The sequence below is a fragment of the Triticum aestivum genome, chromosome 5D, assembly GCF_018294505.1.
Source record: "Triticum aestivum cultivar Chinese Spring chromosome 5D, IWGSC CS RefSeq v2.1, whole genome shotgun sequence".
NCBI classification, from domain to species: domain Eukaryota; kingdom Viridiplantae; phylum Streptophyta; class Magnoliopsida; order Poales; family Poaceae; genus Triticum; species Triticum aestivum.
In genome coordinates this window covers 252,717,049-252,789,137 of record NC_057808.1, presented here as the reverse complement: position 1 = coordinate 252,789,137, position 72,089 = coordinate 252,717,049, and the positions used below count along the sequence as shown (strand labels likewise).

Here is a 72,089-nt window from a genome sequence, read left to right as displayed (position 1 = left end):
ATTAAAACCAGACACGTCGAATCCTTAATAGACGACTTGAGGCTCACGTTCGACAATCTCCGAGCATACGACATCAAGCTCAATCCGGAAAAATGTGTTTTCGGCGTGCCCGCCGGAAAGCTCTTGGGCTTCATCATCTCCAGTAGAGGAATTGAAGCAAATCCGGCTAAAATCCGAGCTCTGTCACAGTTGGCTATCCCAACAGACCTCAAGCAAATCCAGAATTAACTGGATGTGTGGCGGCCTTAAGCCGCTTTATCTCCCGATTAGGAGAAAAGGCCCTACCCCTTTATCGCCTTCTTCGGCGCACCGAACACTTCAAGTGGACGGATGCGGCCACGGTCGGATTGGAAGAAATAAAAGCCATCCTGGCCACCAACCCAATCTTGGCCGCGTCAAATGTCGGCGAACCAATGCTGTTATATATAGCGGCAACTCACCAAGTTGTAAGCCCAGTGCTCGTCGTCGAACGAGAGACGAACGGACATAAATTCCCACTTCAAAAGCCGGTATACTATGTATCCACTGTCCTCACACCATGCAAATCACGGTACCCACATTATCAAAAGATCGCATACGCGGTATTCATGGCATCCCGGAAATTACGACACTACTTTCAAGAGTGTTCAATTACGGTGGCCTCGGAAGTACCACTCAACGACATAATAAATAACCGCGATTCCACGGGCCGGATTGCTAAATGGGCTATCGAGCTGCTCCCGTTTGACATAACATATAAACCACGGCGAGCCATTAAGTCGCAAGTACTGGCCGATTTCGTCGCCGAATGGACAAAAGCCGAACTCCCTAAAGAGTACGGCGCGTACTCCAATTGGATCATGCACTTTGACGGTTCAAAGATGTTGGCTGGTCTGGGGGCAGGCGTCATCCTGACATCCCCCACCGGAGATACAGTCCAATACGTACTCCAAATATTATACACAAACTCCAACAATGCAGCAGAATATGAGGCCCTGTTGCATGGTCTCCGGATAGCAGTCTCCATGGGCATTCAAGGCCTAGAGGTGCGTGGAGATTCGAACCTCGCAATGTCTCAAATAAATGGAGACTTTGACGCCAAGGACCAAAAAATGGCGGCTTACCGCAACGCCGTCCTCAAAATGTCAGCTCGGTTCGAGAGGCTCGAATTCCACCATGTGGTCCGAGAAAACAATCAAGCGGCGGACATCCTCGCCCGCATCGGCGCTAAGCGCGACCCTGTCCCACCCAATATCTTCTTGGAAAGGCTGTTTAAGCCATCCGTGGTATGGGAAGGAGAGACCGGCAACAACAGTCCGGACTTGGCCACAACACCAGATACCGAACACTCTGACTTAATCGGAGGCTCTGCCACCGAAACAACACCTTCCGCCCACGTGATTATGGCTGTCATCGCCCCGTGGACAGAACCCTTCTTGGCCTACCTAACTAGGCAGGAACTACCTGAGGACCCAAATGAGGCACGTTGCATTATGCGGCGGTCTAAAGCCTACAAGGTCCACGAGGGAGAGCTTTATAAGAAAAGCGCTACCGGAGTCCTTCAAAGGTGCATCTCCGAAGAGGAAGGACGGCAACTTTTGGCAGAAATTCATGCTGGACTTGGCGGCCACCACGCCGTAGCTCGGGCCCTTGTAAGCAAGGCCTTCCGCACTGGTTTCTACTGGCCGACGGCCCGAGCAGACGCACAGGACCTCGTTCAACGTTGCGTCGGTTGCCAGCTTTTTGCAAACCAAAGCCATATGCCGCCTACCGCTCTCCAAACAATCCCCATTACTTGGCCCTTTGCGGTCTGGGGGCTTGATATGGTCGGACCCCTCAAAGGGGGAAGCCATAAGAAAAAAAAACTTATTGGTCATGGTGGATAAATTCACCAAATGGATAGAAGCCAAACCAGTTGAAACGACCGAATCCGGACCGGTGATAGACTTCGTATCTGGGGTTGTACACCGTTATGGCGTACCCCACAGCATCATCACCGATAACGGCTCGAACTTTACAGCCGACGAGGTAAAACCTTGGTGCAGCAACATGGGCATTAAGCTCGATTATGCTTCTGTCTATCACCCACAAACTAACGGTCAAGTCGAGCGAGCAAATGGTCTTATCATGAGCGGCATTAAACCCAGATTAGTGCGATCCTTGAAGGAATGCGATACGCACTGGGTAGAGGAGCTCGACTCCGTACTATGGGGGCTGCGGACCACGCCGAATCGCACTACCGGATACACACCATTCTTTATGGTGTACGGCGCAGAGGCGGTACTGCCCTACGACATAATTCATGACTCACCTCGAGTGCGCATGTACGAAGAGAAAGAAGCCGAGCTTGATCGGCAGGATAGTTTGGACGCCCTGGAAGAGGAGCGTGACGTGGCAAAAGCCCGTTCCGCATTCTATCAGCAACAGGCTCGAAGGTATCAAAGCAGAGAAGTACGGGCCAAAACTTACAACGTTGGCGAACTCGTTCTACGCCTACCGGAGAAGAAAAAGAACAAGCTCAAGCCCAAATGGGAAGGTCCCTTCGTTATTGACCAAGTTCTGACCGGTGGAGCGTATCGTCTGCAGGATGCATCAGACAATCGACTCGAGCCAAACCCATGGAACGCAGCCAGACTCCGAAGGTTCTACGCCTAGTGCCGGACTCTATGTTCGTCTCCTTACCTCCGTCAATTTTTCATATATCCGTTATCTGTCTTTTATTTCTTTCTTTCTTCCCTTTTTCTTCAAGGCCTTAAAAGGCTAAAATGTGTCTTGACTACATAATCTTGACGCGCTAGCCACGCTCATTATACCTAGGGGCTTCTTATACAGAAGCTTAATCTAACTATTTTCCGGGCTCTATGCCCCACACATGTGTTATCCTTCCCCATGTACCTTTTTCGCCAGTATATGCATCAATATGACTTAAGTTTTGGCCAAGCTGGGTTCCCTGGCTCTTGTGTTTATGCCCTACGTTCCCGTTAATTCGGCTAGGGCATAAGGGGAGCACCTCTGCGATTGTTACTGCCGGGTCAGCCGGATGTGTACCTCAGACTGGGTGAAGCCGAAAGCTAGCGTTCTTAAGGGAATACTCGGTCGGTGAACAAAAGATGACCCTTATTTATTGTAATACATGCCCCCAGATGTTTATATCCTGCGTCTCTTTTCGCAGCTAGGACATGCACATTAGGGCATGTGTACCTAGGGAAAGGAACCCTTAACGGAACTATTCTCCCTGGAAGATGTTTCTTACTATCCATGTAATATAACATAGCTAGTTGGGTACTTGTCTGTTCTAGCACTTATGACCCCTACGCCTTGTTTCCACGCGTACCCCGGTTTTTTCATAACTGAGCGGGTATTCGGATACACTCCGGACTATCGGGTCTAGAAGTTGAAGCGAAACGGTCCGCCATGACAAATGATTTACAATCCGGCTAGGGACAATACATGTCACTGGAAGTACACAGTCACTTAGACTGACTAAATTCTTCTTCTATACCATCCAACAGGCTGTCTAGATCCTGTTGGGAATACTTTGCGGCTAATTCTACTTGGTCATACACCAAACTGACGGGGATCTCTTTCCCATCAGGCCCCACAGGTCCGACCTCGGCCATGTGGTTCGGGCCAGCCTTGGTATATCGCGTCTTCACCATGGCCCAGGCTTCCCTCGCACCTTGTCGGCAGGCTGATATCTTCCATAATTGGAAGCGCTGCCGCGCTCCCTTGAGCTTCTCTATAAGCTCCCCCAGGCCTCCTGGCGGGGAGGCGGATGGCCACAAGGCTTGGGCAATGCCCTGCATCACCTGCCGAACTTGTTCGTGCAGTTGTGAGAGCTCTGGCAGAAGATCACCTGTAGACCCGGGCATTTCCTCTGCGGGACGACCCGTCAGCATACCTACAGATATAACTCTGTTAGTCAGTTTCTTCGCCGAACTCAATAAAAATTTCATTCAAGCACTTACTAAAAATGCCGCGTCGAAGCCTCTTATTCTCCTTTACGGAGTCAGCAAGTTGGGCCCGAACATCTTTCAGTTCAACACTCAGCCGGATATTGGCATCTTGGAGATCGTTTTTCTCCTGCCTAACCTGCTTAAGCATGCGCTCGCCAGCCTTTAATTATCGTTGAGCATGTTGCTCATCCCCTTGCACTACCTCCGGATTAACCCCGGGATCATCTGCAGAATCTATTGTTAGATTTGCATGCATGCCGCATACTAACCGGTACATGTCATTCTTTTTGATAGAGACAAGTGTTACCAGAGGGGGCCTTCTCGGACTCCTTCATTGCGGCAACTGCGGCCCGTAGCTGGGCTCTGCACTCTTCCAGCTCTTGAGACAATTGGGTATTCTTCTCCGTAAGAACCTGCATGAATAATGATCCTTAAATCAGTTGTGTCAACTGTTTCAAGTCTCAGGGGCTACTGATATACATAATTATTAGATTTCCTTACCCGTATATCCTTTACATACTGGTCTGTGGCTCTGGCAAGACCATTTTGAGCAGCTCGGATGTACGCGTCTCCTGAGTTGAAGGCATCGAACGCCTCTTGGGAGAAACAAGCGTCACGGAGTACGGCCTGGCGACGCCTGTGATTCATGGCGCTCTCCAATTCAGAATTTGTAGCGGATAGCCTATCCGTATCCTCTGTAGGAGGAACATCCGGCGTTCGCCTCATGTTAGCGTCCGCCTCTATGTCCGGCTCTGGAGCCCGACTGGTGGAGGCGTGACCGGCAACCTCTCCGGATATAGTCCGGCGAGCGTTTTTCCTACTAGGAAACATGGGCGTTATTATGTTTTAAAAGACGACCACCACGGAGCGGGGTTCTCTTTCATACCTCTCCGACGGCGTCTCAGTCCTGACCGCCTTCCTTTTAAGCCTACCCGGCTTCGGTGTCCCTTGTTGGTGAGTCACTGCGGGTTCGGCATGGCGTTCCGAGGGCCTTCCCTGTAAGACACCATATGTGTGCGGTAGGTGAAGTGCAGAAAAGAGGATCCTTCTCGGAAGTTGGGACTCCGGTTTTACTTACATGCGATGCAGGGAGTAGTCCAGGATAATCAGCTATGATGGCCACCATGGCATCATCGCAGCTCAATTGATAGAACGTCCTGTCAATCAGCTCCACAAATGTGTCTGTATCCTCTTCAAGTACGGGGTCGAGGGCCCGGTCAGGGTCCTCCGGTTGTGGAGGCGGGCTGTGGACCTCCCATACAGCTTTTCGCAGTTCCTGCTATGAAACAACAAGGTAAATACTTATGACGAAGAATGCGAGAAGGTTGGGAGTAAAAAGTGACAGCTCACCCAGCTTGGAGGGTTGTACATGGAGAATCCATCCCGTGGCTTAATGCGGATGAACTTCTCTTCCTCTCCTTTGTACAAATCGGACAGAATTTTTGCTAGAGCAGCAACTGAGTCTGGTCCCTTACGACCGCAACGGGTGGCATCGTCTTCTCCGTTGAAGTGACACATGGGTTGCCCCCGATATTGAAGTGGCTGTAACCCCCGCATTATACATATTAACATAACCTCAATTACTGTCAATCCTGACTGGGCCAGCGTCTGTATCCGACTCATCAGGTAAAGGACTTCCCCGTTATCTTCCTCCTGAGGGCTCCGAGGGCGCCAGCTGCAGCGTTTCTTCAAGGGAGCGTTGTCGAACTCAGGAAGGCCCATCCGAATAGGGTCCGGAAGGGGGACGTCCTCCATATAAAACCACTCCGAAGGCCAGTCCTCGGATGTCTTCTTCCGAGTACCGGACAGGTATCCTGTCCCGGCGATGCGCCATATTTCGGCTCCGCCCACTTGGTATATTGACTCCTCCTGTGTACGGGGTACGAGGCAGAATAGCCTCTTCCATAGCTCAAAATGAGCTTCGCAGCCTAGAAACAGCTCGCAAAGGGCGACATAGCCAGCGATGTGTAATATGGAGGCGGGAGTGAAATTATGCAGCTGGAGGCCGTAGAACTCCAGGAGCCCGAGGAACGGATGAATTGGGAATCCAAGCCCGCTTAACAAGTAAGGGACAAGGCATACCCGCTCCCCCATGGATGGGTTGGGAAAGCTCTCCGCTTGCTCCCCGCCATTGTAGGTGGCGAGCCGGGCTCGAACGGGGACCATATACGCTGGAGGGAGAAATCCCTGGGTCTATAACTCTACTAATTGGCTGTGGGGGATGGAACACTTCTTCCAATTACCGGGCTTAGGGCTACGGGAGCGAGAGGAGGAGCTGCGATGACTGGCCATGTTGGAATGGGTTTTTTCCGGGCGCGCTCCGATGGATACTCGCTGTGGGAGGATGGTGTGATCTGGATCTGAGAATCCCCGTCTCTTTAATAGACGATTTACTCGCATGGCTAGGGTGGCAAATGTATAAATGCCCTGGCATCTCGCATTCACTCGACACGTGGAAGATAGCCATTATTAGGCGCGGAAGCCAAGGAGTGCAACATTTATGGGAAGTCGGACACTACTCAACAGGTACTCAGAATTTGGAGAAGAACCCGCATTGCAATGCCGAAGACAATCTGCGCGCCGGACTCATCGCCATTGAAGCCTGGTTCGAGGGCTACTGAGGGAGTCCTGGATTAGGGGGTCCTCGGACAGCCGGACTATATACTTTAGCCGGACTGTTGGACTATGAAGATACAAGATTGAAGACTTCGTCCCGTGTCCGGATGGGACTCTCCCTGGCGTGGAAGGCAAGCTTGGCAATACGGATATGTAGATCTCCTCCCTTGTAACCGACTCTGTATAACCCTAGCCCCCTCCGATGTCTATATAAACCGGAGGGTTTAGTCCGTAGGATGACAACAATCATACCATAGGCTAGCTTCTAGGGTTTAGCCTCTACGATCTCGTGGTAGATCAACTCTTGTAATACTCATATCATCAAGATCAATCAAGTAGGAAGTAGGGTATTACCTCCATCGAGAGGGCCCGAACCTGGGTAAACATCGTGTCCCCCGCCTCCTGTTACCATCTGCCTTAGACGCACAGTTTGGGACCCCCTACCCGAGATCCACCGGTTTTGACACCGACACCTGGCTTTGTAGAGGCAGTTGTGCCAAATTCCTTCTTGACCACCTTCTTCTTTGAGCTGACCTCTTCCTCAGGAGCCACATAGTCTTCATCTTCAGAATAAGAATATCTCTTTCTCCTTGCCCTTGTTGCTGCCTTGGGCAAGTTGCTTGGGGTGCTCCTACTACCCTCATCATAGCTGCCAGAGGGACTAGTGCCCTCACTCAGATTTACCTACTCCTCAGAGTTGTTCGGGCTATCACTCTGATCAGACATTCTGACACTGCAAACTGAGAGCTAACCCTGTGAATAGTTATAGGTGAGATAGAGTGGATGAGCATCACAAAGTGCAGAGGTTTTGCAAAACAAATGATTCAAAACTTAGTTTTAGTTTTCCACAGAAAGCATTTCGGAGCTACCGATTTGTTAAACTCGGTGACACCGAAGCAACTTTGGAGTCTAAACTAGTGGAATCGGTCAGACCAAGACACAGTTCGGTGACTCCGAGATTGCTAGGGTTTCACTGAGAGTTGAACTCGGTCACACCGATTTGCAAGTTTCGGTCAGACTGAAAATTACAAGTGCAATGGCCTAAGCCAAATCGGTGAGACCGATTTCCGCAACTCAGTCGGTCCGAGATGAGTTCGGCGGAAACCTAACCCTAAATTTTTGAATCGAAAATAATCTAAAGGAAGTTTTTGCTGGATAGGATGATCTCATACGTGGTAAGAAACATGGCATTGACTTTGTGCTAAGAATCAGAGGTAAGAATTGCACAAAGATTCGAACTCATACCCTAACTTGGCGATGAGCTCGCTACAGCGGCAACGGCGGTGTAGATTTCCGTTGACGGCGACGGAGACCAGCGGCGGGAGGTTGCTGGCAATGAGAGGATGATCCAGAGACCTGATTCGGCAGAGTAGGATACGCGCGGGTGAAGAGGTTTTGGAGAAATTTCCAAAATTTGACCCATCGGTATATATATCCTGACTCTGTCAGTGTGACCGAGTGGAACAACTCGGTGGCACCAAGATGCAGAATCGCAAGCGGTTACTGCAACTCGGTGTGACCGAATGGTTCTAATTGGTTGCACCGAGAGTGAAAACCTAGATCAACTTAGTGAACTCGGTATGACCGAAAAGGATGAATCGGTCAGACCAAAATGCACAGAGAGGTTTTAGACGTTTAAGTCTATGACGAATCGGTGACTCCGAGTGCTCCTCACCCAGAGGGTTCGAATCTGACTTGATCAAACTTTGTGATGTAGCATGAATAGAGTTTGAGACGAGAAAAGCATAGATAGCTAGAGGAAGTTCTTAGGCATTCTTGTCCATCCATTTGGCAAAAGAAGAAAAGTCAAACAATCAAAGGAACAAATGGATGTCCCCGAATGAGAAAAATATGCAATCAACATGCTCACACAATAAAATGGCAAATGAAATATGTGACAAAGCATGCACAAACACTCTAGCATCTATCAAGCAATTGGCGATGACTAGGTCATCTATATATGAGTATATTGACTTAGGAGTCTAATGAGAACATTTGATCATAGGTCATACTCATCATTTAAGAGCAAGTGGGGTTACCACTTTTACATAAAGCATTGTTGTGTTCACACCATTAGAGTTGCTTTAGCTCAATTCTTAGAGTAAAGCTCCCCCTAGATGTGATATCCCCCCCTAAGAGGGATGAACTAACCTTGGGTTTTGTCGATGATGACTTCATGTAGATGTTGAAGATGTGGATGCTCAATGTTGATGTAGATCATTCGGAGCAATCCATTGGAGTGAGTTGCACTTTCAATACCTACACGGGTTAGTCCCACAAGGAACAAACAAGGATATCCATAGACATAGAGTGAAGTACACACAAGATGATGTCCATGAAAGCATTAGGTTACCTTGTCCCTTGTCTTACCAACAAGAGGGTTTGTGACCCCTTGAACTAGTGCAAGATGTGGAAGTTGATTGCACTTGTCATTGCCAAAATGATATGAGTGAAGTATGATGGCGGAGTCACCCTCAAGAACTCTCTAGTTCTTCTTCTTTGGGATCCACATCAACTTGATGGGAATCCTTGGAGTTGTAGTCGTACTTGACGAAGTAGAACTTGATGTAGTCTTGGGAACCCACTTGACCAAGGCCTTAGGAGCTTCTTCAAATGCATCAATCTCCTCTTGAAGCTTGTCCTTGCCTTTTTTCTTGTGGTCTTGTGGTGGAATATCATCTTGAGCTTGTGTCCCCTTGAAAGAAGTAGGATCATACTTCTCTTGATGAGGAACAAACTTCGTCTTGGGGTATTGATCTTCTTCCCACTCAACTCCATTGGCATTGAACTTTCGTTCAAAACAACACCTTGATTCTTCCGGTGCCTTCCTTGCTTGCGTACAATTTCCTCAAATTGCTTACTTCCGGCAAGGCTCTTGTAAACACCTTTCTTTATATTCCCTTCAATAAGCTATTTTCTTGCTCAAGTGTAACTTGGGTAAGAGAATCATTAGTGGAATCAAGAGAACTACTAGAAGCAACAACATTGGATTTAACATGATTATTGTTACTACTAGAAGAAGAATCTTTCTTACTCTTGTTGCTAGATTTTACTTGTGGCATATAAGTAGACAAGAGTAAACGCTTGGCAATGTAAGAAGAACTTTCCTTACGAAGATCATCATTGATTGCCTTTAAGAACCCATGCTCTTGCTCTTGAGCTTTTCAAAGCATAGCTTCTCATGAGTCTTTAAAAGCTCTCGATGATCTTCCAAGGTAGTTTCATGAGCTAACTTAAGAGTGTATAGTTCTTTAGTTAGACGCTCAATCTCCTTCTTATCATCGTCATTCGTTTTATCTTGATTAGCATGATTAATACCAAGTTCATCATAGTTTCCATCACTAGAGTTGTCAACAAGTAAATCATCATCACCTAGCAAATCATCTTCATCACTATTGAAATCAACATACTTGGAGTGTGATACCTTTGGGCCTTTAGCCATGAAGCATCTTCCAATTCCTTCATTGATGAGTCAAATATGTCATAGGAGTTGGTTGACACAAGTGCTAGACCGGCAACACCTTCATCTTGAGTATATTCGGAGTCGGAGTGATAACTTCTCTTGGAGTGATGGTCGGAGTCAGAGCCGGATACCCATTCACCAACATGAGCTTGATGTCTTCGTTTTGTGTAGCTCCTTGATGACTTGTCCTTCCTTTCCGAATCCTTGCTTCTGCGAGAGGTTCTTCGTTCATAACGATCATCTCTACTCCTTCTCTCCCTTGGAGGTGATTCTTCTCTTTTACTTCTCCTTTTAGGCGAGTCTTCTCTTCTTTTGTAGGGAGCCGTACACTCATTGGAGTAGTGTTCGGTATTCCACAATTGTAGCAATTACGCTCACGATTAGAAGATCTAATGTCATTGTAGGACCTTGACTTGGAACTTCTTTATTTGCTTCTACTCTTGTAGAACTTGTTGAAGTTCTTCACCATTAGGCTCAATTCCTCATTTAAGGCTTGTTTCTCACTTGATAATGTAGGAGCATCACACGAGGCTTTGTAAGCACCACTAGACTTGTTGGGAAGCTCTTCTTTATCCTTGAGTGACATCTCATGAGCAACAATTCTTCCAATGACTTCCGTTGGCTTGAGATCTTTGTAGTTGGGCATCATTTGGATCAATGTGCACACGGTATCAAATTTTCCATGCAAGGCTCTTAGGATCTTCTTGATGATGTATCTATCGGTCATCTCTTCACTTCCTAAGCCGAAAATCTCATTTGTGATGAGAGCAAGCCTAGAGTACATTTCAGCGACACCTTCACCATCCTTCATTTTGAACTTGTCAAGCTGACTTTGAAGCACATCGAATTTGGATTCCTTGATGGAGTCGGTACCTTCATGCATATCAATCAAAGCATCCCAAATTTCCTTTGCATTCTCAAGACGGCTGATTTTGTTGAATTCTTCGGGGAAATCCATTGAAGAGGATATCACAAGCTTGATCATTGTATTGCAACATCTTCAATTCTTCTGCGGTACCTTCACGATTCGGTTCTCTCCCATCGAAGAATTCACCTTGCAAGCCAATACACACAATAGCCCAAACGGCGGGGTTATGTCCAAGAATATGCATTTTCATCTTATGCTTCCAACTAGCAAAATTAGTACCATCAAAGTAAGGACCTCTACGGTGGTAATTTCCCTCGCTAGACGCCATACTCTCCTAGGTTGTGAAACCAAGGTAGTGATCACCAAAGCTATGGAAATCAAGGCAAATGGACACCAAAGCTCTGATACCACTCGTACGATTGAAAGTATGTCTAGAGGGGGGTGATTAGACTACTTGACCAAATAAAAATCTAGCCTTTTCCCAATTTTAAGTTTTGGCAGATTTTAACAACTTAGCACAAGTAAAGCAATCAACCTACACATGCAATTCTAAGAGTATATAGCAGCGAAAAGTAAATCATTGCATATGAAGGTAAAGGGGAGGAGTTTGAAGGGAGCAAACACAATGTAGACACGAAGATTTTTCCCGTGGTTCCGATAGGTAGTGCTATCGTACATCCAAATTTATGGAGACTTCAGCGCGAGTCCACGGAGGGCTCCACCCACGAAGGGTCCATGAAGAAGCAACCTTGTCTATCCCACCATGGCCATCGCCCACCAAGGACTTGCCTCACTAGGGTAGATCTTCACGAAGTAGGCGATCTCCTTGCCCGTACAAACTCCTTGGTTCAACTCCACAATCTTGACGGAGGCTCCCAAGTGACACCTAACCAATCTAGGAGACACCACTCTCCAAAGGTAATAGATGGTGTGTTGATGATGAACTCCTTGCTCTTGTGCTTCAAATGATAGTCTCCCCAACACTCAACTCTCTCACACAGATTTGGATTTGGTGGAAAGATGATTTGAGTGGAAAGCAACTTGGGGAAGACTAGAGATCAAGATTCTTGTGGTTGGATTGGAATATCTTGGTCTCAACACATGAGTAGGTGGTTCTCTCTCAGAAAAACAATGTTGGAAGTGTAGGCACGTTCTGATGGCTCTCTCCATGAATGGAGGAAGGGTCGAGGGGTGCTACCTCTTGAGCATGCGTTGGTTTTCCCTTGAAGAGGAAAGGGTGATGCAGCAAAGTAGCGTAAGTATTTCCCTCAGTTTTTGAGAACCAAGGTATCAATCTAGTAGGAGACTTGTAAGTGCATCCAGTGCCACCCCTAGTTGGTTTTGGAGTATTGACGACAAACCTGGTTGAGGGACTAATGTGTTTGTGAGAATTGCAGGATAACACAGGTAGTAGTCCCTCATTGATTCGGTTTACCTACCGGAGATGACCCCTAAAAATGTGTGAAGATATTGAAGACAATGGTGGTCTGTGAAGACATTCACGTGAAGACTATGGAGTGCGAAGACATAGATGTTTTGTAGTTTCCTTCTCTTCTTTGTTGAGTCATAGGAACCACCGTACTGTTAAGTGGGGTCCAAGTGCACAAAGTCAGAGTGACTGAAGTGATGCTCAACCAAATCCTAAGTCTTCGAGCGAAGACAATGAGAGCAAAACTTATCCAGAGCTGGATGAGTCAGCTTTACTTGTAGCCCAAGTTAAGCTACCGCGTGTGTTCGAAATCTGACCGTTGGAACACGTGTCAGTTCCTTAGTGACCCAGGGTCATTTTGGACAAATCAGGTCGGGTTGCCTCCTGGCTATAAATAGCCCACCCCCTACACCATAAATTGGTGGCTGCTCAGAGTTAGTGGACGGCTTTTGTCGTTTGAGAGTAACCCACCTCGAAGCCTTTGAGAGAGAGAAATCCTTGCGAGGACAAAGCCCAAAACACCCAGAGCCCAAAGAGTGTTTGGCATCACTGAAGTCTTTCCATCCGCGTGACCTGAAGAATTGTTACACTTGAGGACTGTGAACCCTCCAGCCGGTTAGGCGTCACGTTCTGAGCATCCAAGAGTCATTGTGGATTGCCGGTGAACAAAGTCTGTGAAGGTTCGAAAGTCTACCTTGAAGACTTACCAGAGTGATTGGGCGAGGACTAGGTGTCCTTAGCTCAAGGGGAATAAGGTGAGGACGCGGTCTTCTGAGTTGAATCTCAGCCTCCCTAACCAGACGTACAGTTGTCACAGCAACTGGAACTGGTCCAACAAATCCTTGTCCTCACCAAGCAACTGGTTCTATCTCTTCCCTCACTTACTTACCGTTTGTCTTCGTGAAGTTATTTGCATGCTTGCCTGATCTGTTTGACTTCACTGTGTGATGACTATTGTGTTTGGCTTCTTACTATCTTCCATCTTTATCCATACTACCTAGCTGCTAATAGTCTTCGTGCTTTAGCTTCATTACTTGCTTGACTATGGCTTGTCTAGTGTAGTCTACCTTTCGCTGCATATCAATAGGTTCGTTTCTATTGTTTGTCTTCGAAACTCTCATGTTTTGAAGACTTTCATAAAAATCGCCTATTCACCCCCCCTCTAGTCGATAACTAGCACTTTCAATTGGTATCGGAGCAAGGTACTCCCTTGTTCTGTGTGATTTGGTTTAACCACCTAGAGTTTTAGCTATGTCGACTGCAGGGATAATCAAAGTCTCCGCTCCGTGCCCTGTCTCCGATGGCACTGATTACCCCTACTGGAAGAATAAGATGCGCATGCATCTTGAAGCCATTGATGTCGACCTTTGGTATGTCATCAAGAACGGCGCTCCCAAGGGCGGTGAAGGTGTCACCTCTGCTGATGTCAAGAAGTTCATTCAACTGGATTCTACTGCGAAGAACATCATCTGCGGTCATCTGACCAAAGGACAGTATGGCCGTGTGAGTGCTCTGGAAACTTCGAAGCTAGTCTAGGACTGGCTCTCCAAGGTCAACGAAGGCGTCTCAACCCAGAGAGATCAAAGGATCAGTGTCCTTCGCAACCTCTTCAACCGCTTCAAGAGAAATGACAATGAGAATGTCCAGCTCACGTTTGATCGCCTCACTGATATCACCAATGAGCTTCATGCACTCGGCGCTACTGAGATCACCAAGCATGAAATCGTCAAGACAATCCTGAGATCCCTTGATAGCTCATTTGATACACTAGCCCTGATGATACAAGAACACCCTGACTTCAAGACTCTCGATCCGTCTGACATACTTGAGAGGCTCAATACACATGAGTTCCAACTATCTGAGAAAAGAGACATCTATGGTCCCAACTATGGACGTACTCGCGCTTTGAAGGCAAAAGCTGCTTCCTCATCTGAAGAATATTCTGACTGCAGTTCTGGGGATCCTGAAGACATTGGAAAGGAGCTTGCTATGCTTGTAAAGAAGTTCCAAAAATTCACCAAGAAGAAAGGCTTCAGAAAGTCTTCAAGATCCAGCTCGAGAAATGATGAAGCTTCCACTCATGACCACAAGAAGAGAACATGCCACAAGTGCAAGAAACCTGGTCACTACATCTCTGAGTGTCCTCAGTGGGACAATGAGAACAAGAACAAGAAGAAGAAGAAGAGCAAGGAATATGATTATGATGACAAGAAGAAGAAGAAATCCTCAAAGTCTTCTTCCAAGTCTTCCTCCAAGTCTTCATCACATAAGAAGAGCTCATCTGGCAAGGCTCGTGCTTTTGTTGGCAAGGAGATGGATTCAGAGGAGGAGTCTGCTTCTGAGGAGGTAGAGGTGGAGTCTGAGGAGGAGTCCGACTCGGGTGTTGCAAGTCTGGCTTTAGCCACAGCCTACGTTGCCAAGTCCATCTTCAGCACTGAAGACAATGGCTCCGTCACCAATGCTGATGCTAATGACAAGGACGACTCTGCCCCACCTACTGCTTCATGGCACGTGGTGCCAAGGTAAACTCACGCGATGCTTACTTTCAAACATCAAGTCAAGATGACTCTGATTGTGAATCCAAACCCAGCTACAAAACACTTGCTAAAATTGCAACTGAATAACAGAAAGCTATGGAACATATTCAAAAACTGTTAGACAAAAGCGATGACCTATTGGACGCGGAAATGACCCGATCTCAGTCCTTAATTGAAGACATAAAAAATCTTCATGTTAAGTACAAGGAACTTGAAAGTCGTCATGAAACGCTCTCAACCACTCATGAAAAGCTTTCCTATGATTATCTTCAAAGGAAGCAGGAACTTGAGAAATTAAGAGCAGTTCATGAAGATCTTCAAACAGAGAACGAGTCACTTCACGCTCAACAGACTAGTCCCGCTCAGGAAGGATTTGAACCACCATGTCTAAAATGCCTTGAGCGTGATAACGCTACTCCTGTTGCTGAATGTTCTACTGCTGCTACTGTCACAATATCTTCAACTGCTGATGTGGTAATTAACCCCTCTACTGAGGATACCACTACTATTGCTGTTGAAAATGCTAGGTTGAATACATTGCTTGAGACTGGGATGTACAAAAGTCTCAAAGGGCATCAGACACTATGTGATGTCCTCAAAAAGCAGATTCTGAACCGAAACCCTAGGAAAGAGGGTGTTGGGTTCGAGAGGAAAATGAATGTTGATGGTTCTTACTGGAAGCCTGAGCAGTACCCCAAAACCACATGGGTTGCTGCAAAGGGACCTTCAGTGGATCCATCCACCTTATCTGGCTTCACTTGTGCTAACCCTATTATCATTGATGAATCCTTTGATGCAAACTATAAACTGTTTAAGAATCAGAAGGGTGAAGTGTTTGCGAGGTATATTGGTACTAACTGCAGGAATGGGCCACCTATGAAGAAGATCTGGGTGCCCAAAAGGTGTCTTGAGAATCTTCCTGTGAATGTCATCATGACACCACAAGGGAAGAAGACAAACCCCGTACCAAAGGCTTCATATGGTCCAAAGGCTTCACATAGATAGAGGACTCACCAGAGTCACCCTAACGACAATGTTTTGTAGGGAATTTATACTCAGACTTATGAATATGAGTGTGTTTCTTCAAACTGTTATGTTCATAAGACTAAGAACTATTCTGCTTATTCATATGAGTATTATTCACCACCTGCAAGGCTATTTGCTAGGGCTCCAAAGCCGAAATTCTCAGATGCTGCACTTAGACTCATTGCTTCTAAGCCACCCCTGAAGATGTGGATGGTTAAGAAAAAATAACTTCCTTTTGCGAAAGGTCTCCAGCCGGAAATCAAAGGCGTCCGATGCTTATGCTGGGGACCTAAAACATCTTGTGGGGCACAAGATAAAATGCCCAAATGGTCTTACTATGTATTTTGTTCCTGAATCTCGTGCATATCATCCTATCAGTCCTAACCTGGATCTGAGCTTTGATAATGCGCTTGTTCATCAAATGTTTATGCTTCGCAATGCCCTTGGTGAAGCCTATCCCCCCAACTGTACTGTAGGGTATGACACCACATGCTTCAGAATGGATTATGGACAGTGGATGCACTAATCATATGACTGGTGATCGAAGTCTTCTCATGGACTCAACCTTACGTCCATCTGACAAGAGTCACATCACATTTGCTGACACTGGTAAAAGCAAGTTATTGGGTCTAGGTAGAGTTGCAATCTCAAAGGATTAGCACATGGACAAAGTGATGCTTGTCGAATCCCTTGGTTTCAACTTAATGTCTGTTTCGATGCTTTGTGACTTGAACATGATTGTGATATTTGGGAAATATCGTTGCCTTGTTCTGATGGAATTTGACAAGTCTCTAGTCTTTGAAGGGTATCGGAAAGACGATCTGTATATGGTAGATTTCTCAGCAGGACCACAGTTGGCCGTATGTCTTCTAGCAAAAGCTTCAGAGTGCTGGCTCTGCCATCGGAGGCTAGGGCATGCTGGCATGAGGAACCTGTACACTCTCGCGAAGAAGAAACACGTCATAGACATCGAGGGCGTCAAGTTCAAGAAAGATCATCTGTGTGGTGCCTGCGAAGCTGGAAAGATGACTAGGGCCAAGCATCCCTCGAAGACAATCATGACGACATCTCAACCCTTCGAGCTGCTACACATGGACTTATTTGGCCCTACTCACTACTCTACCCTTACTACCACTGCTTGCCTCTATGGCTTCGTCATTGTTGATGATTATTCAAGATATACATGGGTGCATATAATTCTCTACAAGAATGAAGTGCAGGATGTCTTCAGACGCTTCGCAAATCATGCCATGACAAACTATGGCGTCAAGATCAAGCACATCAGAAGTGACAACGGCATAGAGTTCAAGAACACCGGCCTCGATCTTTACCTTGACACATTAGGCATCACTCATGAGTTCTCTGCTCCATACATACCTCAGCAGAATGGCATCATGGAGCGCAAGAACAGGACACTCAGTGAGATGGCTCGAACGATGCTTGATGAATACAAGACACCAAGGAAGTTCTGGCCCGAAGCCATTGATACTGCATGCCATGTCATCAACCGTGTTTATCTTCACAAGCTTCTGAAGAAGACATCCTATGAGCTCCTGACTGGTAAGAAGCCAAATGTAAGCTACTCCAGAGTATTTGGTGCTAGGTGCTGGATCAAGGATCCACATCACACTTCAAAATTTGCACCAAAAGCACATGAAGGTTTTATGCTTGGTTACGGAAAGGATTCACATTCCTACAGAGTCTTCAACCACTTTCACTATAAAGTGGTTGAAACTGTGGATGTGCGGTTCGATGAAACTAACGGCTCACAAAGAGAGCACCTACCAAATGTGCTAGATGAAGTCCCTCCTAGTGAATCAATCAAGCTTATGGGTACTAGAGAAAACATACCGACTAAGGCACAGGCAGAAGAAGAACTTGTCATTTCTGCACCTAATCAACCAGAAGATAGTGCTCAGTCTGAAGCCAATGCTCAAAATGAAGACAATGATCAGCAAGAGCAAAATCTTCGTCCAACTCATCCTCAAGTTGCAAATGAAGTACAAATTGAGAAGATAATTGATAGCATCAATGCACCAGGTCCACTCACTCATTCAAGAGCAACGCAACTAGCAAATTTCTGTGGGCACTTTGCATTTGTCTCTATATCTGAACCCAAGAAAGTTGCTGAGGCCTTCATGGAACCTGAATGGATTCAAGCTATGCAAGAAGAGCTTCAACAGTTCGAGCTGAACAATGTATGGGAATTGGTCAAGCGTCCTGATCCTCGTAAGCACAATATCATTGGCACCAAATGGATATATCGCAACAAACAAGATGAGCATGGTCAAGTTGTCAGAAACAAGGCTCGTCTTGTTGCTCAAGGATACACTCAAGTTGAAGGGATTGACTTTGATGAAACATTTGCTCCCGTGGCTAGGCTTGAAGCCATTCGCATACTGCTAGCCTATGGCAACCATCACAACATCCTGCTATATCAAATGGATGTGAAGAGTGCCTTTCTCAATGGCAAGATTGAAGAAGAAGAAGTGTATGTTGCACAACCACCTGGCTTTGAAGATCCAAAACGTCCTAATATGGTATAAAAGCTCAACAAGGCACTGTATGGTCTCAAACAAGCCCCTCATGCTTGGTATGAGACACTCAAAGACTTCCTGAAGAGCAAAGGCTTCAAACCTGGTTCTCTAGATCCCACACTCTTCACGAAGACATATGATGGAGAACTGTTTGTGTGCCAAATCTATGTGGATGACATTATCTTCGGCTGCACTAATCAGAAATACAGTGATGAGTTTGGGCACATGATGCAAGAGCAATATCAGATGTCCATGGTGGGTGAGCTAAAGTTTTTCCTAGGTCTTCAAATTCGTCAGCAAAGCAACGCCATCTTCATATATCAAGAGAAATACCTCAAAGACTGCCTGAAGAAGTTTGGAATGCAAGATTGCAAAGGTTACACGACGCCAATGCCAACCAAAAGTCATCTGGGTCCTGACGCCAATGGTAAAGAGTTCGATCAAAAGGTATACCGCTCCATGATTGGTTCTTTACTTTATTTATGTGCATCTAGGCCAGATATCATGCTTAGTGTTTGCATGTGTGCCCGATTCCAAGCGGCACCAAAGGAATCGCATCACTTAGCTGTGAAGCGAATTCTTCGATATTTGGCTTACACCCCAACACTAGGATTATGGTATCCAAAGGGCTCATAGTTTGATCTAGTTGGATTCTCGGATGCTGATTATGCTAGTGACAAGGTGGATCGCAAGTCTACATCAGGCACATGTCACTTTCTGGGTCGATCACTTGTCTGTTGGTCTTCAAAGAAGCAGACCTGTGTATCTCTCTTCACTGCTGAATCTGAATACATTGCTGCTGGATCTTGTTGCGCTCAGCTTCTATGGATGAAGCAAACACTCAAGGACTATGGCATCCATCTGAAGCAAGTACCACTCTACTGCGACAATGAAAGCGCCATCAAGATTGCCAACAACCCAGTTCAGCACTCGAAGACAAAGCACATTGAAATTCGTCATCACTTTCTCAGAGATCATGTTATGAAGGAAGATATTGATATCATTCATGTCAACACTGAAGAGCGATTAGCAGATATCTTCACAAAGCCCTTGGATGAGAAAAGGTTTTGCAAGTTGCGGTGTGAGCTAAATATCTTGGAATCCTCAAATGTCCTGTGATTAGGCACACATCCTAACACTTATGCATATTGATGACTTAGATGTGCAACACATGAAGTAATGTATATCTTTAATCAATGAAGACATACACTCTAAGTGTGAATACATTAATGCGGAATTTGACTTCGGAGCGCCACGATAATTGTGCGTCGTGTCTGGCTCTAATACTTCCTATACGGTGGGTAACGCCACCACCAAACTTTTGTTTGGAGTGTTTCATTTCGCGTTCAATTTGCTAAGTCTTCGCATTTGATTTAGCTTCAACATTGATTTGTATTCATGTGATCTTCACCTTGTTGATTTGGTCTTACTTAGCTATATATACATATATTTGTGTTTTGTCCTCTACAGCATTCACTTATAGCTATGTCTTCATGCTTGAATCTTTTGGTCTAAGTGAATGTGATCGGACCCTAACCTCTTCTTATGCTTCTACCTCGAATTCTATCTATCCAAATCATATGCATTCTATTGAAACCATCAGATGTCTTCTCTGCATTCTTGTCAGCAGAAGATACAAAGACAAAAGTTACATCTGTGTTTAAATGCTAAATCCTTATTGCCTGAAACCCGAAGAAGCCGGAATGACCACCCGACAATCCAGGTGTGCGTGGGAACATGGAACATCTACCAATGTGTTGCATGTTTGCCATGTGTCCCTCAGATGTGAACCACCAGGGGCACCTGCGTAATTGCGCTATGTTGTCCCTTTCCTTATAAATACACATCTCGTCGCGGTCAAAATACTTCTTCCACCTCTCCACCTCGCACAAACCCTACCGCCACCGCTAGCTCCCGACGAAGCGCTTAGCTGCCGCGACCTCACCGACGCCGTCCTCACGCCGGCCGCGGACCTCGTCTCCTCCGCCGTCGCCGTAGGTGTCTTCCGTCGCCAAGTTAGGGCACGGAAGATCGGACTGCTCGGCCTCCTCTCCACTCCATCTAGTAGTTCTTTGTGTGGTAATTAAAGCTTACTTTTACTGCCTTTTTGATCCGATAGATTCATCCTTCTCCACCAAAAGTGGTTTCTTAGTATATTCACTTATGCTTCACACATAGTTAGATTTCTCACTTGTACCTATTCTTGAATTCGTACAATTCTGGAACCAACTCTCAACATATAAGTGAATGTCTTCGCGCTATGAGGTCAATGTCTTCAAACTGATTTATCTTCAAAATCTTCTGAGAATGCATATGACCTCTTCCCCTTCCCTCGCATCTCTAATGTTGTCATAGGTACATGTCCGTGGGAGAATCCCTTGGTTCTCATAGTCTGTGTTCATTTGCAGAATTCCTACAGCATCACATCAATTCTCCCGAAGCTAGTTCTTGTCTGACCAGCAGACGGAAGCCTTTGCAAGTTCTGAAGCCATCCAAGTTGAACTTCATGGCCACTGAAAAGTCAGCAAGAAAGGGTGGCAGACAGTGTTGTGGGAATACTTCCAAAGATTTGCCACCTGATCTGTATGAAATGTACAAGACTGACCCAGAAGAAACCTATGGTGAATGCAAGACTCGAATCCAGTGTATTCGAAGATATTGGGCAGAAGAATGGTACAAATACAGATTCGTCACTGCTGAGTATGTTGAGAAGAATGCCATCAAGCAACCTTGGGGAGATATCTTATACAAAAATCTTCAACCCAAGTCCAAGTCCAAAGCCATTGCTCAAGGCTTCTACCCTTGCATGGTCCGTGGACCTCAGCCTGCTAATGCCGACCCATCCTCTCTGTTATGGTGTTGTGACGACAATCTATTCAAGCGCAACTACAAGTTTGCCAAGGATTCTGCTGTAAAGAACAAGAAATCGCTTGGATTAGACTTCAACCCCGGTCCATCTGCTCCTCGGGCTGATGGCACCCGTGATGCTGAACCAAATATCGTCGGGCCCTTCTACAACCTTGAAGGTCTCATCACACACATTGCTATTCAGGGGGCAGCCGTGGAGCACTCTGTAGACGACGCTGATTCTGATGAAGCTCCTGCTCCACCGAAGCCACAGAAGCAGAATAAACCAAAGGCTTCAAAGCCCTCCACTACACCGAAAGCTTCGCGTGCGAAGCCTCTGGCCACTGCACCTCCTAAAGCCAGTGTGCAGTCTGAAGATATTTCTCGCATCTCCAAGACCGAGAAGAAGAAGAAGCCCATCCAGATTTCTGGCCAAGCACTGACCCCAGCTGTCGCTCTGATCTTGGCGGTGATGCTCTTGAGCTGCTGACAAAGAGCAAGCAATAGGCGGAGATCTTCAACGATCTACCCCTCTTTGATGTGGACATCTTAAATAACTTCATCGATGAGTGGTTTGACAACCCAGACCTTAGTATTGATGACCTTCAGCTTCCAATTGCCATCAGTGTCTCTTTCTACAGTGCCATTGCAAATGAGCTAGCTCTGGCTCAAAAGATTGTCGAACTGAAGCACAAGATTGATCATGAAAAAGCCCAATTCAAGAAGAACGTGGCCAATCTTAGTGTGGAGGATGTCAAACGCTTCAAGCAGATGCTGCATGAGCTCAAAGAGCAGTTTCAACAGAAATGTGAAGCAGCAAAAGGATCAAGAGAACAGATGAAGCTCTCCACCAGCAAGTGTGTGCAAGTCCACAACGAAGCTGAAAAGCGCAAAGCTCTTGGGCGTGCAGGCATTGATCCCAAGATGGCTGCCAAGAAGAAGAAGCTTGCTATGGCCCAAGCTGAAGCATCCAGGTGGGAAGAACCTCGCATTGTCTTCCCTGCCAGCATGACAGGCATGAAGCCTAAGGTCCCCACAGTAGCTTCGGAACTTAAGAAAACAAGGGCAGCCAAAGCCCGAAAGCGCAAGAACAAGCACACCATTGATGATGCTCCACCGACCAAGAAGAGGAAGACAAAGAAGAAAGATCGGGCTGCTCCCACAGAGCCCCTTGTCGTCGAGCCAATCTCTTTTGCTCGTCCTACGTCCGAACACCGAGAGCGTCAGTTAATAGTTCACGAGCCTGCTACCACAGAGGCTCCTGAAGCTAAAGACATTCCAGCTGTTGACCCCACCACAGCTGAAGACATTGGTCCCCAAGACAATGTAAATGATGATGAAGTCCTTCCTCAGATTGAGCACCAAATAGTATCATCGCCTGTTCTCACGAACAGCAAACTCATTAGCATTGGTCGTCCTTTGATGCCAATTGCTCAGGATGATTCATGGGCTGATCACCCTCAAGACTCCCCCCGTCAAGAAGAATCACCAAGTACTCCCCCAACTCAAGTCACCACTCCGGTGCTTGATGATGATGACAATGTGGTCCAGCCAACTCCCTCTCCAAAAGCGTCGCCCGCATTTCGTAGGCTTCTCAAAGGACCAAGGCCACAAGTCGCTCTGTCGAGCGTTCCAGAAGGAGATGAGCACCACAACTCAGTGGCACGACAAGTGTTCCCTGACGCCACTCCGACTGTGAACGTCTCTGAGTCTGAAGCCAAAGCTGCTGAAGACATTCCGGCTGCATCAGCCGATGATCAAGAAGAAACCCGACAAGAAGAAGAGCGTGTTGCCACACCCCCTACCAACCAAGAAGCTGTTCTCGAGGAGAACGTGTCCGACCCTCTAGCTACTCTAGTGGAGGTTGATAATGCTGAGGCGGCCACCAACACCAATATTGAAGCCAATGACGTTGTCATGGCTGAAGGAAATGTGGCGCCTGAAGTTAATGCGGTGCCAGAAGTGAATGTGATCCCTGAAGCCAATGTTGCACCTGAAGCCGTTGTGCAGCTCGAAGCCCATGTCAATGCCAATGCTCCTGTGCCTCCTCCAAGGCCTCATACCATTGAGCTGGCATTTGACCGTGGCCAACCTGTCATGGTTCGTTGGCCTATTCTGGTTCCTCCTCCTACTCCCGGACCTCAATTTGACTATCATGTGGAGCACAGGCCTCAGGTCCAGAAGCCAAAGCCTAGGCTGCCAAGGTTTCCAGGTACTGCAACTTCACCAGGATCATTTAATGTGAATGGCTTCATAGCACACAACACCTTCTTTGACATCGCCAAGAACCCATACTCGAAGCCAAGAATTTCATCTAATCGGTTCTGGAGCTATCAGCAGCGCAGTTACTATTCTTGTGTTCTTTACGATCAAGGGCGCATTTTTCCCCATATGCGTCTAGACTGCGAAGCCATTGCTGGCCTGCCCTGCTTGGAAGAAGCCCTCGACTGCTTCAGAGATGCTGGCCTTCTACAGTTTCTGACCGACAAAGAGAATTGGAATGAAGAGCTTCTGTTACAATTCTATGCAACTCTTCACATTCGCGGCTACAACAGGGATCCGAAGACTTGGGTCCTTGAGTGGATGACAGGCAATGTACACCACGAAGCCAATGCTCTTGATATGATTGAGCTTACTGCCCTGCCCACTCCAGGTGAACTCTATGAACCTGGTTGTCAGCTTCACCGCAATGCTTTGGAGAGCATATTCCAGAAGCACATGAAGCGCCTGCTCCTCCTAAGCCACAGAAGTAGAAGAGACCAAAGGGTTCAAAGCCCTCCACTGCACCTAAAGCTTCGCGTGTGAAGCCTCTGGCCACTGCACCTCCTGAAGCAAGTGTGCAGTCTAAAGATCTTTCTCGCATCTCCAAGACCGAGAAGTCTTTAAAGAAGAAGAAGCGCATCCAGAGTTCTGGACAAGCACTGACCCCAGCTGCCGTTCTGAGGAACGAGAATGAAGCCATTGATCTGTCTAGTGACGACGATCTTGCCGATGATGCTCTTGAGCTGTTGATAAAGAGCAAGCAAGAGGCGGAGATCTTTAATGATTTGCCCCTCTTTGATGTGGATATCTTGAATAACTTCATTGATGAATGGTTTGACAACCCAAGCCTCAGTATCGATGATCTTCAGCTCCCAATTGGCATCAGTGTATCCTTCCATGGAGCCATTGCTCATGAGCTGGCTTTGGCTCAGAAGATTGTCGAACTGAAGAACAAAATTGACTATGGGAAGGCTCAATTCAAGAAGCACATGGCCAAGCTCAGCGTGGTTGATGTTCAAAACCTCAAGAAGATGCTGCATGACCTCAAGGAGACGTTTCAAAAGAAACGTGAGGAAGCAAAAGGTTCAAGAGAGCGAATGAAACACCTCGCTGCAAAATGTGTTCAAGCTCACAATGAAGCAGAAAAGCGCAAGGCTCTTGGGCGTTTAGGCATCGACCCCAAGATGGCTGCCAAAAAGAAGAAGCCTGCTGTGGCCCAAGCTGAAGCATCAGGGCGGGAAGCACCTCGCATTGTCTTCCCTGCCAGTATGACAGGCTCGAAGCCTAAGGTCCCCACAGTAGCTTCAGAACTGAAGAAGACAAGGGCAGCCGAGGCCGAAGCCAAAAAGCGCAAGAACAAGAACGCCACTAATGATGCACCACAGACCAAGAAGCGAAAGACAAAGTCTTCGAAGAAAGATCGGGATGCTCCCTCAGAGCCCCTCTTTGTCGAGCCGATCTCAGTTGCTCGTCCTGCATCCGAACACCAAGAGCGTGAGTTAGTAGTTCACGAGCCTGCTTCCACAGAGGCTCTTGAAGCTGAAGAAGTTCCAGCTGTTGACCCCACCGCAGCTGAAGACATTGGTCCCCAAGACAATGTTGTTGATGATGAAGTCATTCCTCAGATTGAGCACCAAACGGTATCATCGCCTGTTCTCACGAACAGCGAACTCATCAGCATTGGTCGTCCTTTGATGCCAATTGCTCAGGATGCGTCATGGGCTGATCACCCCCAAGACACACCAAGTCAAGAATCACCGAGTACTCCCCCACCTCAAGTCACCACTCCGGTGCTTGACGATGACAACTATGTGGTCCAACCAACTCCCTCTCCAAAAGCGCTGCCCGCATTCCGCAGGCTTCGCAAAGGACCAAGGCCACAAGTTGCTCTGCCGAGCGTTCCAGAAGGAGAAGTGCAACACACCTCAATGGCATGACAAGTGTTTCCTGATGCCACTCCAACTGTGAACGTCTCTGAGTCTGAAGCCAAAGCTCCTGAAGACACTCCGGCTGCATCAGCTGGTGACCACCAAGAACCCCATCATGAAGAAGAGCGAGTTACCACACCCCCAACAAACCAAGAAGTTATTCTCGAGGAGAGCGAGTCTGTGCCCGACCCTCCAGCCACTCAAGTGGAGTTGAAAATACTGAGGTGGTCACCAACAACAATACTGAAGCCAATGACGTTGTCATGGCTGAAGCTAATGTGGCCCCTGAAGTGAATGTGGTGCCTGAAGCCAATGTTGCACCTGAAACCATTGTGCAACTTCAAGCCCATGTCAATGCCGATGCTCCTGTACCACCTCCAAGGCCTCACACTATTGAGCTGGCATTTGATCGCGGTCAACCTGTCATGGTTCGCTGGCCTATTCTGGTTCCTCCTCCTGCTCCCGGACCACAGTTTGATTATCATGTGGAGCACAGGCCTCAGGTCCAGAAGCCAAAGCCCAGGCTGCCAAGGTTTCCAGGCATTGCAACTTCACCAGGATCGTTCAATGTGAATGGCTTCATTGCACACAACACCTTCTTTGATAGCGCCAAGAACCCATATTCGAAGCCAAGGATTTCATCAGATCAGTTCTGGAGCTATCAGCAGCGCAGTTACTATTCTTGTGTCCTATACAATCAAGGGCGCATCTTTCCCCACATGCGACTAGACTGCGAAGCCATTGCTGGCCTACCCTGCTTGGAATAAGCCCTCGACTACTTCAGAGATGCTGGCCTTCTATAGTTTGTGACCGAAAAAGAGAATTGGAATGAAGAGCTTCTGTTACAATTCTATGCAACTCTTCACATTTGCGGCTACAACAGGGATCCGAAGACTTGGGTCCTTGAGTGGATGACAGGCAATGTACACCACGAAGCCAAAGCTCTTGATATGATTGAGCTTACTGCCCTGCCCGCTCCAGGTGAACTCTATGAACCTGGTTGTCAGCTTCACCGCAATGCTTTGGAGAGCATATTCCAGAAGCCTGAGCCAAACATGAGCCAAATGTTGAGCATGATGAAGCCCCTGCCACAAGACGCTGAATATCCGAAGGAATTCTTTGTTGAAGACCTAGAGTATCTGCCCCACACTATCTATCATATCATAAGGCGAACTCTCTGGACTGTCAAAGGACACTCTCCTGCAGCAAAGCTTGAAGGCACTATGAAGACATTGGTTTTCTATATCCTCAATGGCATCAGCTTCGATGCTCAGGATTTCTTCATCAGGCAACTGGCTGCATCTGGCTCTGATCTCTTTGGTCTGAAGTTTTATGCTCCATGGGTAATGCGCCTCATCAAGCTTCACTCTTCTATCAACTATCAGCCCTCTGCACACAACCATCTCATATTCTTGCCAGAGGTTGATATGTCTGTCGAAGCCATATACCCAGAGCCTGCCAAGGAGCCAATTTACCTTCACAACGTCGATCGACAAAGTTTCACTCAACCTATTAAAGGCGTTCTTGCTGCAACTCGTGTTTATCCTTTGCCTGGAAATACACGTGCACCTCATCGTGCCCATACTGAAGCCACTGAGAGTACCATTGCTCAACGGCCTTGAAAGCGATCTCGCGTTCTCAATGACCGAGAGCTTCTCGTGGCACTACATCAGAAATAGGATAAGCATCATTACTGGCTGAAGCATCAGATGCAGAGCCTCTTTGGTGGATGTTAATCGCATTCGCAACCTTGCCACCAAGAATGCATTTGTCACTCATGAAACCTGTCAGCGGTCGTGGAAGAGTCTAACATTGCTCAGTTCTGAAGATGATCTTCAACAAGATGGCTTCACAGAGAGATTCAAATTTGATTCCACTCCTCCCAGGAACGCCGTCTTGTGTCGGGCTCCCTCACTCGAAGACTCTGAGTACTCCTCCTCAGCGGCCACTGTCAATGCCAGAGTCATAGATGATGAAGATGATGCTACTTCCCCGACTACAACTTCACCATGTATCGACACTGCGCCAAGTTCTTCTGCACCACCGAACTCCAACGTCGACCCTGCACCTCATGGGAACGAGTAGAAGCTCTATGTCTTCAAACCTTTTTGGTCCTTACTGACAAAAGGGGGAGAAGCATATGAGTTGATAGTATTCAAGCGGGTCCTTATGGTTGGTTGCTATACTTTTTGCCAAGTGCTTACAACTCTCGCTTTTGATACATTTGGTTCTTTGAGTTGTAACACTTAAACTTGATGGTCGTCTGCTACCTTTTCTGTCAACTATGTGATGCGATGATAAATTCCGCATGTGCGACGATAAATTCCGCATGAAGTCATTTCGCAGACGTCCATTTTTCATTATGCATGTCATTATCTTCGTTATATCTTTTCATGCATGATGAATTGTATTCTTAAGTTGAAGAGGATCTCCACAAGTACAACCTGCCATGTGCATTTGCATTCAAACGCAAAATACTTATATGCACATCTTCAGGGGGGAGCCTTTTGCTACTTATGAAGGCAATGCCTTAACCCCTACAATTTCACGTACTTTTATCCCCGTTGAAAACTTCAACCAATTTGTCATCAATCACCAAAAAGGGGGAGATTGTAAGTGCATCTAGTGCAACCCCTAGTTGGTTTTGGAGTATTGACGACAAACCTGGTTGAGGGACTAATGTGTTTGTGAGAATTGCAGGATAACACAGGTAGTAGTCCCTCATTGATACGGTTTACCTACCAGAGATGACCCTTAAAAATGTGTGAAGACATTGAAGACAATGGTGGTATGTGAAGATATTCACAACGAAGATTATGACTCGAGAAGACATTCACGTGAAGACTATGGAGTGCGAAGACATGGCTGTTTCGTAGTTTCCTTTTCTTCTTTGTTGAGTCATAGGAACCACCGTAGTGTTAAGTGTGGTCCAAGTGAACAAAGTCAGAGTGACTGAAGTGATGCTCAACCAAATCCTATGTCTTCGAGCGAAGACAATGAGAGCAAATCTTATCCAGAGCTGGATGAGTCAGCTTTACTTGTAGCCCAAGTCAAGTTGTCGTGTGTGTTTGAAATCTGACCGTTGGACACGTGTCAGTTCCTTAGTGACCCAGGGTCATTTTGGACAAATCAGGTCGGGTTGCCGAGTGGCTGTAAATAGCCCACCCCCTACACCATAACTTGGTGGTTGCTCAGAGTTAGTGCATGGCTTTTGTCGTTTGAGAGCAACCCACCTCGAAGCCTTTGAGAGAAAGATCCTTGGGAGGACAAAGCCCAAAACACCCAGAGACAGAGAGTGTTAGGCATCACTGAAGTATTTCTGTCCGCGTGACCTGAAGACTTGTTACACTTGAGGACTGTGAATCCTCCAGCCGGTTAGGCGTCGTGTTCTGAGCATCCAAGAGTCATTGTGGATTGCCAGTGAAGGAAGTCTGTGAAGGTTTGGAAGTCTACCTTGAAGACTTACCAGGGTGATTGGGCGAGGACTAAGTGTCCTTAGCTCAAGGGGAATAAGGTGAAGACGCGGTCTTCTGAGTTGATCTTAGCCTCCCTAACCAGACGTACAGTTGTCACAGCAACTGGAACTGGTCCAACAAATCCTTGTTCTCACCAAGCAACTGGTTCTACCTCTTCCCTCACGTATTTACAGTTTGTCTTCGTGAAGTCATTTGCATGCTTCCCTTTTTTTTGACTTCACTGTGTGACGACTATTGTTGTTTGGCTTCATACTATCTTCAATCTTGATCCATACTACCTAGCTGCTCATAGTCTTCATGCTTTAGCTTCATTACTTGCTTGACTATGGCTTGTCTAGTGTAGTCTACCCTCCGCTGCATATCAATAGGTTCATTTCTATTGTTTGTCTTCAAATCTCCCATGTTTTGAAGACTTTAATAAAAATCGCCAATTCACCCCTTCTAGTCGATAACTAGCACTTTTAGTATGCCTCCTAGATAGTATGAGTTGTTTGAGAGCCTTCAACCACCATATTGTGAAGTAATTAAGAGTTTGTACACGGCTCAACGATCACCTACTTAAACTACAAAATGAACAATTTTGTGACAAGCAAATTGTGCCACGTAAAATCATTTTTCTTCACCAAAAAAGTGATACGTCTGTTGGGGAACGTAGTAATTTCAAAAAAATTCCTATGCACACACAGGATCATGGTGATGCATAGCAACGAGAGGGGAGAGTGTGTCCACGTACCCTCGTAGACTGAAAGCGGAAGCGTTAGCACAACGCGATTGATGTAGTCGTACGTCTTCATGATCCGACCGATCCAAGTACCGAACGTACGGCACCTCTGAGTTCAGCACACATTCAGCTCGATGACGTCCCGCGAACTCCGATCCAGCAGAGCTTCACGGGTGAGTTCCGTCAGCACGATGGCGCGATGACGGTGATGATGTTTCTACCGATGCAGGGCTTCGCCTAAGCACCGCTATGATATGATCGAGGTGGAATATGGTGGAGGGGGGCACCGCACACGGCTAAGAGATCAAGAGATCAATTGTTGTGTCTCCAAGGGGTGACCCCTCCCCGTATATAAAGGAGGGGAGGAGGGGGAGGGGCCGGCCTCCCTAGGCGCGCCCCATGAGGAGTCCTACTCCCACCGGGAGTAGGACTCCCCCCTTCCAAGTGAGAGTAGGAGAGGTGAGGGAAGGAGAGAGGGGGGGAAAGGAAAGGGGGCGCCGCCCCCCTTCCTTGTCCAATTCGGACTAGGGGGAAGGGGGCGCGCGGCTGCCCTTGGCCGCCCCTCCTCTTCTCCACTAGGGCCCAATAGGCCCATTAGTCTCCCCGGGGGGTTTCGGTAACCCCCCGGTACTCCGGTATATGTCCGAAACTCCCCGAAACCATTCATGTGTCCGAACATAGTCGTCCAATATATTGATCTTTACGTCTCGACCATTTCGAGACTCCTCGTCATGTCCGTGATCACATCTAGGACTCCGAACTACCTTCGGTTCATCAAAACACAAAAACTCATAATACAATCGTCACCGAAACTTTAAGCGTGCGGATCCTACGGGTTCGAGAACTATGTAGACATGACCGAGACACGTCTCCGGTCAATAACCAATAGCGGAACCTGGATGCTCATATTGGCTCCTACATATTCTACGAAGATCTTTATTGGTCAAACCGGATAACAACATACATTGTTCCCTTTGTCATCGGTATGTTACTTGCCCGAGATTCGATCGTCCGTATCTCAATACCTAGTTCAATCTCGTTACCGGCAAGTCTATTTACTCATTCCGTAACACATCATCCCGTAACTAACTCATTAGTTACAATGCTTGCAAGGCTTATAGTGATGTACATTACCGAGTGGGCCTAGAGATACCTCTCCGACAATCGGAACATCATATGCTCCGTGGCATTCAAAACATTTTTGAAGTCCCGGTTCTAAGTCGTAAAGCATGGTGCACTTAACTATCAAGTAGTCATCATACCGAGCTTGTCAAAACGTTCATAACGTCTGCATCTGCTCCTGCAATAGGTCCGTCACCTAGCGGTGCATCAAGGACATAATTCTTCTGTGCAGCAACGAGGATAATCCTCAGATCACGGAGCTAGTCCGCATCATTGCTACTAACATCTTTCAACATAGTTTTTCTCTAGGAAGATATCAAAAATAAACGGGGAGCTACATCGCGAGCTATTGATCTACAACAACATAGACATGCAAAATACTATCAGATACTAAATTCATGATAAATTAAAGTTCAGTTAATCAAATTATTAAAGAACTCCCACTTAGATAGACATCCCTCTAATCATCTAAGAATCACGTGATCCATATAAACTAAACCATGTCCGATCATCACGTGAGATGGAGTAGTTTCAATGGTGAACATCACTATGTTGATCATATCTACTATATGATTCACGCTCGACCTTTCGGTCTCAGTGTTCCGAGGCCATATCTGCATATGCTAGGCTCGTCAAGTTTAACCTGAGTATTCCGCGTGTGCAACTGTTTTGCACCCGTTGTATTTGAACGTAGAGCCTATCACACCCGATCATCACATGGTGTCTCAGCACGAAGAACTTTCGCAACGGTGCATACTCAGGGAGAACACTTATACCTTGAAATTTAGTGAGAGATCATCTTATAATGCTACCGTCGATCTAAGCAAAATAAGATGCATAAAAGATAAACATCACATGCAATCAATATAAGTGAGATGATATGGCCATCATCATCTTGTGCTTGTGATCTCCATCTCTGAAGCACTGTCATGATCACCATCGTCACCGGCACGACACCTTGATCTCCATGGTAGCATCGTTGTCGTCTCGCCAACTATTGCTTCTACGACTATCGCTACCGCTTAGTGATAAAGTAAAGCAATTTACAGGGCGATTGCACTGCATACAATAAAGCGACAACCATATGGCTCCTGCCAGTTGCCGATAACTCAGTTACAAAACATGATCATCTCATACAATAAATATAGCATCATGTCTTGACTATATCACATCACAACATGCCCTGCAAAAACAAGTTAGACGTCCTCTACTTTGTTGTTGCAAATTTTACGTGGCTGCTACGGGCTGAGCAAGAACCGTTCTTACGTATGCATCAAAACCACAATGATACTTCGTCAAGTTAGTGTTGTTTTAACCTTCTCAAGGACCGGGCGTAGCCACACTCGGTTCAACTAAAGTTGGGGAAACTGACACCCGCTAGCCACCTATGTGCAAAGCACGTCGGTAGAACCAGTCTCGCGTAAGTGTACGCGTAATGTCAGTCCGGGCCGCTTCATCCAACAATACTGCTGAACCAAAGTATGACATGCTGGTAAGCAGTATGACTTGTATCGCCCACAACTCACTTGTGTTCTACTCGTGCATATAACATCTACGCATAAAACCAGGCTAGTAATTTCAAAAAAATTCCTACGCACACACAAGATCATGGTGATGCATAGCAATGAGAGGGGAGAGTGTGTCCACGTACCCTCGTAGACCGAAAGCGGAAGCGTTAGCACAATGCGGTTGATGTAGTCGTACGTCTTCACGATCCGTCCGATCCAAGTACCGAACGTACGGCACCTCCGAGTTCAGCACACGTTCAGCTCGATGACGTCTCGCGAACTCCGATCCAGCAGATCTTCACGGGTGAGTTCCGTCAGCACGACGGCGTGATGACGGTGATGATGTTGCTACCGACACAGGGCTTCGCCTAAGCACCGCTATGATATGATCGAGGTGGAATATGGTGGAGGGGGGCACCGCACACGGCTAAGAGATCAAGAGATCAATTGTTGTGTCTCCAAGGGGTGACCCCTCCCCGTATATAAAGGAGGGGAGGAGGGGGAGGGGCCGGCCTCCCTAGGCGCGCCCCATGAGGAGTCCTACTCCCACCGGGAGTAGGACTCCCCCCTTCCAAGTGAGAGTAGGAGAGGAGAGGGAAGGAGAGAGGGGGGGAAAGGAAAGGGGGCGCCGCCCCCCTTCCTTGTCCAATTCGGACTAGGGGGAAGGGGGCGCGCGGCTGCCCTTGGCCGCCCTCCTCTTCTCCACTAGGGCCCAATAGGCCCATTAGTCTCCCCGGGGGGTTTCGGTAACCCCCCGGTACTCCGGTATATGTCCGAAACTCCCCGAAACCATTCATGTGTCCGAACATAGTCGTCCAATATATCGATCTTTACGTCTCGACCATTTCGAGACTCCTCGTCATGTCCGTGATCACATCTAGGACTCCGAACTACCTTCGGTTCATCAAAACACAAAAACTCATAATACAATCGTCACCGAAACTTTAAGCGTGCGGATCCTACGGGTTCGAGAACTATGTAGACATGACCGAGACACGTCTCCGGTCAATAACCAATAGCGGAACGTGGATGCTCATATTGGCTCCTACATATTCTACGAAGATCTTTATCGGTCAAACCGGATAACAACATACATTGTTCCCTTTGTCATCGGTATGTTACTTGCCCGAGATTCGATCGTCCGTATCTCAATACCTAGTTCAATCTCGTTACCGGCAAGTCTATTTACTCATTCCGTAACACATCATCCCGTAACTAACTCATTAGTTACAATGCTTGCAAGGCTTATAGTGATGTACATTACCGAGTGGGCCTAGAGATACCTCTCCGACAATCGGAGTGACAAATCCTAATCTCGAAATACGCCAACCCAACAAGTACCTTCGGGGACACCTGTAGAGTACCTTTATAATCACCCAGTTACGTTGTGACGTTTGGTAGCACACAAAGTGTTCCTCCGGTAAACGGGAGTTGCATAATCTCATAGTCATAGGAACATGTATAAGTCATGAAGAAAGCAATAGCAACATACTAAACGATCAAGTGCTAAGCTAACGGAATGGGTCAAGTCAATCACATCATTCTCCTAATGATGTGATCCCGTTAATCAAATGACAACTCATGTCCATGGCTAGGAAACTCAACCATCTTCGATTAACGAGCTAGTCAAGTAGAGGCATACTAGTGACATTATGTTTGTTTATGTATTCACACATGTATCATGTTTCCGGTTAATACAATTCTAGCATGAATAATAAACATTTATCATGATATAAGGAAATATAAATAACAATTTTATTATTGCCTCTAGGGCATATTTCCTTCAACGTCATGCGGTCTGTCACTCAAGCACCGTCACAAAAAAAATGCTGGCAGTAACACTTTTCTGACACCTAAGATCTTAGGTGACGGTGTTGGGGAACGTAGTAATTTCAAAAAAATTCCTACGCACACGCAAGATCATGGTGATGCATAGCAACAAGAGGGGAGAGTGTGTCCACGTACCCTCGTAGACCGAAAGCGGAAGCATTAGCACAACGCGGTTGATGTAATCGTACGTCTTCATGATCCGACCGATCCAAGTACCGAACGCACGGCACCTCTGAGTTCAGCACATGTTCAACTCGATGACGTCCCGCGAGCTCCGATCCAGCAGTGCTTCGCTGGAGAGTTTCGTCAGGACGACGGTGTGATGACGGTAATGATGATGCTACCGACGCTGGGCTTCGCCTAAGCACCCTACGATATGACCGAGGTGGATTATGGTGGAGGGGGGCACCGCACACGGCTAAAAGATCAATGATCAATTGTTGTGTCTCCAAGGGGCGCCCCTCTCCCCATATATAAATGAGTGGAGGAGGGGGGAGGCCAGCCTCCCTAGGCGCACCCCATGAGGAGTCCTACTCCCGCCGGGAGTAGGACTCCCCCTTCCAAGTAGGAGTAGGAGAAGGGAAGGAAGGGAGAGAGGAAGAGAAGGAAAAAGGGGGGCGCCCCCCCTCCTTGTCCAATTCGGACTAGAGGGGGAGGGGGTGCGCGGCTGCCCTGGCCGCCCCTCCACTTCTCCCACTAGGGCCCATGAGGCCCAATTAACTCCCCGGGGGGTTCCGGTAACCCCCCGGTACTCCAGTATTTAGCCTGAAACCTCCCGGAACCCTTCCGGTGTCCAAACATAGTCGTCCAATATATCGATCTTTACGTCTCGACCATTTCGATACTCCTCGTCATGTCTGTGATCATATCCGGGACTCCGAACTACCTTCGGTACATCAAAACACTAAAACTAATAATACCGATCGTCACCGAACTTTAAGCGTGCGGACCCTACGGGTTCGAGAACAATGTAGACATGACCGAGACACGTCTCCGGTCAATAACCAATAGCGGAACCTGGATGCTCATATTGGCTCCTACATATTCTACGAAGTCAAACCGCATAACAACATACGTTGTTCCCTTTGTCATCGGTATGTTACTTGCCCGAGATTCGATCGTCGGTATCTCAATACCTAGTTCAATCTCGTACCAGCAAGTCTCTTTACTCATTCCGTAATGCATCATCCCGCAACTAACTCATTAGTCACATTGCTTGCAAGGTTTATAGTGATGTGCATTACCGAGAGGGCCCAGAGATACCTCTCCGACAATCGAAGTGAAAAATCCTAATCTCGATCTATGACAACTCCACAAATACCATTGGAGACACCTGTACAACACCTTTATAATCACCCAGTTACGTTGTGACGTTTGGTAGCACACAAAGTGTTCCTCCGGTATTCGGGAGTTGCATAATCTCATAGTCATAGGAACATGTATAAGTCATGAAGAAAGCAATAGCAATATACTAAACGATCGAATGCTAAGCTAACGGAATGTGTCAAGTCAATCACATCATTCTCTAATGATGTGATCCCGTTAATCAAATGATAACTCATGTCTATGGCTAGGAAACTTAACCGTCTTTGATTCAACGAGCTAGTCAAGTAGAGGCATACTAGTGACACTCTGTTTGTCTATGTATCCACACATGTACTAAGTTTCCGGTTAATACAATTCTAGCATGAATAATAAACATTTATCATGAAATAAGGAAATAAATAATAACTTTATTATTGCCTCTAGGGCATATTTCCTTCAGTCTCCCACTTGCACTAGAGTCAATAATCTAGTTCACATGCCATGTGATTTAACACCAATAGTTCACATCACTATGTGATTAACACCCATAGTTCACATCGTCATATGACCAACACTCAAAGGGTTTACTAGAGTCAGTAATCTAGTTCACATCGCCATGTGATTAACACCCAAAGAGAACTAAGGTGTGATCATGTTTTGCTTGTGAGAGAAGTTTAGTCAACGGGTCTGCCAAATTCAGATCCGTATGTATTTTGCAATTTTCTATGTCTACAATGCTCTGTACGGAGCTACTTTAGCTAATTGCTCCCACTATCAATATGTATCCAGATTGATACTTAGAGTCATCTGGATCAGTGTCAAAACTTGCATCGACGTAACCCTTTACGACGAACCTTTTGTCACCTCCATAATCGAGAAACATATCCTTATTCCAACAAGGATAATTTTGACCGCTGTTCCGTGATCTACCCTTAGATCACTATTGTACTCCCTTGCCAAACTCAGTGTAGGGTATACAATATATCTGGTACACAGCATGGCATACTTTATAGAACCTATAGATGAGGCATAGGGAATGACTTTCATTCTCTTTCTATCTTCTGCCGTGGTCAGGCTTTGTGTCTTACTCAATTTCACACCTTGGAACACAGGCAAGAACTCTTTCTTTGACTGTTCCATTTTGAACTACTTCAAAAACTTGTCAAGGTATGTACTCATTGAAAAAACTTATCAAGCGTCTTGATCTATCTCTATAGATCTTGATGCTCAATATGTAAGCAGCTTCACCGAGGTCTTTCTTTGAAAAACTCCTTTCAAACACTCCTTTATGCTTTCCAGAAAATTCTACATCATTTCCGATCGACAATATGTCATTCACATATACTTATGAGAAAGGTTGTAGTGCTCCCACTCACTTTCTTGTAAATACAGGCTTCACCGCAAGTCTGTATAAAACTATATGCTTTGATCACACTATCAAAGCGTACATTCCAACTCCGAGATGCTTGCACCAGTCCATAGATGGATCGCTGGAGCTTGCATATTTTGTTAGCACCTTTAGGATTAACCAAAACCTTCTGGTTGCATCATATACAACTCTTCTTTAATAAATCCATTAAGGAATGCAGTTTTGTTTATCCATTTGCTGGATTTCATAAAATGCGGCAATTGCTAACATGATTCGGACAGACTTAAGCATAGATACGAGTGAGAAGCTCTCATCGTAGTCAACACCTTGAACTTGTTGAAAACCTTTTGCGACAATTCTAGCTTTGCAGATAGTAATATTACTATCAGCGTCTGTCTTCCTCTTGAAGATCCATTTAATCTCAATGGCTCGCCGATCATCGGGCAAGTCAATCAAAGTCCACACTTTGTTCTCATACATGGATCCCATCTCAGATTTCATGGCCTCAAGCCATTTCGCAGAATCTGGGCTCATCATCGCTTCCTCATAGTTCGTAGGTTCGTCATGGTCAAGTAACATGACCTCCAAAACAGGAATACCGTACCACTTTGGTGCGGACCTTACTCTGGCTGACCTACGAGGTTCGATAGTAACTTGATCTGAAGTTACATGATCATCATCATTAGCTTCCTCACTAATTGGTGTAGGAGTCACAGGAACAGATTTCTGTGATGAACTACTTTCCAATAAGGGAGCAAGTACAGTTACCTCATCAAGTTCTACTTTCCTCCCACTCACTTCTTTTGAGATAAACTCCTTCTCTAGAAAGGATCCACTCTTAGCAACGAAGTTCTTGCCTTCGGATCTGTGATAGAAGGTGTACCCAACATTTTCTTTTGGGTATCCTATGAAGACGCACTTCTCCGATTTGGGTTCGAGCTTATCAGGATGAAACCTTTTCACATAAGCATCGTAGCCCCAAACTTTAAGAAATGACAGCTTAGGTTTTAAACCACAGTTCATACGGTGTCATCTCAACGGATTTAGTTGGTGCCCTATTTAACGTGAATGCAGCTGTCTCTAATGCATAACCCCAAAACGATAGTGGTAAATCGGTAAGAGACATCATAGATCGCACCATATCTAATAAAGTACGGTTACGACGTTCGGACACACCATTACACTGTGGTGTTCCAGGTGGCGTGAGTTGCGAAAACTATTCCGCATTGTTTCAAATGAAGAGCAAACTCGTAACTCAAATATTCTTCCTCACGATCAGATCGTAGAAACTTTATTTTCTTGTTACGATGATTTTCCACTTCACTCTGAAATTATATGAACTTTTCAAATGTTTCAGACTTATGTTTCATCAAGTAGATATACCCATATCTGCCCAAATCATCTGTGAAGGTTAGAAAATAAAGATACCCGCCGCGAGCCTCAATATTCATCGGACCATATACATCAGTATGTATGATTTCCAACAAATCTGTTGCTCGCTCCATTGTTCTGGAGAACGGCGTTTTAGTCATCTTGCCCAAGAGGCATGGTTCGCAAGCATCAATTGATTCATAATCAAGTGATTCCAAAATCCCATCAGCATGGAGTTTCTTCATGCATTTTACACCAATATGACCTAAACGGCAGTGCCACAAATAAGTTGCACTATCATTATCAACTTTGCATCTTTTGGCTTCAATATTATGAATATGTGTATCACTACGATCGAGATCCAACGAACCATTTTCATTGGGTGTGTAACCATATAAGGTTTTGTTCATGTAAACAGAACAACAATTATTCTCTAACTTAAATGAATAACCGTATTGCAATAAACATGATCAAATCATATTCATGCTCAACGCAAACACCAAATAACACTTATTTAGGTTCAACACTAATCCCGAAAGTATAGGGAGTGTGCCATGATGATCATATCAATCTTGGAACCACTTCCAACACACATCGCCACTTCACCCTTAACTAGTCTCTGTTCATTCTGCAACTCTTAGCAACTGAACCAGTATCAAAATGCCGAGGGGTTGCTATAAACACTAGTAAAGTACACATCAATAACATATATATCCAATATACCTTTGTTCACTTTGCCATCCTTCTTATCCGCCAAATACTTGGGGTAGTTCCGCTTCCAGTGAGCAGTTCCTTTACAGTAGAAGCACTTAGTCTCAGGCTTAGGTCCAGACTTGGGCTTCTTCACTTGAGCAGCAACTTGCTTGCCATTCTTTTTGAAGTTCCCCTTCTTCCCTTTGCCTTTTTCTTGAAACTAGTGGTCTTGTCAACCACCAACACTTGATGCTTTTCTTGATTTCTACCTTCGTCGATTTTAGCATCACGAAGAGCTTGGGAATCGTTTCCGTTATCCCTTGCATATTATAGTTCATCATGAAGTTCTAGCAACTTAGTGATAGTGACTAGAGAACTCTGTCAATCACTATCTTATCTAGAAGATTAACTCCCACTTGATTCAAGTGATTGTAGTACTCAGACATTCTGAGCACATGCTCACTAGCTGAGCTATTCTCCTCCATTTTGTAGGCAAAGTACTTGTCAAAGGTCTCATACCTTTCGACATGGGCATGAGTCTGAAATACTAATTTCAACTCTTGGAACATCTCATATGCTCTGTGGCATTTCAAAAACGTCTTTGAAGCCCCAATTCTAAGCCATAAAGCATGGTGCACTAAACTATCAAGTAGTCATCATATCGAGCTTGCCAAACGTTCATAACGTCTGCATCTGCTCCTGCAATCGGTCTGTCACCTAGCGGTGCATTAAGGACATAATTCTTCTGTGCAGCAATGAGGATAATCCTCAGATCACGGATCTAATCCGCATCATTGCTACTAGCCTACTAACATCTTTCAACTTAGTTTTCTCTAGGAACATATCAAAAATAAAACAGGGGAGCAAAACGCAAGCTATTGATCTACAACATAGATATGCTAATACTACCAGGACTAAGTTCATGATAAATTTAAGTTCAATTAATCATATTACTTAAGAACTCCCACTTAGATAGACATCCCTCTAATCATCTAAGTGATCACGTGATCCATATCAACTAAACCATGTCCGATCATCACGTGAGATGGAGTACTTTTCAATGGTGAACATCACTATGTTGATCATATCTTCTATATGATTCACGCTCGACCTTTCGGTCTCAGTGTTCCGAGGACATATCTGCATATGCTAGGCTCGTCAAGTTTAACCTGAGTATTCTGCGTGTGCAAAACTGTCTTGCACCCGTTGTATTTGAACGTAGAGCTTATCACACCCGATCATCACATGGTGTCTCAGCACGAAGAACTTTCGCAACAGTGCATACTCAGGGAGAACACTTATACCTTGAAATTTAGTGAGAGATCATCTTATAATGCTACCGTCGATCTAAGCAAAATAAGATGCATAAAAGATAAACATCACATGCAATCAATATAAGTGATATGATATGGCCATCATCATCTTGTGCTTGTGATCTCCATCTCCGAAGCACCGTCATGATCACCATCGTCACCGGCGCGACACCTTGATCTCCATCGTAGCATCGTTGTCGTCTCGCCAACTATTGCTTCTACGACTATCGCTACCGCTTAGTGATAAAGTAAAGCATTACAAGGCGATTGCATTGCATACAATAAAACGACAACCATATGGCTCCTGCCAGTTGCCGATAACTCGGTTACAAAACATGATCATCTCCTACAATAAAATATAGCATCATGTCTTGACCATATCACATCACAACATGCCCTGCAAAAACAAGTTAGACATCATCTACTTTGTTGTTGCAAGTTTTACGTGGCTGCTGCGGGCTGAGCAAGAACCGTTCTTACCTACGCATCAAAACCACAACGATAGTTCGTCAAGTTAGTGTTGTATTAACCTTCTCAAGGACCGGGCGTAGCCACACTCGGTTCAACTAAAGTTGGAGAAACTGACACTCGCCAGCCACCTGTGTGCAAAGCACGTCGGTAGAACCAGTCTCGCGTAAGCGTACGTGTAATGTCGGTCCGGGCCGCTTCATCCAACAATACCGCCGAACCAAAGTATGACATGCTGGTAAGCAGTATGACTTGTATCACCCACAACTCACTTGTGTTCTACTCGTGCATATAACATCTACGCATAAAACCTGGCTCGGATGCCACTGTTGGGGAACGTAGTAATTTCAAAAAAAATCCTACGCACACGCAAGATCATGGTGATGTATAGCAACGAGAGGGGAGAGTGTGTCCACGTACCCTCGTAGACCAAAAGCGGAAGCGTTAGTACAATGCGGTTGGTGTAGTCGTACGTCTTCACGATCCGACCGATCCAAGTAACGAACGCACGGCACCTCCGAGTTCAGCACACGTTCAACTCGATGACGTCCCGCGAGCTTCGATCCAGCAGAGCTTCGCCGGAGAGTTTCGTCAGCACGACGGTGTGATGACGGTAATGATGATGCTACCGACGCAGGGCTTCGCCTAAGCACCGCTACGATATGACCGAGGTGGATTATGATGGAGGGGGGCACCGCACACGGCTAAAAGATCAATGATCAATGTTGTGTCTCCAAGGGGTGCCCCCCTCCCCGTATATAAAGGAGTGGAGGAGGGGGAGGAGGCCGGCCTCCCTAGGTGCGCCCCATGAGGAGTCCTACTCCCAGCGGGAGTAGGACTCCCCCTTCCAAGTAGGAGGAGGAGAAGGGAAGGAAGGGAGAGAGGAAGAGAAGGAAAAAAGGGGGCGCCCCCCCTCCTTGTCCAATTCGGACTAGAGGGGGAGGGGGCGCGCGGCTGCCCTGGCCGCCCCTCCTCTTCTCCCACTAGGGCCCATGAGGCCCAATTAACTCCCCGGGTGGTTCCGGTAACCCCCCGGTACTCCGATATATGCCCGAAACCTCCCGGAACCCTTCCGGTGTCCAAACATAGTCATCCAATATATCGATCTTTACGTCTCGACCATTTCGAGACTCCTCGTCATGTCCGTGATCATATCCAGGACTCTGAACTACCTTCCGTACATCAAAACACTAAAACTCATAATACCGATCGTCACCGAACTTTAAGCGTGCGGACCCTACGGGTTCGAGAACAATGTAGACATGACCGAGACACGTCTCCGGTCAATAACCAATAGCGGAACCTGGATGCTCATATTGGCTCCTACATATTCTACGAAGATCTTTATCGGTCAAACCGCATAACAACATACGTTGTTCCCTTTGTCATTGGTCTGTTACTTGCCCGAGATTGGATCGTCGGTATCTCAATACCTAGTTCAATCTCGTTACCGGCAAGTCTCTTTACTCGTTCCATAATGCATCATCCCGCAACTAACTCATTAGTCACATTGCTTGCAAGGCTTATAGTGATGTGCATTACCGAGAGGGCCCAGAGATACCTCTTCGACAATCGGAGTGACAAATCTTAATCTCGATCTATGCCAACTCAACAAGTACCATTGGAGACACCTGTAGAGCACATTTATAATCACCCAGTTACGTTGTGACGTTTGGTAGCACACAAAGTGTTCCTCCGGTATTCGGGAGTTGCATAATCTCATAGTCATAGGAACATGTATAAGTCGTGAAGAAAGCAATAGCAATATACTAAACGATCGAATGCTAAGCTAACGGAATGGGTCAAGTCAATCACATCATTCTCTAATGATGTGATCCCGTTAATCAAATGACAACTCATGTCTATGGCTAGTAAACTTAACCATCTTTGATTCAACGAGCTAGTCAAGTAGAGGCATACTAGTGACACTCTGTTTGTCTATGTATCCACACATGTACTAAATTTCCGGTTAATACAATTCTAGCATGAATAATAAATATTTATCATGAAATAAGGAAATAAATAATAACTTTATTATCGCCTCTAGGGCATATTTCCTTCAGACAGTTCATGTTTTGTCACTAAAGTCCATTTTCGGTGACGACCAGGACTCACATTAGACCGCTCAGTTTGTCACATAATATTGTTTTCGGCGACAAAATACCGTCACTGACAATCAAGTTTAACCGATCAATAGTTATGACATATGGGCCTAAAAGATGTTGATGTGGATTCTTACATGTGGGTCCAGACGATGCTGACGTGGCTCCTTACACGTGGGTCCAGACATGGCGACGGCTTGCAATTCCGCACAATTACCGTCTTAGATTAAAGATGGCGTCAGCTTGTTTAATGTTGCAATTGCAAGCGGATTTAAATTTAAGTGTTAGTAAAATAAAAATGAAATTTAAATAACTTCTGTTTACGCTGAAACTTAACATTCTTAACTCAATTGTATCACACAATATAATGATCAATCATTGGACAGAGTATCACACAAGACACAGACAAAGGATCACGACCATCAAATGCACCATCAGGATTGTGAGAAGCTGCTTTGGGAACCCAGTTGTGACTGCCTTACAAAGATACTCAACGTTCCATCCAACTCTTACTGCATATTTTCAAGAGCAACGGTTTTCTCTTCTTGTTCTTTTTTTTTGTGGGAAACTGTCAATCTATTCATCTCCAATCATGACAGTACAACGAACACCAGAAATGATAAAAATTACATCCAGATTCATAGACCACCTAGCGACGACTACAAGCACTGAAGCGAGCCGAAGGCGCACCGCCGTCATCGCCCCTCACTTGCCGGAGCCGAGCACAACTTGTTGTAGTAGAACTCGGGAAGTTGTCGTGCTAAGGCCCCATAGAACCAACGCACAAGAACAGCAACCGCCGCCAATGAAGAGAAAATTAGGTGGAAGGATCCAACCTGAAGATACATGAACAAAGATGAACAAAGACCGGACTCGAGCGGATCCACCAAAGACAACCACCGACCGAATCCCGCGAGATCCGTCGGAGACACTTCAGGGCTTCAATTTCTTCTAGCTGCTTCCTTTCGAGCTCTTCGATTTTCTATTGTTGGGAAACTATTTTTGAACTCAGGTCTTGTTGATACTTATTAGCTGCGGCTTTCACCTGTGACTCTTGAGTTGCAAGCATTTGTTCAAGCTCTCTCATGCGTTCATGAGAGGTTGATTCCTGCACAGAGCTAGATGAGAGTAACCTACAATAATTTGCCTACCATTACTGCTAAATTGCTTTACGGTATTGTGATTGTCCATTATACTAAAAAGTATTATGTGTATCAGATCCTAGATGTTTCTCATAACATTATTCATGTTTCCCTACCACTAATGCTAATTAAGTTGGATACATACAGGTTGCGCTTGCATTAGCTGTCTCTTGTTCCTCTAAGTTGGAACATGTTTACAGAAATAAGAGGCAACACTAATGGCAAGAAGAGGCAACTAGTTGCGCTTGCTTGCTTGGTCTCAACACTATTTTTTTTTTAAGTCCATCGAAACCGTGAGGGCTCCAACGGTGAAAACAGATTACAATACCGATGTTCCATTGGAAGGTTATATAGCTTTTCATTTATCTTTTAAATGTAAGTATGTCAAAGGAGGGAGTAGTTGCTCCCATATTGATGAATAGAATTACTGGTTTATGAATGCATCTGCAAGAAATTTCAGTTATTAGTGTTCTCTCTTTAGCACACACGTACGCCCCTTTCCGAACACGGTTACTAGTACTATTATTTGCAAGGAGCGAATTAAGGTTATCGGAAGGTTACAGGAAAATCATGTGCAATGCAAAACGTGAGAGATGGGACCATGTAACTCAATCTTATCAGGACTGATAAAATATACTCGCTCTATCCCATAATATAAGATCGTTTTGCAAGCTGTACCAATCAGCACAACACAAGTACGTGGACCTCCGGCACCGCACCGAAATCATTGCTTTATCTGAAAAGCAGGACAGGATTATATGGAAGTGGACTGCTGATCATTGCTACACTGCAAAATCTGCGTATCTATGTCAGTTCAATGGAAGAATTCAGTTGCCCCTGTCAGACCTTATTTGGAAGATCAAAATACCGGCGAAGGTAAAAATAATTGCCTGGCTTGCTGTTCAAAACAAATGCCTTAGGCTGGTCATAGTGGGGAGTAACTTAGACTAGTAACATGCATATGTTACTAGTCTATGTTACTACCTCTATAATGCATAGTATCATAGGCGATCTCATTTATTATCATGCATGACACATAGTAGCATCACATTTATTATATTACGGTATCTACCTATGTTACTATAACCATCTCTCTCTTCTTTAATTGCCTACCACATAAGCATGTTTGCGAGTCCCAAGTGCATGATACTACTTATGTTACCCTCACTGTGGCCAGCCTTACGGCTGACAACCTTGCTAAGCGCAAATGGTCCCACAACCCAGTCTGCCCCCTATGCAATATTGGAGTTGAATCAGCTGTGCATCTGTTTGGCACTTGCCCTTACGCTGCTGGCATATGGGGTTTCTTTCTGACAAAATATAAATACTCTTTCGACTTGAGGCCTGGATTCAACATGGCTAGCTTAACAGAGTGATGGTTGCAAACCTTGGAGATACTTCCTGTGCAGCGTCGACAGGAGTTCCCTTCGCTTTGCATGACCATATGGTGGATGACCTGGAAAGAGAGGAATAGTAGGATCTTCAACCTGAAGGCCTGCGACTTTCTGAGCACCTGCACTTCAATCTCGGAAGAGCACAACACAACGGTCCAAAAGAGCATGCAACGAAAATCTAGGTTCAGGACACCTTGATGACAGAAACTACTCCCTCCGTCCTATTAATATAAAAGGCAGTCATTTAGGCTATAGAAATCGGGCCTGAGCTGAGGCTCAAACAAAGATGAAATGCACCTTATAAGAGTTAAAATACGGGACATCATCCCTCTCTTCTTTCAGCTATCAGGACTAACACTTGAATGAATGGAAAACCAATCAACCATATGTACATCAACTGCCATTTGTAGTTCCTGCTATGCTATTGCTATAAAAACAAAATTGCCTACACAATGGATGTCTTTACACTCTTGGCTAGATTATAGGGCCTACGAGATCCAGCTCCAGTTTTCTTTTTTTTAATGCCTCTTCCTTGCAGCTCCCAGGACTACTTGAATTATAGATGCCACTGGCCACTGCGTTCCTCCTCCTCTCAAGATAGGCAAGACGGAAGAACGGATCACAAACTAATCAGATAGCGCCCAGACGGACCAAAGGATCACAAACTGAACTTCAGTGATCATTCCACGGAGACAGTGTACATTGTACACCTCACGCCAGACAATGGACAACATAGACTGCTATTCAGAGTCTGAGTCGATTGCTAGTACCAATCTTGGTCGAACTGACCTTTGCTGCCGAGCCGGTGACAAAGGACCACCAGGTCTCTCCCCAGGCAAGTCATCATCCATAGCTGAAGCTGCACACGAGGAATCAAATATTAAGTCTACCTGTGAAAATGTAGAAGTGTAATTATACAAGGGAAATCACTGTGTTCACACCAAATGGAACTATCAAGTAACTTACACTAACATGTTAACATTTTGCTAAATAGTTTGATCTAACAACAATAGTAGGAGCAGCAACCATACTTCAATTCTAGTCCCCTAAGGGAGTATCTAGAGTGAGTTGTGATGGATGGAGAAATCACAAATAATAAAACTGTAGAAATCAGAAGGGTTAATTTCGGTGCCTTACCATCTAAAGCTGTTATTTCATCCTCAGGGTTCCTCCTTTTCTGAGACGCTTTCTTGGCAGTAACGCAATTACTTGCAATCGATGCTTGGCTTTCATCAATGCAATTATTATGTCCATGTTCCAGTAGGTTTGCTGCTGCTGCTACTGGCTCATGCAGAGGTTGATGGTTGGCAGTATTGTTTTGCACTTCACCTAAATTATTTGTCAACTGTAAGCCAGGATGATCCTGGGGATTTGAAGGATACTGCCAAAATGAGAGTTGTCCCAGATCATCAAAATCTTCGCTGAACATAAGATATGAAGCCTCATCTAGACCACCTCCAGGTTGTTCCTCAGACGTTCCTTTAGTTTCAGGTGGATTGGGTGTAAATGGAACTCCAGTGTCATCTGCTGAGCTGGAATTCAAAGCATTAGGAGACAACACCGTGACGTTATCATCATCAGAGTCGCTCAGAACTATTATATCTTGCTCTCTTGATACTGCAGGGACATGTTCGTCTATAGGAGAAGAATCAAGATCATGTACATTGCTCATAGGGTAATCATATTGTCCTGGTTCCAAATCTTCAGTGTCCTCATGATCATTATTGCTTGTAGGAGTAATAAAGTTTCCATTTTTAAAGTGCTCTGCGTGGTCACCATCAGAAGATTGTGTCGAGTTAACATCCCCTCTCTTCGTAATTTCCCACTTGCCGTTGTTGTTTTTTCTAATTCCCAACTTGATACGGGAGCCCAGCTGGTCAGACAGAGACTCCTCTTTAATCTCATGCTTTACAATACTCGTGTTGATCTTGGACCCTATGTTGGTGGCTACAGAGAGAGCACCATCTGGTAAATGCCACCGCGTAAGATCCTTCAGTTCAGCTCCACCCTTAACTCTCCAGGAACCATCAGGCTTGACATCAATTTCAGATACATCATCTTCACAGCTTTGGATCTGGACCACCAAAATGCAACAGTGTCGTCAAAATAATGCATAATGGACTAATGTAGACTTGAACATGTACATCATTTCCACTATGAACTCACCAGTGAAGTGATCCGGTTGAAATATGGGTCAATGATTATGTCGTCCAGAGAATAATTCTTCAGGCAAATTGGGCATTGCCACTGCAGACAGGAACATGTAGTTTTATTAGGCAAAGAAGGGAAAGAGAATAATTGGTCAATTTACGAAAAACAGCCAGACCTTCCGTGAACGTTGATTAAGTTCCACAAAAGCTTCTAAATCAAAGCAACCCATGTGGACACAGGGTTTAAACCTGCCAGCTATCTTAATCCTTGAACCAGTCATCTGTCAAGATAAATTAGCTTTCAGGAAGGCACATATTACAGAACCTAGCATACAAAGACATAATGGCTAACTTTGTGTCAAGGAGTGCAAAATATACTATGGATCATACAATACCATATTGCCATTATGGGATTGTTGAATAGCATCTGGGTTGACAATTATGATATAAAGTACGTATGATAATTTTCGAAGAATAAATTTAAGCGTTGGGTGTCATGGCTCACACATAAAATAATGTCAGGCCATCAGGTGGCAAATGCAATATTCGGTATTCAATGGACATGAGGTCAGATGCAACAGATATATCAGATCAAGTATCAGCAAATATCTACGCATCTAAACATTCTCAGTAATGGGCAGAGTAATTACCGGACATCGGAGATTCACAGAGACCCTGTCAGCCACAACCTCAATATCACTATCACTGTCAGCATTATCTGCCTCAGCTCCACCACCAACACAACGCCGCACACGAGCAAGGGCATGATCAAACTTCTCGCCATCATGTTCCTTCGGCACCAAATTTAGGACCTGCCCATTATCAAATTATATGAAAGGAACAGAACCGTAAATCACAGTCCTGGAGTTTGGAAAGAAAAAATATTTTTAACAACATAGCTTGAGATAAATCAGAAATCATGGCCAGGAACCAACTGTTATAAGGAACATTCCATCACAGACAATTTTATTTTAGTACTTTTGCGCCATCTTCATCGCATAAAATAGCTATCCTCCCGAATACAGTGGAGTTCCACTTGTAGGGACGATCTACAGATAGTGTGTGCCACCGAATCCAAACAAGCCTGATTGATTGTACTAACCTGAGGGAAGTAAAGGATACTAAGCAGACTAAGTGGGAGCAGAGGTGGGAACCACCAGCTGATGATTTACTCAGAATAAATGTTGATTGGAGTGCTTCACAGGATAATTCAAATGGGGGTTTTGGTTTCATCATCAGAGATAAAAGTGGTCAGGCTATTGCCGCGGGTGCAGGTAACATACCCTATTTACTGAACCCGTTGCATTCTTAAGCCGTGGCATGTCTGAAGAGTTTGCAAGCTGCACGACAGTTGGGTATGGTGTCGGTGATTGTCGAGACGGATTCCACAACGCTCGTGCAGGCGATTAAAGGAACGGCCCAGGATCACTCTGCCATAGGTGTCATCTTCCGAGAGATTAAAGTTCTTGCTCGTTTAAACTTTTCTTTTTTTGAGATTGTTCTTTGCCCAAGGGGCTGTAATAAGGTAGCAGATTCTCTAGCTGCTCACGGTGCACGAATGGGCCATGCATCCTCAGCCTTGTGGCCGGATGGAGCGCCAGACCTTGTTCATGCATTGATTGCCAGCGACTTGGCTGGCCGTTCTGGTTAACGGAATAAAGAGTATTCCGGCTCAAAAAAAAAACATTACGAACATCATAAATTGGCGCATGGTCACTGTGGTGATCAATTTCAAACACACCCACCCAGCCAGACAGAAACAACACGTTTTTCTCCCATGGACACAGGTTTGTACTTTCCATTTTCTTTCTACCTTATCTCCAACAACCAGGCCACCAGCCCAACTCACGCCATACCTTTGCAAGTACCACACACGAAGGCTCTGGATCATTGTCCCCACCGTCATGCCCCTAACCTGCTGGGCCGCTCCCCAATCGCCTCTCGCGCTGGGCACCCGCAATATGGATCCATAGATAAACAATTTTCTCGCCGATATGAAAGCACCCACCCACTGCCGCCTCAATGAGGGTCACTCACACCACGATTTAGGAGCAGTGTGCTCCACCCCCTGCCGTTCTTGGATCTACTGTGTTTTTTAAGTTAAGAGGTTGGTTTCATCAAGTTGGATGCGACTAGTTGAGTCAGAAATTGGTATTCCTCGAGTAGGAAGTTACTGCTTTTGTAAGTGAAGTTGGTGTTCACTGGGCTGGGAGTTGGGTGTTCATGGAGTTGAAAGCTCCAGTTTTTGAAGTTATAAGTTGATATTCATTTGAGAAGAAAAATGAGTGTTGATAGTTGAAAATTGTAGAACACCTAGCCAAAAAATTGATGTTTCTTAGCTTCTCCGGTGGCACCGCCCCACGCCAGTGATGGACGGTGCCGGAGTGGAGGCAGAACTAGAGACAGAGATACAATAGTGTGGCAGGAAAGATACAGGTGTTTGGTGCACGGGGGCGAGATCCGTGTTCCAACAGGGGGAGAGAGTCCTATTGGAATCAATCACACTACACTGCATGCATGCACGATCACCAAATAGATGTCCTAAACATTGAAAGACAAGGTGAGGGAGAAATAGAACATATTCAGCATTTATGGAAAAGGTGAAGAAAAACATGCTTCATGAAATGAACAATCTAATAGTAAGCAGTCTTGACAATGGAAATGTGGAAACGCCTTTTGTGACACAATATACATAAAAGTTACCTCTTGCAGAGACCTCCTCTTGGCAATTCTAACACCCAAAGAGAACATGCGGGAGTCACTTCTAGATAGAACAATTTTATTAGGTCCTTCTTTGCAATATTCCGTTAACTGCAAAGAGAAATGATGAGTAGGATCAACAAACATCCATACAGAAAATGTAACTAATAATCAACTAAAGAATATAATAGGTATTTGACAAATCATTCAAAAGCAAGAATAAGAGAGAGCATGCTCCATGGCAACAAGACTTACTACAGGACCATCATCTCTACCATTGGCCCCTAACTGCTGTGTAGGTTGCCGATTAACAACCCTGACTTGAACACCTGAGGGGGAGAAAAAGAACTGCTAATATGAATCAGATCTATGATGATTGAAATTAATAGAACAGTAGTAAGAGAATACCCGCAGGGGGTGGGGGGAGTAGGAGGCTGGGACTAAAGCAGAGATACAACTATACAAGAGAATCCAACCAGGCTCTATCCTAAAGGAGAGGAGAAAGAGGCATTTTTGAAGCAGGACCGGGAAGCTAACAGGATTAACATGCATATAGACGTGCACACACATATTGCTCGTAATCGGACAAGGGAATGCAACACAAGATGACAAATGGTATTCGGCGCAGCAACCAAGCACAAGCTACATCTAGCTTTGGTCACACCACATAAACCTAGGAAAGTAAATCACCATGCAAACATGAACTCATTTTAACAGCCAAATATTAGTTTGGAAGGCAAATATGAAGCCCGTCCTTCAATCAGGTGCATGGCGGGGAACAGTGTCAGTGTGTGCACCAAGTATAACAATAAGGCAAATGTTAAAGATGCATCTTCCATGGATACTTGTAGATTACATGACTCATAAGAAACCAAACCTGTGCAATGAACTTGAGTATGTGTCCTTTAAGCTAAATAAACAATTTTCTATAGATCTATATCAAAGGATGTTATCTAGTAGGCCAATGCATATTACCATTAATTTGCATATCTGAGTGTAAAGGCCATTGCATCCTGAAAGGAACTTGGTCATCAAGAAGGATACACCAAACCTGCAAGAAGATAAGTGGTGCAAAGAAACTTAATGTCAACAATGCATACACGGTGGTCTGATAGTCTCTAGTATGGCATAAGATGACTGGAAATAGCATACAGTGACCATAACTATACTCACAAGTCACAGCCAAATCATTGAATTACAATCTGGCATTTCTTAATAATGCACGACCAAAGAAACACTTATTGAAGGATGATACTGGACAAACCTAATACTTCAAGGAAATGAAGAAGGAAACGAAAAAGAACCTGAATGTCATATTCGGCTTTCTGTAGCATTTCCCTATTAGCTCTTGATAATGGAAAGGTTTTCTCGAGATACTGTATAGTATATGACCTGGACCATAGAAAAGAATCACACACAAAAACTATGCAAATTTCAGAATGTCATGGTTCAGTTTAATTCATCAATTTTTGCACCGACCAAGTGAGTGTTAATAATATTCAATGCATAACTCACCCATCAGTCGCTATTTTGGAAGGAGCTATTGATGTTGGAAGTAATGGATGATTGATAGTGACCCAGAAACTGCAAGTTATAGAAGGAAACTATGTTAAAACAGCCGGTCATTTAATATTAATATAATGTTCTCAGTCTTAAATGTTGAAAAGGCAAGCAGGCAGAACAAAAGATGAGTTTGATATTACATGAAAGTTTTGAAGAACTTACGGATCGGCCTTATTTATTCGACAGATGTCACAGTAGAAGCTGGAAGGTAATTCCTGAGGAACACTCTCTGCAGACTTCTCGGATATGATAACATAACCAACATGTTGCCAGACATTGCATTGTGGATTATCACACTGAAAGGGCCAAGCAAGTTAGGTGGAAACAAACAGAACCTATCAAGAACATAACTGCCAGTTTCATAAAACACATGATATTCATAATAAAATAAGTTCTGTGTTCCAAAACAAATAAAGTTTGGGGGTTTTAGAATATAAGAACAAATCACTGCTTTGAAGTTTCAGAATGTAGATAAACTGATTTAATGATTCAATATACAATCTGCATAATCAAGGAGACTGAAAAACAGATTGTGGGCTTACTGCATTGGTTGGAGAAAATGAAAAAACAATCAAACTGTCAAGTAGTCATGTGTGTGACGAAAACTATACCTTTATCATGGATCCATTGGCGATGGAGCTACCACAAGGACAACGGACATTGACATCCTTTTGAGCAGAACCATTTAACTTTTTTTTAGGCTTTACACTTTGTCCTGAATCAATCTGATTTGGTGAGGCTGCAGCAGAATTTGCAGGACTGTGCAGTTTCCTAGATAGTAAGCAAAAACAGACAGTATGAGTGTATGACAAAACACAGTAGGAGTCAATCCAAATAATACAAACACAAGGTCAATATGTGAACAAATGTAACCTCACCTAAAGGTTTCATCAACTATTTTCAACACGGTTTCTTTTTCAACCGCCGGTTTCTTTGTTAAGCCATTCAGTTGTGATACTGCAAGAACAATACGAAAGTTATTCCTCTTGTACCTTTAGACAAACACTAGTATAAAAGGGCCATTTTTGGAAGAAGAAAGACAAAAAACAATGCACCTTGATCTTGTTGATCAGATAGTATTGTTAAGATTTTATCCACCAATTCCTGGAATTGTAAAGCAAAATCAGAAAAACAAAAAATGGCTTAGAAGTAAATAACGAAAAGGCACAGAGAAGTTAATTAGTTCCGAAAGATGTTACGGTATTGGTAAGGACGACTTGACAATCCAATCGATTATTTGTTCCCAAAAAGTAAAGGGAAGATTGAAACATTTGAGCAAGTGATGTAAACTTGTAAAGTAAAGCAATAAGTAGAATTTATATTTGTAGAATGTATTCATGTAGATATACGAAATTGCATTGAACAAACCTGCTTCTTTCCTTGCTTTGAAAGTCCAAGCAGATGCAGGACATCTTTTAGCTCTTTTATTCGGAAGTGCTTCAACTTGTCCTGCAACAAAGCATTTAGCTATCAGCGACATAAAACAGATGAATGAGCCACGCAGGTCTATTCCTTTAGGACAAGACTAACACACACATGAAAAGGGGTGCTAAATAAGATAATCACTTGAAAGATCTACTTCGTAACAGGGGCATCTTGACAACATAAAAGAACTAATACAAAAAATGATGAAATTTCCATATAGACCACTCCAATTGATTATACATAGTGATGCAAACAAGAAACAAGTTTTATCAGATGACGCGAGGAGCTGAGGGCAGAACTATCGATGCCGCTGCTATCCTGTATACAATACATGAGTAAGGGCATGGTATAGTGTAATATAACGACAGTTCTGGACTGTTGTCGAATGCTTGAATAAGAGCACCTAGTAGCTATCAACTACAATATACAGATATTAAGCACCACTAAAGTGAAGGTGATGCAGCAATGACATTTAGCAATCGAATTCCGATCTAAAACTTGGTTACTAAATGCATCCCTCCGAACAATCTTACTGAAGCAAAGTTGCCGAGCAATGTAAACAGTGCCAGTGCAAGAGAATGGCAAACAGATAAAGAAATCAGCTAGTTTTGCGGAAACAAGCAACGCAAGAAGACTAAGAAATACTAACTGTGAGGAGTTTCAGCACCTAGCAAAATGTTAGCAGGGCATGTCAGCTTGGGCGTCAGCAGTGTCGAATCCCAAATTGCAATCTCTACAGAAAACAACTTGTAACGATGTAAGATGCGCAGCTGCGGCCTAATTTTAAGCAGTTATATGTATGAGCCTAGTAGCCAGGCTTGGTAAGTAAAGCTGGTTCAGGTTACAGAAGGGAATTGTCAAGCGACGATCAATCAAGAGTTTCCCTGTCCCTAATCGGCTAAACAGAAACCTATTAAGCGGTAGGGATATGAAACTAATAAGACGGCTCGTCAGAGTTCTACTAGGTTATGATGGGAGGGGGTCGCCGGAGGAGGGCCGTAGAATTAGAACCGTCACCAGATTGAGGTCGCCGTCGTGCAGAGTAGAAGCGGGCATCCACCGCGGAACACGTTCGGATGGAATCGCAAAAGTATGAGGCATGGAGGGATATGCGAAGAGATGCGGATACCTTGCAACCGGCGAGCGCCGCATCGTCGGCGGACTCCGGCTCCATGGCGGCTCTGGCCCGGGGGAATCCAATGCGATGACGCCCTACGCGAGGCCGGCGGAGTGAAGGGAGGAGCGGCGGCGGAGAATTGGAGGAGGCTAGAAGAATCGCGGCGGCCGGAGGAGGAGGGGCGCTCCGCTCCGTTGGTGTGCGGCGGCTCGCGGGCGTGGCGGCCTGGCTGCTCTCTTTTCTCCTCCTCTTCTCTTCGGGTGATGACGACGACCGAGGGGAGAAACCTACGACGAGATCTGGACGGGACGCGTGTACCCTACCGAGGACTGGCGCGAATCTTAATGCTCTGTCCCCTGGTTTAAGCGACAAATCCGACTTTGATTAGGGTCTTTTTTAAGGGACTTTGATTATGAGTCTTTGGAGTAACTTCCGTTACATATGGCGTATGACTTATCGTAGACATCCGTCACGTATGAAAACAACCAGAACCTCCCCTAAAAAAAAAAAACAACCAGAACCAGTAATGTCTTTTTTTAGTGAAAAACAACCAGTAATGTCAACATCTTGTTGTGAACTTGGCGTAGCTCTCATGATTAGCTTTTTTTTGTATTATGCTTCTTATATTCATAAATACTTTACAACCATATGCAGTAAATAAAAATAATATTTTTTATATTATTATCCAAATCTCATTGTTTCATACAACCAAATATATCTAAATATATTGCAAAACATTCGTGCACCAATGTGTGAGATAACATCTAATCATATGTACCAAAATAATTGATTCCCACTAACTCCAATTCTATCAACACGCAAGTATGCCGCCTCACCATGCCAGCATATAGACTAAATAATTGATCTCCACTAACTCCAATTCTCTTAACATGCAACTATGTCATCTCATCATGCCATCATCATGGGAAAGACCTACATTAACATGCACCATGCATGCTACTCATATTTAATTAAATATTCTTTGACTATAGAATAATCAAATGCAATAAATTACTTTCTCCGGCCTCCGCCCATAATATAAGAGCGTTTTTGGCACTACTGAACGTTTTTGGCACTACCGAGCGTTTTTGGCAGTACAGTAGTGCCAAAAACGCTCTTATATTATAGGACGCGGGGGGGGGGGGGTATGTTAGTTTCAGTTCCCATATTGTTAGTCAAAAAACCAATGTTTCCTACAAACAAATCTCAATGAAATTATTTCAAACAGTTCCCACAACAACGTGCGGGGTATCATCTGTAGTTCAAAAAATATACATGTCATTTGCTCTTAATGTGTGTGCTCACATGTGTTTAAGCCTTCTTCATATAGTCACTATTTTCTTTTACTTTTAATCAATTGACACTAGTGTCAGTCCCAATGCATTATATTTTAAGCTACATTATATGCATTAAGTATGTATTTAGATATAGCTCGTCCAATGCATTACTTCTATATCTTGTTGTCATATCTAAAAGAGTTCTTATTTAACATGTTTCGTGTGAGGAAAAGAATGACTTGTCTTGGTTTTTATGCTAAGAGCTATATCTAGATTAAGATATGATAACTCTCTCTTTCCTCATTAAATAGGGTGTTACGTTACATCTAACTTTGCTTATGTGTCATGATCAAGATTTTAGGATCGTCGGAAAATTTGAAACATATCAAATGGTGATATGTTCCGACAAATATTTTTTGAAGCACAAGTTAGCAACTAACTTGTACTCCCCGTGATAATATGCATGTGCTTCACTTATGCTTCCCTGTGGCACAGGACAAAGCGCGCATATAGTGGGTCGTGCTACAGTACACATACACAAGGAATCAATGGAAAAATCGAAGTAAGAAATCCAAACAAAAGAATCAAGAAAGAAACCACCGTGGCTCTTTTCTGCTCTTCTAGAACTGCAACCTCCTGCGCGCCGGGAAGCGATGCTATGTCTTTTTTTTTTTGCGGGGAATACGGATGCTATGTCTCGACTATTGTGAGATCCAGTGCCCACTTGCCTACACGTACGCTGAATATTTGTGTATAGAACGCTCGCTTCCAGCGCGGGGCCGGGGTCAGTTTTCTTTCATTTTTATGTTTCTTCTTTTCGTTTCTTCTCTTTATTACCTTTTCTTTTCGGTCACTTTTATCTTTTTAATTAAATTGGTATTTTTCATTATACATATATGTGTGTGTGTTCCTTTTTTATATTTCCTTTTTTCCTGTATGCATTTTTATTTTCCTCTTTTTTCAAAAAAGTACAAACACTTTTTGAAAATGCATGATATATTTTGAAACTGTTTGAACTTTATTTTTAAACGCACAAATGCTTTCAAAAAATGGGTGAAGTTATACAAACATTTTTGTAAGAATATGCGAACACTTTTTATGAAAGAATCAAGAAAGAAACCACCGCGGCTCTTCTACAAATGCTCCTGCGTGCCGGGAAGCTATACAGATGCTATGTCTCGCCTATTGTGAGTTCCGGTGCCCACTCGCGCTACACGGCACCCTGAATTGGGTCGGGCAAATACGCTAAATTTTTCTGTACAGAACGCTCGCTTCCAGCGCGGGGCCGGGGTCAGTTTTCTTTTATTTTTATTTTTTCTTCTTCTCGTTTCTTCTCTTTATACCTTTTCCTTTTGTTCACTTTTATCGTTTTTAATTAAATTAGTACATTTTATTATACATATATGTGTGTGTTCCTTTTTTATATTTCCTTTTTTCCTGTTTGCATTTTTATTTTCTTTTTTTAAGTACAAACACTTTTTGAAAATAAGTTATTTATTTTGAAAATGTTTGACTTTATTTTAAATGCACAAATGCTTTAAAAAATGGGTTACCATTTTTTGAAGTTATACAAACATTTTTGTAAGAATATGCGAACACTTTTTATGCAACCAATTCATAATGCGTGAACACATGATTTATTTTGAAAATGTTTGAACTTTATTTTTAAATGCACAAATTCATGTAATAACGCACGGGGTATTGTATGTACATATATACGAGGCGCCATGATGACTTCGACAATCTCAAGATGTTTTGAGCCGGCTCAGTATCTCAAAGGTGCTCATAGGGTAAGGTGTGCATCAGTACGTTCTTATGAGTGAGGGTATATATGTATATGTGAGCATCATGCGATTGCACAATGTCAAAACACACACAAGTTTTCCTGAACATGGAATGCTAATCGTCCATGTAGCTAGTCCGCGGGGAGCTTCCTTCCTGGTCCGTGGAGAAGGCTCATGTGAGCAACGCACTCGGACAGGAATGCTAGAAGACGGCGTCCGCATGTCCACGCCCGCATGCAAATAATAAATTTAAACAAACAAGGTTAATAAAGCAATGAGGATTAAACAATTTTTGCTACGCCGACAGATGCGGGCATGGGGATGTCGTTCGCTTGCATCCTTACACCCGGAAAGCCAAGTCAGGGAGGAGGAAGGGGGGGGGGGGGGCTTCTCCCTTTGGCGAAAGATCAAATAGGACACCCAATATGACGCTCTATGCGTCATATAGCTGGGGAGCGCATAGGGGGCACCTCACCAAGGCCTACCCACTCGCACTCGCAAGTACTGTAGCAAACCAGTTTTCTGTGACGCACGTATTCGCACACATGTACTGCACCGAACTAGTCCATCCATGTTGAGCCCGATTTAGTGGGGTAATCTAGTGAAACAGTTCTTGTAGCAGACCTACTGTAGCACTGCATTTTGAAATTTTTGTGAACATGTTTTTGGAAAATCAATCATTTTTTGAAACAAAATGGCTTTTTAACTCTTATACCATATTTAAAGAAACACATTTTGAAATTATTAAAGATTCTGAACATTTTTTTAAAACCCCATTTTTTTAATTCTCAAACAATGTTTTAAAACATGAATATTTTTGAATTTATTTAACAATCTGAAATAAACACGAACATTTTTGAATTTCCGGACATTTTTTGAAATTGTGAACAAATTTTTGAAATGGGAACATTTTCTGAAAAGTGCGAGCATTTTTTGAATTCCTTTTTTTTTTAATCACAGACATTTTTTTTGAATTGGTGATTTTTTTTAAAAAACAAGGACATTTTTTGAACTTCTGTTTTTCTTGGAAGAAAGAAAGTGAAAACGAAAAACCGAAGAAAACTAGTAAAAATGAAAGGTAGAAAAGGGAAAAGCCTAAAGAAAACCCGGTAAATGAAACAACTTGTTTGTGGAAAAAGGAAAAAAAAAAGAAAGACTAATATAAAATGGACAGCTAATGGGCGGGCCCAACTTACGTTGGTTGGGGTACGCTTCCTGTGAATCCTCAGCAATCTGACGCTGAGGCTTTCCAGATAAAATGACATGAGTTTTGGGCGAACTGGAGCGACGAGCGCTAGGAAAGATGGCTCTGCTCGGTTGTTGGCGCCCCCACATGGATTTGCATTATCGCATGTGGACGCTGGAGTTTCAACGGACGGCACTGGTGGTTCAGCAGTAATTATGACGATGCTGGTAATTATCTAGGCTCTTCCTCCCTGGTGTTACATGGGTTCAAGGATGTGCATGACATTCTGAAGGGTAGGAGTGGCATATACGGGATGATCATTGAGGAGATCAAGTTGAGAGCTTTGCATTTTAATTGTAATTTTCGTTCCGAAAGTCGGACGACTAACTTTGAGGCCGATTTATTAGTCAAGCATTCGCATTCATGAAAATCGGGGCATCACCCCACGATCCGGTTTGTATCCCACACTATATGGACTGTTAGTAATAAAGCTTGGTGATTTTCTAAAAAAAAAGAATAAAATGACATGGGGCAAATCTAGTATTTGGGCTGTATGTAGCTGTAGCAAATACTATCTGGCTGCTGGGCTGCACAGCATACAGTAAGTGCATCTTGTTATTGGTGTAGCATGAGGGTTAGCCCTTGGGTTGGTCTCATCTTTTTTATTGGTGTAGCATGATTTGCTATACATCTCAAATTATCAAAAAAAAAAAACGTCTCGTAGGCTTTGCCCTAGACTGGAAATCACCACTGTAATATTTCCGTCTGGTTTGTGAAAAACGACTACTGCAGTTTGGCAGCTGGATCTGACGATCTGTGCACATCAATTACGACCCAAGGCAGTCGACCGACCCATACGTAGGGACAGAAACAAAACAAAAAAAGTAATAGCACTCCAGGTACCCTAACTTGCACAGAATGTGATGATTCAGTCTCAAACTTGTAAAATTTGACCCCATCATACCTCAACTTGCACCTCATGTGATGATTTAGTCCCAGGCCAATTACAGCTCTACAATTGGCAGCCAGGTGGCTGGACCGGTCAGCGCACACACTTTTGCAGAAACCCTCCTGTCGTTTTCTTTAATCAACCCGCACTCAGCGTCTGAACCAACTGACCAGGATCGGCACGAACGGTGGCCCGTGCGCGTGGCCAGCATGGCGCGCGGCGCGATGGATGAAGCGGCAGCTGCTGGTCGTGCGATGTGCGCGGGCGCAGCACGCTCTGGACGCACTTCCACCAGGACGACCGCGAGCGCGTCCGCGACGGCACGGCCTTCGGCGCGTTCCCTGTCTCGTCCTTCGCCGCGGCCGCGGCGCTCCCCACCGAATTCCACCAGCTACCGACGACGAACGGAAGCAATGGCAGAAGAACAGCACGAGGCAAGCAAGTGATCACATGAGATAAACCTCGTTCCGTTCCATCCAAACCTACACAAGCATGTAATAAAAGGATTTATGACTATACCATTGCCCTTAATCAGACCTTAATCATACTACTAAGCCTTAATCACTACTACTGCTGCAAAGAAACAACTCGACCAGAGTGCCGAGCTACTGGTCAGGTGAAACGAGATGCCACGCCTCAGTACAGCCGGAGCATGCTCCTCGCGAACGACTGCGACCGCAGGTGCCGGCCGCCGTTGGCCGGCAGCCCGGTGGCGCCGCGCCGGCCGCTGGCGCTCCGCAGCGGGGTCAGGTAGAACCGCAGCATGCCGTTGTCGGCGTGGTGCCCCGGCGAGTACCGAGCGCTGCGGTTCCGCTCCAGCACGCATTGGTCTTCCTGTCGCCGCTTGACGCTGCCGTGGCCGTCGTCGAAGCAGCGCCGCGAGCTGCCCAGGCCGGCGCTGTTGCTGCTGAACGAGCTGCGCGCGCTGGCGTTGCTGTTGCACCTCTGCATCCCGGCGTTGCTGTACCCGCGGACGCGCAGCTCCGGCCACGGCTCCGAGAACGCGCGGTCCGCGGCGTCGGACGGGCTGCCCCGGCGGTGTATGAAGCCCCAGAAGCTCCACGCCTTGCCTAGACGCCGTGGCTTCTTGGCAGGGCCCGGGAACGCGGCGTCTAGGGTCACCGGGAAGTCTTCGACGAGAGAGTTTGAGCTGAACCGTTGGTCGAGCAGGTCTTCGGCATGGTGGAAGTGGTAGAACTCTGAGTTGCCGGTCAGCGGGGACACCGTGGCATTGGTGATGGCGGCCGCTGCAAGGGCTGGCTTTGGGTCGGGCACTTCGAACGACCTTGTCAGCACGGAGCCTGACCGCTCCAGGCTCCGGCGCCTCCGGCTCGGCGTGTCCATGTAGTAGTCTCGCGTCTGCGCCGAGCCTCCGGGGGTATTGGCGTCGCCGTCGGGCTCGGGCTGCGAGTCATCTTCCACAGGAATTTGGCCGTCGGAGCGTTCCACCACGCTGGCAGGTGAGTCCTCGAGCGCGGAGAGGATGGGCGGGAGCCGTGACAGCGGCGGAGGCGCTCGGCCAAGGCCAATGCCGGCGCCGGCGCCGAAGAGGTAGCCGTCCCAGGACGCGCGGGGCCCGCCCCAGGATAGACCTACATCGTCGACAGACATGCGGCCAGCATCAAGGGAGAATCTTGGGTCCGTGTCGCACGAACGACGGCCTCCCGCGAACTCCGAGCCTGCCTCCCCATGAAGGCGGCTCCGCTGAAGGAAGGAGGGCTTGGATGGCTTCTCCGACGGCGGCATTGCTGCGGCCACTGCCTTGCTGCCGGCCGCCTCCTCCTTCTTGAGCTTCTGCTTGCGCCTCCACTTGTGCCACTTCTTGCTGAAGACCGAAGCAGCGAGCCGGAAGCTCCCGGCGATCTCCTTCAGGTCCATGGGCGGCGGCTTCTTGGGCTGCGAAGATTCGAGATCTATGTGATCCTTCATGGCCTTGACCTCCCCGGACCCATAAGCTTCGGTTTTCATCTCTCCTGAGGTGTCGACAACCAAGACGAGCTCCACCACCGGAGTTATCTCGTCAGAGCTCTCGGCCATAACGATCTCGTCCTCCAAGAAGATCTCTGGGACGCACGGTCGAGCCGACGGCAGCTGGTGGAATTCGGTGGGGAGCGCCGCGGCCGCGGCGGAGGACGAGACGGGGAACGCGTCGAAGGCTGTGCCGTCGCGGACGCGCTCGCGGTCGTCCTGATGGAAGAGCGCCCAGAGCGTGCTGCGCCCGCGCACGTCGCACGACCAGCGCTGCCGCTTCATTCATCGCGCCGCGCGCCATGCTGGCCACGCGCACGGGCCGCCGTTCGTGCCGATCCTGGTTAGTTGGTTCAGACGCTGAGTGCGGGTTGATTAAAGAAAACAACAGGGGGGTTTCTGCAAAAGTGCATGCGCTGACCGGTCAAATCATCCCATGAGGTGTAAGTTGGGGTATAGTCAGTGGCGGAGCAGGGGGGACGAGCAGGGGCCTGGCCCCCCCTAACCATCGAGCGAACATGCAGCCGCTAATATAGAATTAGCGTAACGATCTCATGTCACACGTAGTAGGCCCCCCCTATCTCCACAACGTGAACTTTGGAAAAAGGGAAAAAAAAGGCCCATATGGAGCCCACTAGTGGCCAGATTGGGCTGTTAGCTCTAATCTCACCGCCTGGCCGCTGTGTTCTCCGGTAGAAGATCTCGTACGTGGGATTAGTGCGCATGCCGCTCCCCTTTGCCACCCAATCGCCTCTGCTCTCCTTACCTTGATCTGATTCATACGGCGGCGGTGCGTCCAGCTCCACTTGTCAATTCTTCCGGCTCGAATCAACGAACTAGCCGAGGTTTAACACATCACACTATCTATCAATCTTTTCTAACCCTAAATTCTCATCTTTGTTTCAGTGTTGAACTTATACATCTGTTTTCTGTTGTGTTTGGTTATGTGATTTGTGACACTGTGATTTTATGAAGAGTTCATATCTTGTGGTAGCTGTATAAATTATCGTGTTCGTGATCCGAGTCCTTATACGAGTTCCTATTTGTGATGCAAATTTTGCCTACGTTGAACTTAATTCCTCTGTCCCACAATATAAGACGCTTTTGCAGGCTATGTAAGTTTGCAAAAATGTCTTACATTATGGGACGGAATGAGTACAATATAGCTAATTCGAGATTGCAGTTCAACCATTGAAGAGAAACTTAATCTTAGAGGTAAATTTAAACTAATACTATAGCCGAAGCGAACTTTGTTCTATACGAATATTTTCTACATTGGATTTTTTTTATCTATACTGGGCTTGGCCCCCCTATATCAAAATCCTGGCTCCGCCCCTGGGTATAGTGAAGTCAAGTTTTGCAAGTTTGGGACTGAATCATCACATTCTGTGCAAGTTAAGGTACCTGTGTGCTATTACCTCAAACAAGATGACTGACTCGAGGAGAAGAAAGAAAGAAAGGAGGCAGGCAAATGTGAAACCGGAGACCTGCGAATTCGCTAGTGCACGCCACCTTTTGGCCACATCTTTCGGACGGGCAGGCAAAAAGTGGCGAGAACCTTTACCATGACATGACGCGACGCTGGTACTGGTGCCGGTGCCAGCGCCAGTGGATGCATCGCACCAAAAGGTTTTGTCATCCTGCACGTACGTGTTCCCCTTATATTGAGGGGGAATTCCACTTCCGTTCCGATCCACCGACGACAGCAACATCCTCCATTCGCCCAGCGCACCCGTAGCACTCCATTTCCTCTTGCGTCGCCTTTTCCCTGCTCCGTTCTACTCCTACACGTGCATCACGCACACACACAACACACACAACATATATACTCTGGGAATATCCTTCATTTCCTCTTCCACTGCTGCTAACTTTCGCTATGCATAATTGTTCACCGTCAAGTGGTCGCTCTTTCCACTCAAAAGCCACCTTATTTTCCTCCATTATTACAGTATATATAAGCTGGCTTTTCCCCTTCTCGGTCGAATCTTGCCCCAACGGGAGCGGTGGCGGTGGTGGCCGAATAAAGCGCTCGCGCGGCTATCGCATCACTACGTGCCGACCGGCGACCGGAGACTTTGCAATAGTAGTGGTGTTATATGCATGAGAGTAAGAGATAAATGATGCGTTGATTAATGGAGATGCATACTGAGAGCATCTTCAGCCGTTGGCCCCCCGGGGCGCCTAAAAACGCCGCCTGAGGAGAGCCGGCGCAAAAAATCGGCCTGGGGACGAGTTGGTCCCCAGCCGCCCGCCCCAGGGCCAACCCAGGCGCGTTTAAAAAGGCAAATATATAAAAAAAATTGGCAAAGTTCAGCGAAGTTCGGCATATATTACATAATAGTCGCGGCTTTTTATTACATAATATATCTAATTAAAAAAGAAACTGGCGGAACACGGAGTAGTCGCCGTCGTCGCCGCCATCCTCGCCACCGTCGTCGTCGGGCTTCTCCTCCTTGACGCGGCCGTCCCTGGTGGACCCCTGACCGGCGTCGGCAACTCGGACTGGTGGCGGCGGCGCGTCGTCGACGTTGCTGTCCTCGATGACGACGACTCCTCCTTCGTCGCGGCCCCGGCGGCGCTGCGCGAAGCGCCGCAGGGCGGCGCACTGGCGCTCCCTCGCCATCTTCAGGGAGTCCGCGCGCGCCCATTCCAGGGCCGCATCGTCGTCGAGCTCGACGTCGCCGCCGTGCTCCGTCTTCACCGTGGGGAGGCCCGGCTCCGTCTTCACCGGCACGAGCCCCGGCTCCGTCTTGGGCTTGACGAAGCGTGGAGGAGCCGACGAGGAGGCGCGCTGGTCGCCCTCGTTGATGACGATGCCGGCGCTGCGAGTGCGCCGGCCGAGCGGCGTCTCCGCCGCGGGCTCGGCCTTGACGCCGAGCAGCGCCGGAGAGTCGGAGGAGTGCGAAGAAGAGCGGGATGAGGAGGAAGAAGAGGAGGCGCCGAACCTCCTGGGCAACCATTGCCCGTCGCGTCGGCGGTGAGCCGTGGCGGCCGCCCTCACCGGGGGGTATGCTAACGGCGAGTCGTTGCCGCCCTCGAGGTACGTCAGAACGCCCTCGAGGGTGCGGCCGGGGACACCCCACCACAGGTGGCATCCCTCGCTGTTCTTCAGGCCGGCCACCACCGGGGCGCCGTTGGTGGATGCCATCCTCTGCTGCTGCCGGCGCTGAAAGTACGCCGTCCACGCCGCTTGGTTGTCGGCGGCGTACTGGGGGAGGGCGAGCTGGGCGTCGGTGAGGGAGGCGCGCACGACCTCGACCTCGTCGGCGAAGCAGGAGGGTTTCGCCACGGCGTCGGGCAACGGGGGAATGGGCACTCCCCCGTTGCTGAGCCTCCACCCCGTCGGCCCGGCGCGCCGGGATGTTCGCCTGGAACAGGAGCAAAGATTCCTGTTCGCGGAGCGAGCGGCGGCCGAAGCCGTTGGCCGTCGCCTCATCTCCGGGGAAACGCTCGGCCATCGGGAGAGGGAGGGCTCGACGGCGGCGCATGGGAGAGGGAGGTCTCGACGGCGGCTCTCGGGAGAGGTAGAGCTCGGCGGCTAGGGCTGGTGTGGCCAGAGGCGAGGGAGGCCACCGGCTTATATAGCCGCGCCGCGCCCGTGTGTACGCGTCCGAGGGAGGGGAGGCGTCGGCGCGCCGCCTCGTGACGCGCCGCCCGTGAGGAATCAATGGTAAGGCTGACCGGCGGCAGCCTTGCCATTGATTCCCCGCGGGAAACCGAGGCGTTGGGGGAAGACGACGCGCGGTGTCACTGACGCGCCGGGCCTGCGGCTCTTTCGCGCCAAAACCGCTCGCCCCGGCGCCCCCCGAGCGCGCCGGGTTCGGCCTGGGTCCGCCGACGCTAATTTCGGCCCAGGCCGGCGAAAATCGGGCTCCTGGGGTGCGACTGGGCTGATTTTTCGGCGCCGGCGCAAAAGAATCGTCTGAGGAGGACTTTCTGGGACGCGGCTGAAGATGCTCTGCATGTTGTCCATTTGGGAGAACGGGAGTGCGTGCGTCTGTGTATCACCATGGGGATGATGCCTAGTGCCCTAGTCGATGCTGCTCTTGTCATCAACCAACCTAGCTAGTGCATGGCTCATCATCCCAGCCTTGACAGAATGCTCTCTAGGTGTCACTAAACTAAGCATATACGAGTACAATTGAACACCTTTTGAGTGCCATGTTCACCCTCTTCTTCCACTAATATTGTGGTTCCATGGTTGCATACAAGTTGACTATAAAATCATCATTAGAGAGTCACGTAGCAGAGATTGTCATAAGAGATTCACAGGCCTGTTTTTAGCTGGTGCTGTAATTTTAGCTTTTCACATACCTTCACAGATATTGTCGATTGGCCTGCTTTTGCACCGTCCAAAAGAAACGGTATAAGCTTTTGCTGTTGACAAAATTGTTGTGCTGAAAGATGTACTACCATCATTATCCTGCTTTGGTTGGCTTGCCAGAAAATCAATCTGTCTGAGAGGGAAAAAAAATATGCATCACGATTCACAAGCTTCCAAGACATCCTTGAATTATAGGACCCTTTTCGCTTTAGGGCGGCTGTAGAGGGGGGGCATGGCATTCTCATCAGAACTCAGAAAGATATGGTAGGTACTGTAGGGGCAAGGAGGGACATGCATGCAACTGATGCAAGCACATGGAGAGATGGAGGGTATGGGCATCCCAGGGGTCACACTGATACGCTAGGATTTGACTAATAATGGTTTTACGGTGCATTCTGGCCGAGGGAAATGGGCAAACAACTACCATGTTTTCTCCCAGCCATGGCTTTTATCCTGCCAGTGAAAATTTACTTCTGAAAACTGAGAACCCTAAATTGCTGATAAAAAATGTATTCAAGAGTAATTTTGCTGATAATTTTTTTTGGGCCGAGAATAAATTGCTGAAGTTTACTACTGGAAAACAGCTAGCCAATCGCCGGAAGGCCCGCAAGGCTTGCTTCGTCCCACTAAAGAAACCATGCATCTGTTTGTCAGGCAAGAAAAAACTAGAAGGACTGCTTGTGAAGCGAATTTGTAGGTCATGCCACGTCTATTCGCATGCAAAGTACTTCGTTCCGAAATACAAGTCTTTTTGAGATTTTAATATGGTCTATATACGGAGCAAGATAAATGAATATACTCTTTAAAATATGTCTACATACATTTGTATCTAGTTTGTAATGGAATCTCTAAAAAAACATATATTTAGGAACAGAAGGAGTAGTATGTTACGAAGAATCTACTACACGAAAGAAGAAAAAGTCATATTGGCCCGTCCATTTGTGGTAGATTGACAGACAGGTGAAAGGCGAGAGGAGGTCGGGCAACAAAATGTTTTGCAGTGCTCACAATGCTGTGGAGTAACTCCAACATTTGGTGGCGGGTCGAGTATGTTTTACAAAGTTGTGTCACAGTCAAACGACATTCCTCAGTTGATCGGTTTAGATTTGTGAGATTAATTAAGTAGCAGATGTCGGGCCGAAAGAGGCGCCAACTTCAACTGTAACAAAAGCACGTGTATGCGTGCAAAAGAGGAGTCGTCCGTCGCAAAGATGTCCTCTTCCTCTTTATATATACGAGAAAAACGGAAGCAAGGGAAATCAAAGCACACGGTGGTCGGCATTTTCAAAAGAAAGAAATAAAAATAAATAGTCACGTAGTAGAGATTGTCATAAGAGATTCAATGGTTGGTTGGATGGACGATGGAGCATTTGTTCTCTACTAGAAGGGTCGGGCGCGCTTTGCTATGCCGTTGGTGTTGTTGGATTTTCATAACTTATTTGTTCCCCCTGTTGAAAAATGTAAGGTGTATTGGATTTTTGAAAAGTCAAACACTTTAAGTTTGACCAAATTCGTAGAGAAATAAATCAATATCCGCAATATCACATTGGTACTATTAGCTTTATCATGAAATGAATTTTCAAGTTCTATTTACATAGTCTTGTGGATATCAATATTTTGTGCTCTGAACTTGGTCAAAGTTAAAGAAATCGGAAACCAAAATAAACGCTATGGTTATATAAATCTCGGCGGGGTAGCAATGGGTTCTCTTCCTCCCCCCTCTCCTCCCCGCTCCCCGCCCTCTTCCTCCCCTGTGCCCGCCTCCTCCCATGGATCTCCTTCGATGCCCGTTTCCTCCTTGTCCCCTCCGCCGGCCCCCTCGTATTCTGGCTCGGGTGCGGGTCTCCCTGGCTCTCCGACCGCGGCGGGCCGCCCGGTGGCGTCGTCGGAGTTTTCTGGGTCCCGCTTCTGGGCTCTGGGGGATGAGAACAATCTGGACTCTGATTCAGAGGGGAGCGCCCTGTCCGTCGTGGCGTTGGCGTCTCCAGCCATCCGGGCGCCGGCCCGGGTCCGGATTTGCTCTGGGGGGTCGGGGCCGGCCTGTGGCGTCGCCGGTTGGGTCCTCGGGGTGGCAGCACGTCGGTCGTCGTCGGTGCAAATTTGGTAGGTGCCCGCCCCTCTCTCCTGCTCGTGGCCTCCTTGGCTTTTCTCCTCCTGGCATCGCGGCGGCTGTTGCCGTCCTGAATTCTCCGTCTGCTGTCGCCGCTCCGTCTCCGCCTCTCCGGTCGTGTCCGTTGCCGGCGGCAGCTGTCGCGACGGCGGGTGGGGTGGTGGGCGTCGGGCAAACCCTAGATCCTGCTCGGTCTGTGGAGGGGGTGGGAAGGGCGAGGCTTGGTGGGCCTCTCTGTTCCTGGGCTGGATCGGGGTGGGCCGTCTGGGCCGCCTGTGCTTTCTTCGTTCGTGGCCTTTCCCCCTCTCCCTTCTATGGCCCCGGGACAGCTGGTTGTGGCCGCTGCCTCATCCTTCCCCCGGGCCCAGGTGCCTGACCCGACCCAGTTGGGCCTGGCCAGCTCTGGATATTTATGGGTTCGGCGTGGCTCCCTTCCCCCTCTTCTAGGGTTTCCTGCTTCTGCCGCTGACATTTGCAAAGCGCGTCGTCCCATCCGCCACTTCCTCAGATCCACCACTCCTCCCCTCCTCTCCTCTTGTCCTTCGCGGAGGTTCTCTCCATGGACAAATCTAGGGGCTCTTCCAACGAGGCCCTCTCGGGCAGCAAGCGTCGTCGTGAGGATTCGTCGGGATCCGGGGTGGATCTGGCGTACGAGGCCGAGCTTCGCTCCACGTTGGAGGTCGGGCGCGTGGCTCACGAGGTGGAGCGTGAGTGTGAGGCGTGGGCGGCTGGCCCGGATTGGCTTCAGTGCGACGAGCAGGCGCGGGCGGCCGCCGGATCTGGGGCGGCTCTGCCCGGATTTGGTGGTGTGTTTGCTGCGGTTTCGGATCCTTGGGAGGTTGCTGCTTTGGCTAGTGGAGGTTCCTCCTCATCGGCGCCACGCCAGGCACCTGCCCGTGGTCCGGCGGCTCCGCCGCGGCAGCCTCCCCGTTCCTTTGCTACTGGTGCTGCCTCCCGCCCCTCCCAGCGTTTCGGCTCTGGTTCCTCCTCTGCGCAGGTCAGGGATCGTCGTGGCCCATCCTCTGGTCCGGGCTCTGCCTCTGCCGGCCTTGGTGATGGCCTTCTCCCTCCTTCCCCACCCCCTCCTCCTCGCCAACACTCAGCTGCTCCAAACCCCTCTCCTTCCCTTACATGCTTCACATGCCATCGACCGGGCCATTTCCAATCCAGATGCACCAACCCTCCCTTCTGCCTGATTTGCCGTTCAGATGGACATCTAACTGTGGATTGTCGCAATCACATCAAGCCTCCCTCCTTCGTGCATTTTGGGACCGACCTTCTAGGGTGCTCTTTCTTTGCTCTTGACAGTGATGTGCCTGTGGTGGTGGCTGCTCCCTCGCTTTCCAATGTGGCTATCATCTCCGTCCGAGACCAAAAGATCTCTCCGCAGACTCTGTTGGATGGTTTGAGGATCTGGGATGAAGGAGGCTGGGACTGGCAAGTGCGCCAACTCTCGGAGTCCGAATTTGCGGCGGTGTTCCCCTCAAAGGAGTGTCTACGGATGATTTCGTCGTGCACGAGCTTTACTCTACCTCTCAACCAGTTGGTTGTTTCTGTTAAGGCGGCCACGTGTGGTGCGAAGGTTGTGGGTCCTCTATCCAAGACTTGGGTGCTAGTTGATGATGTGCCAGTGGGCTTGCGGTCGGCTGAGTTTATGATGGCATTTGGGACTCCCATTGGCAAACCCATGGAAGTTAATTTTGAATCTTTGGGTAAGGTTGGCCCGGTGCGCCTCAATATTTGGTGTGTGGATCCTATTTGCGTGCGTGGCTCTGTGGATGTGTTCCCGTCTTCTGAGGGTGTTTGACTGCGTGTTCGGGTCGAAGATGTTGATGCTTTCCAGGCCCCACCTCCGCCTCCTCCTTCCATTTTGGCTGATCTGATGATGATAAGCAGGGGGGTGGATCTACTGGTGGGCAGAACCTAAGCGGCAGTACTGATCCACGTTTCACCCAGTCTGAGTGGGAGGGTCTAGAGCCTGATGAGAAGGAACAGTTTAAAGCCAATGCCCCGGTTGATAAGGCTCAGAAGGGTGCGGGTACCAACCAGGTGATGGATGAGGCCCCTCTTGGGAATCTTGCTAGCAAAGGCACCCCGATCTCCGGAGTCTGCTCCAATCTCCCTGCTCACCCGCAATCTCCTTCATTTTCTAGGATTGAAGATCTACCCGCGTCTCCTCCTCGGTCAAACGGGCATGTATCTAAGAAGAAGAAGAAGAAAACCTCGGTCAGAAAGTTCTTGGCTAAGAGCAGGGCTTCCTCTGGTTCCAAGCAATCGACGGGCTTGGTCCGTCGTCTGGATAAGGATTTGGGGGCGGCCTCGCCTGTTGCACGTTTCCCGGTGCTTCGGTCGCCTGCGTCCATGGCGCGCAAGGGGCGTCGCGTGCGTGACTCTGGCGAGTCGGTGGCGCTGCGGGCTGAAAGGCGGGCTGCGGCCAGGGATCTTCCTGCTTCAGGTACGTCAACCCATCTCTTTCCTCCATCCTCCCCGATTCGCCTCGTTTTACCTGCACTTTCGGATGATCATTTGTTACACATTTTGTCGGACGTTGGTGTTTCCGTCGACCCTCGCTTTGGTTCTCTGTCTCGTTTTCTTTCTGTCATTAGAGCGAATGAGGTCGCCCAAGCGGCTATTGCCAAGGCCAAGGAGGCCACGGCCTCTGCTGGCGTTGTTGCTGCCTAGGGGCCGGTGGGGGGTGCTAGAGCGACAGACGGTTGTGGCCAGTCGCCTCCCCCCCACCCAAGCGAAGAGGGGTCCGACCAAGCGATCCAAATCCTGTTTGGCCCCTTGTAGGTCTAGTCTCCGCATTAAGAATCTTTCCTATAAATGAAAGCCTTGTTCTGGAACGTTAGGGGTTTCGCCGCTAGGGGGCATCGAGACCAGATTCATGATTTGGTTTGTGGGGAGAACATTGACATTTTAGGGCTAGTGGAAACGTTTAAGGAATCCTTCTCTCCTTCTGAGTTGTGTGCAGTTGCAGGCATGAACAGATTTGACTGGCATTTTCTTCCTGCCTCGGGCCACTCTGGGGGTATTCTGATTGGTTCTAAACTACACGTTTTTGACTTCATCACTTTTGATCATGGCATATTTTGGGCTAGTGTGGTGGTTCATCACCGATAGCTGAATACTCTATGGGAGTGTCTAGTGGTCTATGGTCCCGCTGATCATTCACTTGCGCCTATTTTTCTTGATGAACTTTCTAATAAGATCGATTCTTGCAATATTCCTTTATTGATTGGTGGCGACTTCAATCTCTTGCGCTCTCCTGCTGACAAAAACAATCTCAATTTCTCCTGGCCCCTTGCCAATGCCTTTAATGAGTTCATTAGCAACTGTGCGATTTGTGAACTCCCTAGGGTGGGGGCTCGGTTCACTTGGTCTAATCATCAGACTAATCCCGTCCGGTCGGTGCTGGACCGGGTCTTTGTCTATGACAGATGGGACTCCCTTCTCCCTCCTGCCTCGTTGAAAGCTAGACCTGCGGTTGGGTCTGATCATGTTCCCTTGATTGTAGATGCGGGCCTTAATGCTCCTCTGACCTCATCTCATTTCCAATTTGATGCCTCATGGCTTCTCGTGGAGGGGTTTATCGATATGCTGGCCACCAAGATCTCTAATTTTCTTAATACTCCCCGTCGGTCCTTTGGCCCCATGGATGATTGGCACAAGTGTTCATATGAGTTGCGCAAGTTCTTAAGAGGCTGGTCCCGCAATAGGGCAGCTGATCAGCGCAAGGAAAAAGTTGCTCTTGAATCTCAACTCCGGGCCTTTGATCACTCTGCGGATTGTTCTGGGCTTACTGATTCTCAATGGTCCGCATGTTATTCCTTGGAGGACGCCTTGATGCAGTTGCATCAACAGGCGGAAATTTATTGGCGCCAGCGTGGGTCCCTTAACTGGACCTTGAAAGGTGACACTATGACGGCTTATTTCTTTGCGATTGCTAATGACAGAAGACGGAGGTGCTTCATTGATAGCCTTATCATAGATGGTGTCAGGACTTCGGATCAATCCCTCATCATGAACCATATAGTTGGGTTTTTCTCTTCTCTCCTAGGGGCCAAACAAGACCCTGGCCTTTCTCTCTCCTCTGATCTCTGAGACAATGATTGTAGGATCTCACCCGGTGAAAATGCAGACTTAATGGTCCCCTTATCTGATGAGGAAATTTGGAAGGTGATTAGCTCGGCCAACGCGAATGTTGCCTTGGAGCCTGATGGTTTTTCTATCCCCTTCTTTAAAAAATTCTGGCCGCAGTTGTGGGTGCTCGT

At 46.6% G+C, this 72,089-nt stretch overlaps 2 protein-coding genes across 3 annotated transcripts; both read right to left on the bottom strand.

Annotated features, from left to right (window-relative positions):
- Positions 1–45,545: 45,545 nt before the first annotated feature.
- Positions 45,546–54,519, bottom strand: LOC123120538 (E3 SUMO-protein ligase SIZ2). Of its 2 annotated transcripts, XM_044540548.1 has the most exons (17): positions 54,230–54,515; positions 53,768–53,833; positions 53,044–53,124; positions 52,731–52,779; positions 52,554–52,632; positions 52,287–52,446; positions 51,838–51,971; positions 51,628–51,696; positions 51,417–51,504; positions 51,088–51,163; positions 50,368–50,441; positions 50,116–50,223; positions 48,063–48,224; positions 47,589–47,693; positions 47,429–47,509; positions 46,400–47,336; positions 45,546–46,121 (listed from the first exon to the last, which is right to left on the bottom strand). In XM_044540548.1, the coding sequence occupies exons 6-17, from the start codon at positions 52,293–52,295 to the stop codon at positions 46,003–46,005; spliced, it is 1,962 nt and encodes a 653-aa protein (XP_044396483.1). In that variant the 5' UTR covers positions 52,296–52,446; positions 52,554–52,632; positions 52,731–52,779; positions 53,044–53,124; positions 53,768–53,833; positions 54,230–54,515; the 3' UTR covers positions 45,546–46,002. The 2 variants fall into 2 exon arrangements, with proteins under 2 accessions (XP_044396483.1, XP_044396482.1); XM_044540547.1 differs by lacking the exon at positions 53,768–53,833 and having other exon boundaries at positions 54,230–54,519.
- A 5,337-nt stretch (positions 54,520–59,856) lies between these two features.
- Positions 59,857–61,781, bottom strand: LOC123120537 (protein OCTOPUS). Its single transcript, XM_044540546.1, has one exon. The coding sequence runs from the start codon at positions 61,664–61,666 to the stop codon at positions 60,050–60,052; it is 1,617 nt and encodes a 538-aa protein (XP_044396481.1). The 5' UTR covers positions 61,667–61,781; the 3' UTR covers positions 59,857–60,049.
- Positions 61,782–72,089: the final 10,308 nt, after the last annotated feature.

Bases quoted from the DNA above. Each gene is read 5' to 3' on its own strand.
- LOC123120537 (XM_044540546.1), bottom strand. From the start codon at position 61,666: ATGAAGCGGCAGCGCTGGTCGTGCGACGTGCGCGGGCGCAGCACGCTC.
- LOC123120538 (XM_044540547.1), bottom strand. From the start codon at position 54,274: ATGGAGCCGGAGTCCGCCGACGATGCGGCGCTCGCCGGTTGCAAG. The intron at 53,125-54,229 runs GTATCCGCATCT...GCTTTGTTGCAG, and splicing joins CGGCGCTCGCCGGTTGCAAG to GACAAGTTGAAGCACTTCCG. The intron at 51,697-51,837 runs GTAAGTTCTTCA...TATAACTTGCAG, and splicing joins CGAATAAATAAGGCCGATCC to TTTCTGGGTCACTATCAATC.